Below are 65,914 nucleotides of genomic sequence, written 5' to 3'. Positions count from 1 at the left end.
CCCTTCCTTCTCTTGGCATGCCCTAGATGTAATAGGCTTGAATTCGGATCTTGGGGACGACCCTACTCTTTGGAATCTACATCCAAATTTACCCCTTTTTCATTCAGTAGAATTGAATTGAAAATGTCCTGTTTGGTTGATTTGGACGCTTAAACATCCGTAGCTTGCCCAAATGATATTGGAAGGCCTAGAATCCTATGAGTATGACCTTGTAAGGCCTAACTACCATAGTTTGGGGTACGCCGCCTCGATTTGACCGAGGTGGGCCCCACGCATTCCGAGACCTCTCTATGTCGCCCGGTTTGGAGTATTTGTGTGATTTTGAAAAGAGAACTCTTGACCATTGCTCCGACTATTATAAGATAATTATTTTAACTGTTCCATTGAGTTTGATAATACATTTTAACATAAGAACGATTTCAGAAGGTTGTAATTTTCGTACACTAATTTCGATGAATCTGGCACTTGTCTCTACACTTGCCGCTGTTAGTAAATGTATCTGGTTATCGGATTTAGGAAGATAACTTAATTATTTAATTGCTCATTGCATGTGATAATTGCCGCTGGATACTTGGCCGCGGTATGTGCGTTATTGACCGCTGGATACTTGACCGCGGTATGCGTGTTATTGACCGCTGGATACTTGACCGCGGTACATGTGATATTGACCGCTGGATACTTGGCCGCGGTATGTGTATGTGTGCATATGTGATATCGCCGCTGAGTTCTTGGCCGCGGCATCTGTGTGTGTATGTAATATGATATGCGGTTTTGGGACAGCCTGGATTTTGACCAGTCGCTTAATGTCAGCTCACATAAATTATGTTATTTTCTATATACCTGAAACAGAAGCGTCGTACAAAACGAAAGTTAAGCATGTTAGTACTCTGATTATTTTATTGGCTTGTTGTACCCTTTATGGATGATTTGTACTTTAGACGCAGGCACTCCGGTATTCTGGATTTTTACGTTCGTTTTCCGCACTCCTTATTTCGGTTGTGACTATGTTATTTGTGTTCCCTGCTTTGCATACTCGGTACATATTCCGTACTGACCCCTTTTCTTCGAGGGCTGCGTTTCATGCCCGCAGGTACAGACGCGCCACTTGGTGATCCGCCAGTTTAGGTCACCCTCTCTGCTGTTGAAGTGCTCCTTTATTTCCGGAGCCCGTATTTTGGTATATACCTTTCTGTTGTACATATTTGTCTATTCAGGGGTACGGCGGGGCCCGTCCCGTCATATGATTCTCGTCCGTCCGTGTGAGGTCGGTGGACATGTTTGTGGGTTAGGGTCATTCGTACGATACGCATGTGTATATGTTGCGTTTGGGCGTTCCCGCCCACGCGCGGCGGTCCGCGTATGTATATATATATATGTTGTGTTGTTGGCCCTGGGTGGCCTTTGTTGGTATTTTCTGCGTGCAGGCTAATTTTGGTTAGTAAGAAAAACAGAGGAAACTCTGCCCGAGTTTTTCTAAATGCTTGAGTTATTACTTTGGGGTCTTGGTACGTACGGGTGCCCAGGTCGGGCGCTAGTCACGGCCTACGGGGTTGGGTCGTGACACCGAGTCAGAGTATCTATTTTATGGCATCTTGAATTATGTTAGAGAGACAGAGTCACGTATATAACATGTCAGTCTTGTAAGCGGCTCTGTAAGCCGATGTATCATTATGCATTATGTTACAGATTTCATACGATTACCGATTTTACTTGATTTGAAAAAGTCGAAAAGCATGTTTTTTTTTAAAGGCTTACATTATGCATTCATTTCATGATTTAAGAGTCCAGTAAGATTATGAGTATCACGAGAATCAGCGGGTTCGCTCGGCCCTAAGTAAGGGTCGAGTGCCCATCATGCCCTATCAAAAGTGGGGTGTGACAAATTGGTATCGAGCTTCGTCCTAGGGGTTGTCCGCAAAGTCGTGTCGATAGAGTCCCGTTTATGGTGTGAAGCGCGCCACATTTATAAACAGGAGGCTGGGCATCTAGGGTGGTTACCCTTCTTTCACATCCGAGATCGTGCCGTAGCCAAGTCATAGGGAATGGGATTCCTTATACTAACCTTTGATTTCAGCAGAAGAATGGCATCGACAGAAGAAAGTGACTAGTGATATTGGAAGTTACAAAGCACGCAGGCAAGCAAAGGTATGAAAGATATATGTCGGGTAAGATAATGAGGTACGATTGAAATACAAGTTGAAGGTTAAAAGGGAAAGTAAACAAGAAAGTGTAACAGGTGCAGTTTGAGTTAGGCATACGAGGTATGTTCATCATTTTCGCACTGTTGTTGATATTGGGAGCCCTGTGTGGCTATGAAATGATATGATATACATACATATATATATATATATATATATATGAGGCATATATATATATATATATATATATATATGTTGCGGAGTTTTGAGATAGTAACAATTACAGAGGAAACTCTGCCAAAATCTTCCTAGAAATAAAGAGAGAATGAGATATAGGTTTGTAATATGTCTTGAAAGGTCGTGCCAACAGTAATGATAAGATTTGACTAAGCTACGAGTACGGCTGACATCGAGAAAGAAGTTAATTGCTGAATTAAGGATAATAATAATTAGAAGGTCGATATCGATATGGTAAAAAAGAATTTGGAGAGGGCTTGTAATCCTAAGAGATGATTTAGAAAAGGGCTGGTAAACCTTGATAGAGAGTTATATTAAGGTACCGACTAAATTGATAAGCAGGGATGGATCACGACGAGTTTATAGTTAAAGGAAGTAATAGTGTGATTAAGACAAGGGTACATAGGAAAATGAAGTGTGACGAATATGAGTGTGTTGATAAGACAGCTTGTGAGATATTAAGGATAAGATTGACCAGAAAGGGTAAGAAGTTAAGAAGTGTTACACTATGGGATCGAATACGAACAGGACATAATAAGGATTGTTACGAAAATAAGTAAAGCCTAGTGAGGAAGTGACTAAAAGATATGACGTGATCTATGTGACTAAGGTATAAAAGCGAGCTATAGAACGAATAAGGAAGGCTTATCAAGTTCTGTAGGGAAAGTTTGGAATAAGGGTTACATAATAACGGAAATGATAGTGAGCATAAGAAAAGAAAGGGTAATTGGAAGAAGAAAATAAGAAGAGAGCGAGATAACAGTGTAGAAATAGATCATGACATGTGTAGCCAAGGATACGAGTACTATAAGTGACGGGATTGTGAAAGACCCGACTATAGAAGGGATGAGGAACGAGGTAAAATGAGAGCAGAAATCCAAAGGCCAATAACCATGTATTTATAAGTAACGGCGATCAAGGTGTGTTCATCACCTTTGGGAATCTAGAAGTCTAGGATGGAAAGTAGTCATATCCATAGATGAAAAGTGAATATTGAGGATTGAAAAAGGGCTAAAATAGTAATTGTGGAGTCAGAAGAGTAAGAGACCCTTTCTAACTCGGAGGGAGATGTGTTATGAGAACGTTTCGAAATCTGTTAAGACTTCAACTTACTCCAGATTACGTGATGAAGGTCATGCGGTGAGGTGGACGCTATCATACTAGCATTAAAGCATCGCATTTCATCAGAGTTCCAAGGTTAAGCGTGCTGGAGTGAGAGAAATGTTAGGATGGGTGACCCCACGGGAAGTGTACTAAAAGTCCTATAAAGTCGGACACGGGAGAACCAAATGGGAAGGCGGAGTAGCCTAAGGGAAATTGGAGTATACGAGTGGACGAAAACCAAGAGGTCACGTGGGACGAGGCAGACTGAACCAGTGAAGAGAAAGAAGGTGTATCACAGCTCTAGAAGCAGGGTAAGTTGAATAGCGTTTGGAAATATTTTGTAAGCAAGATAGTAGAAATTATATGTATATAGGTATGCACATCTTTATCCCGTACATGGCTACATCAGCGGATATGTGTATTCCGGCAACCAACGTGGCGATATATGGAAGGCATTAACCGGACAGGGTAACGAAGTTCAAGTGAGAAAAAAAAAGTATAAATGGCACAAATGTTACAAGGCAAGCTGATGTTGTTTTCACTACAGGTTAAGCTTGGAAAGTTCTAATACAATGATACTTGAAAAAGAAAGAAAGTGAGTAGATGGAAGGCAAGGGGATCAAAATGTCGGAATAAAAGTGCCGCCTAATTGAGATCGGAAATACGGACATAGGGCAAAGTATAATCGGATAATAGTATAAGTACACCCTTAAGGGGGGAAGCGAGCGTGAGAGATGCAAGTGTAAGATGGAGACAATCGACACTGCAATATATTTGATACGGATGCTTGGGCTATTGTGTAAGATTCCTGTCGAGGCAAGTTAGTAAGATCTAAAAGCCGAAGAATAAAGGGGTAGAAGTCGGGATGGTAATGGAGATAGTCGAGAATTAATTGTGGAGATCTTAAATGATATGACATTGGAAAGTGGATGCTTAAAAAAAAAAAAGAATACGACAAGGGAAAGTAACGAGTAACTTACAGAGACCTTGTGAAAGACAACACTGCTATGCTAGATTAGAGGTTAAGATGTGGGCAATAGAGTTGTTCGCCAATGATACTGCGACCTATAAGTAGCAAGGGAGAAAGATAGAAAACCTCCTATAGTAGGAAGTGAGAAAAGGAAGGGAAAGGAGTATGACAAGATAGGCTACCAGCGCATGTTAGTACGGAGGGGATATGTGAAGTAGCATGAACCAGGAGAAGGAAAGATCATGACTAAGATTGAATATACCGTATATAAGTCATACAAGAGCAGTTATGTTACCTATGAATATTTATATGCTAGGGATGAGACCAAGCAAATACTTAATGAGAAAAGTTTGGATTCAGTAATAACAATATGGTTACGAGATTCTGGGTGCATTAAGGAAAGATGTGAAGATGGTTTAAGCTAAATTACCAAGATAGAATTAGTACTGAGGACAAACAGGATATGGCTATGGTTGAACCAAAGACCTATCCCGATACCGGTTGTAAGATAAGAAAGGCGAAGACAAAGTAACACATAAGAATTAGTGAAGCCACGCTAAGGTATTTCTTGGGATAATTTGAGCACCTTCGTCTATTCGCGTAAAGATTGCAACATCATGTGTGACAGGAAAGTTGAGAGCAAGATCTGAGCAAAGGGACAACAGAAGAGTTTGAATTAAAGATAAAGAGATGACACGAGATAATGTGCCTAGAATGTTACAAGTTGAGTAAAGGGGGATTATAAGACGATTTAAGTAAGATGATAAGAACTAGCTGGTTACCAAAAGAGGGTAAATTTATATGCCAAATTCTTTCAGAATTATACCAGCCGATGATAGTTAAAGCCGGGAGCGGCTAGGTAAAGTTATTATATGAGGGGACTTCATCGCTACTTGATAACCAACTCCAAAGGTAGAGACTAAAAGCAAAAGGTAGAGTGACAGTTAAAATCTTTTAGAGGTGTCGAGAAGAAATACATGAGGCGGTACGACAGAAAGTGCAGATCACCCTTGGCTGGCTTGATGTTAGGAAAACTAAGTTAATCGGCCAGATATGATTCAGCAAGCCATTGATAAGGTAAAACTTGTTCGGGAAAGGTTATTAACAGCTCAGAGTCAACAGAAGTCGTATGCAGATAATCGACGTCAACACTTAGGATTCCAGATTGACGAGTGGGTATTCTTGGAGATATCACCCATGAAAGGGGTAATGAGATTCGACAAGAAGGAGAAGCTTAGCCCAAGATATATTGGACCTTATTACATTGTTCGTAAGGTAACGGAAGAGCTATCGCACGAGGAGAACCCTGTAGCTATCTTTGGATCGTCAGATAAGAAGGCTGCGTACTAAAGACGTGGCTTCTGTTAAGGTATTGTGGCGGAACAATAACAGGGAGGAGATGATTTGAGAAGCTGAAGAGGAGATGAAGAAGAAATATGATTGGTCGATGAGACTGCATGTTATAGTAATAAAGGAAACCCCCCTGAGATCTTTATAAGACCTTATGAGACCAGTTTAACATTCGAGGACGAATGTTCTAAAGGGGGAAGGATGTTATATCCCGTATTTTGTACATTGGAATATTTTAAGCTAGTTGCGATAAGTTAAGGACAAGGCTATTTTTCGATTTTGTTTAATGCACAAGTTGCTTATGAATTTTATTGGATGGAAATATTAAGGAAAATTAGGGGCTAGAAGTTGAAAAATATATTTCATGAAAAGGCCACAAGTGGCCGTGTGGGTGTGTGGGTTCCACACATGGCTTGGCCAATTGTCTTAAGCCATAAGGGGGGGCATGTGTCCACCTTGTATTTGTAGAGGCTACATATATATATATACATAGATGGTTGATGACAAAACAAGAATTATTCATCATTTACAACTCTAGAAATTTGGAGAAGCTAGGAGAAAAAAAAAAAAAAAACAATTCGGCCAAGGTTGGCCGAACTTGGGATCCAAAATATTGATCAAAAAATAATTTTCTTCTAGCTTTTCAACCAATTGGAAGGTCCTTATTAACGTGGAGTAAATCAGCTAACAAGTTACCTGATGATAGCCCTCGTAACCATAAGTTAAGGTGGGGCCCACATGTCGGGATTTTATAAAGGACATATGAAAAGATATATGGGTAGCACATGTGAAGTTGAGCAAGTCCTAAGAAGGACCCATAAGCCAAAAATGAGTGTAAGCCCTCCAAAAGGACGATTTAAGAAAACGTTTTTGGGTGATCTGACGTCGAGGGGCCAAAACGGTATTATGAGTTTGGAATTTGGGAAAACTCCCAAAATTAAAGTTGTAGATAATTGAAATATATTTCCAACCATAGGTCGTGGGTTCATAGGATACATCAGGATAAGGAGATATGGACGTTTTAAGGCAAAAAAGGTCAGTGGGCCAGGCCCAACCCGAGCCCAACCGGGTCAGGCCCATTACCCACACCTTTTTAAGTAAAATTTCAGCCTTTTCTCCTCATTTTTCATACCAAAACACCCAGAAAATTCTGGAGAAAAAAGAGAGGAGAGCTAGAGAGAAAAACCAATTTTGACCAAAATCTGAGCCCCGAATTCCGAAGCCCATGAAGAGAAAAGTGTCGTACGTCGCGTTGTCTTCAATTTGAGCTAAAAATCAACCAAGAAGAAGAGGGTGGACGTGATAGCTGCACACTTGAGGTAAGATTAAGGTTCCTTTTCATTGTTAACAAGCTTATTCAGAGTTTTAACAGATTAGAACGGAGGGAATAGTGTGATAAATTCGTTTGTTGGTGTGGTCGGATTATGAATTTAGGCTTGAAGAGAAATTTGGATAAAAATATATGTATTTATTTTGTAGGATATTGAAGATGTTTTTATCGATGTTGTTGGTATTAATTTCGGCTTCCTTACGGAAATAAAGTTATTAATTAGTCCTATCGCAAGTTGGTTGGTTGAGAAAATGGGAAAAACAGTGTGTGGGATGTTTTATGGCATATGTTGTGTTGGAAATGATGTTATTACTATTGGTATTGTTGTTGATGTTGTTGGTTATTGAATTGGAATTTGGGGCTAGGCATATAAACGGGGAGATCTTTGCCGAAATTTCGGCAGACTATAAATGAATTTATTTGAAGGACTAAGACAAGCGTGTAATAATGAGTCTAATGATTGTGTAAATCCTCTTAAATGTAGACTTGCGAGCTTGGACGAATAAGCGTAGCTAATAAGAGGTGGAACAGGTATGTAAAGCTTACCCTTCTTTCTTTTGGCATGTCTTAGATGTAAGTAAGATACGACACGAGCCTCGGGGTAACTATTCATAAGATCCGAGCATGTCTACGATTCTTATTCATTTCTTGATGTTAGCATTCCTAATATATTCGAGCTATTGCCCTCAAGTCTTTTGTATGATTGTATATTGAATGATGCATAAAGAGCTCCTATTGCTAAAGGATTCTATAATGATATGTCCCTAACTTTCATAAACGGGTTCGGATTGCTTTGATACGTTCGTAAAAGATTCTATAGCGAATAATGCCCGTAACTTTCATGGGCAGGCTCGGATTGACTTGATACATGTCTACGATCCCTGAGATTTTCTTTAATGTAGTTCTAATGGCATTTTAAAACGGATTTATCATGACTAACGTTTGATACTCGAGCGTTGATTTGTCTACTTATCTATTGAGTCTTAAAAGTTGATTTATATGCATATGGTTTCTCACTACTCGCTCGTGCCGTACCCTCAATATGTCCTTCGAGTCCGGGCCGGGACACGTATTCGTGCACGACTCCCCGCATTGTTCACCGAGTCCCTCACTAAATGGCCGGGTATGGTATATATATATGATGACATGATGACATGATGACATGATGATATGATGATATGGGGATGGTGGCAGGATGGCATATGATGATTCTATTCACCGAGTCCCTCACTGTAGGGCCGGTATATATATATATATACGATATATATATATATATATATATATATATATATATATATATATATATATATATATATATATATGATGACATGATGATATGATGATATGATGATCTTATTTACCGAGTCCCTCACTAGAGGGCCGGGACACGTTATATATATGCATACGTACAAGATGATTACTCACTTATGCTTCTAAGTCCCATAATGAGTTGGCTATGATATTGATACGCACAATTTACGTTTCAGAAGCAAGCCTTATGATTTTCTATACTCCTTATTTCAGTAAGATCCTGTTCTTCGTATTTCATGCTTTACATGCTCGGTACATATTCCGTACGACCCCTTTCTTCGGGTGCGTTTCATGCCACGCGAGTGTATACGGATGAGTAGAGGATATTAGTAGAAGATGTTCCGTTGGATTGGCGAGCTCCATTTCCTGCAGTCTTCGCCGAGTCAGAGTATCTATGTTATGGCATCTTGAGTTATGTTAGATACTTTACAGACAGAGTCACGTATATAACATGTCAGTCTTGTAAGCGGCTCTGTAACCCGATGTATCATTATGCATTATATTACAGATTTCATACGATTACCGATTTTACTTAATTTGAAAAAGACGAAAAGCATGTTTGTTTTTAAAGGCTTACATTATGCATTCATTTCATGATTTAAGAGTCCAGTAAGATTATGAGTATCACGAGAATCAGCGGGTTCGCTCGGCCCTAAGTAAGGGTCGAGTGCCCATCATGCCCTATCAAAAGTTGGGGTGTGACATTATTCTATTCACAACACAACGACATGAAACATCCGAGGTGTAACAATTACCGTTCCAATTTGTTTGGCAAGGAGGGTTATATATGGCCAAGCCTCAAGAAGGGGAGGTCACCATCCCGAACTATATGGTACGATGAATAATGATAAGCAAAGCCATGGATGATCCTAGCCAAAGAGATAATCTTTTCCATTCCAAGTGTGTCATCAACCAAAATGTTTGTGTCATAATCATTGATAGTGGGAGTTATGCTAATGTTGCAAGCACTATGTTGGTTGACTTCTTGAAACTCCCCAACACTAATCATGGACATCCTTATAAACTCTAATGGGTCAATCAATGTGGAGAGTTGAAGGTGACTCGACAAGCTTCTATCAAGTTCAAAGTTGGAAAGCACCAAGATGAAATCATTTGTGATGTTGTTCCCATGGAAGCTTTTCACCGTTTACTTGGAAGACCTAGGCAATATGATAGGTCGACCAAGCATGGAAGAACCAATCGGTACACACTTATACATAATAGGCTCAAACATGTGTTATGTTCTATAAGGAAATAGTGAGGGAAATAATCCACAAGAGGGGAGTTGAAGGAGAAGGAGTCAAAGGAAAAGGCTAAGGTGGCCCTCTTGGAAAATCTAGAGGAGATTAGGGAGAAGTTGGAAGAGCGACAATCGATGATCCTCTTCACACATAGGAATTATGCTTTGCACACTAACGAACTAACCTCTTCTTTGCCTAGTTCTATTTCTTCTCTTGTGCAGGACTATGATGATGTGTTCCCCATGGAACTCCCAAAGGGATTTCCACGCTTAAGGGAATTGAGCACCAAATTGACTTTGTCCCAGGATCACAATTGCCAAACAAACTGGCTTATAGAGCCAAACCGGAGGATACCAAGGAACTTTAAAGACAAGTGGATGAACTCCTTGAAAAGAGAGTTGTGCGAGAAAGTATAAGTCCATGTGTCATGCCGGTGATCTTGGTACCAAAGAAAGATGGATCATGGCGCATGTGTCTTGATTGCCGAGCCATCAACAAGATAACGGTAAAGTATCATCATCCTATCCCTCGTCTTGATGACATGCTTGATGAATTGAACAGTTCATGCATATTCTCTAAGATTGATCTTAGGAGCGGATACTGTCAAATCTGGATGCAACCCGGAGATGAGTGAAAAATGACATTTAAGACCAAATTTGGTCTATATGAATGGCTGGTGATGCATTTTGGTCTCACTAACGCTCCTAGTACGTTCATGCGCTTAATGAATCCTGTGATGAAACCTTTTATTGGAAAATCTATGGTTGTTTACTTTGACGATATCTTGGTGTATAATAAAACCATAGATAATCATGTTGATCATTTGAAATATGGCTAAATGCTCTTTTTGTGTTGATGAAGTTGTTTTCTTGGGATATGTTGTGAGTTCAAGGGGCGTTGAGGTTGATGAATCCAAAATAGACGCTATTAAGAATCGGCCAACTCCTAAATCCATTGGTGATGTGAGAAGTTTTCATGGATTGGCTAGTTTCTATAGGCAGTTTGTTAAAGGGTTTAGTACCATAGCCGCTCCCTTGACCGAGGTAATATGAAAGGATAAGCCTTTTTCTTGGGGTGAGGAGCAAGCAAGGGCTTTTGCAACCTTAAAACAAATGCTTAGCTCCGCACTATTGTTGCAATTACCCTATTTTGACAAAATCTTTAAAATTGTGTGATGCTAGTAAAGTAGGTATCGGTGCCGTTTTGATGCAAGACCAAAAACCCATTGCCTTTTTTAGTGAAAAGCTTAAGGGCGCGACGTTGAATGACTCCACCTATGATCTTGAATTGTATGCTTTGATTAGAGCTTTGGGTAATTGGCAAGACTACTTGTGGCCTAAAGAGTTTGTTGTTAGGACCGACCATGAGTCCTTGAAACATCTGAAGGCCCAAGGTAAGTTGAACAAACGGCATGCCAAATGGTTTGAATTTCTTGAAACTTTTCCTTATGTAATACAATACAAAAATGGGAAGGACTATGTAATGGCGGATGCCTTCTCTAGAAAACATATTTTGATAAAAACTTTGTCTTCCAAATTGATGGGTTTTGAAAGCTTGAAGACATTGTATCCCGAGGACCCCATTTTTTGAAAAATCTTTCAAGTTCGCGAAGAATGGGAAAGGGAAAGATGGATGGCTCTTCTACTCCCTATTCGAAATTTGATGGTTTCTTGTTCAAGAACGGTGACTATGTGTGCCCATGAGCTCTTGGAGGGAACTATTTGTGAGGGAGGCACATGATGGGGGATTAATAGGACATTTTGGGATTGATAAAACCTTGGAGATTCTTCAGGAGCAATTTTATTGGCCTAATATACATCGAGATGTTGCTAAAATTTGTGGTCAATGCATTGAGTGTCGTGGTGCTAAGTATAGGCTTCTTCCCAATGGATTGTATACCCCTCTTCCTACCCCTCAAAGACCTTGTCTTGAAATTTATATGGATTGTGTTGGGCTTGCCATGGACTAAAAGGGGCAAAGATAGCATTTTTGTTGTTGTTGACCGCTTTTCAATGATCCCTCATTTTATCGCATGTCATAAGATTGATGAAGCGTCTCATATTGCATCATTGTTTATTTAACATGTGGTCAAATTGCATGGTATTCCCAAAACTATAGTGAGTGATAGGGACTCTAAGTTCCTTAGCCACTTTTGGAAGGAATTGTGGGGACGACTTGGGACTAGATTGTTGTTTTCTACTTCGTATCACCCACAAACCGATGGCCGAACCGAGGTTCCGAATAGGACTTTGGGTTCTATGCTTAGGGCCATGGTTAAGGGAAAACTGTCATCCTGGGAAGATCAATTGCCTTTATTTGAGTTTGCATATAATAGAGTCATTCATAGTACTATTGGCATGTCTCCTTTTGAGGTTGTTTAAGGTTTTAACCCACTAGCCCCTCTATATCTCATCCCTTTGTCTCAAGATGTTGTTTTGAGTTTAGATGGAAACAAAAGGGAAGAGAATATGAAGAAGTTGCATGAGAAGGTGAGGCTTCACCTTGAGAGGAAGAATCAAGAGACGGCCAATAAAGCAAACAAGGGTTGCAAGAGAGTTGTACTTGAACCGGGTGATTGGGTTTGGGTAGATTTTCGCAAAGAAAGGTTTCCCAACAAAAGGAAGACCAAGTTGATGCCTAGAGGAGATGGTCCATTTGAGGAGCTTGAGCGGCTCAATGAGAATGCATACAAGATTGATCTTCATCCAGAATATCAAGTTCATAACACCTTCAATGTGTGTAATCTCTCGCCTATGGATGTGGATGATGGTGACCCCTTAAATTTGAGGAAAAATTCTTTTCAAGAAGGGGAGCATGATACAAACCGAGTTGCATCAAGGCCTTTTACAAAGAGCCAAGCCCGTGGGCTTCAAGCATTGCAAGGGTTGTTCATGAAGAGGGACGTACTTGAGTACACTCTAGAGCCTTCCCGGGGATTCCAAGTGTTGATGATTGCATCGGAGGAAGGTATGGAGAAGAGTGGCGAAGATGGATATGCATTGCAAATAGGCTAATACTTAAATGCAAGCCTTTTTCAAATTTCATTTACAAGGAAGACTAACTAAACAAGGCCCTTACTTCATTAAAGGTATAATTGTAATAGATAGCTTTTCTTCCTTATTTCCCTAGTATAAGTAGTAGACTTAAACATTTCCCCAGTTAAACTTTTATGAATATTGATATTGTTGAACTCATTGAGAGTAGAGAGCTTGTGAAGCTTTTGATTGTGAACATTGTTGAGAGGATTGATTGCTTGGGATTAAAAGTCCGTTGAGGTCATCCTAGGAGTTTGGTGCTTTAGTTGTATGCAATTTGAAGGTCTTAGTTAATATAGAACTTTGGTTATCAAATTGTGTCTTCTCTTGTATCAATCTAGTTATCCTTCAGAGACAAAAACTAATTTTTAAAAAGAGTCATTTATCTCTCTAGTTGGCATTTCATCAAAAATATGTTGCTCATGGCTTCCAAAACCTATTTGGCTATACATAGCAAGGGACAAAGGTTGCACAGACAACTCAATCTCATTATTGTTTACTCCGTTATCCTCTAGTCCATCTGCATCAATCACCAACTCCAAATTTGTGGGACCATTATCTTCGTTGCACACAATATTGATGCTAAAATCAAGAGTTTCAGAAACGCTAACCTCTTGAAAAGAGTCCAAATTAGTTACAAGCCCTGAGGCAAGAGAAGATAAGGTTTGATGTTGTTGAGCTTCGACGAAATGGGAGAACGACGATTCAAGGTTCTTTGTTGGATGACCCAAGCCATGGTCAGTGTCACACCCTTAATCTGATAGGGTGTGATGGGCACCCGACCCTTACCTAGGGCCGAGCGAACCCGCAGACTTCCGTAATACTCATACTGGGCCCGCAAAACATAACATCAGCACGTTACGAAATTTTTTCTTTTTTTGAAAACAAACATGCCTTTCATCATTTTTTTTTTCAAATCAAATAAAGCTAGCATCGTATGAAATCTGTAAACATATGAGGTTCATAACATAATGCATAATAATACATCGGCTTACATAGCCGCTTACAAAATCGACATTTCACACACACGACACTGTTTGCAAAGTCTCTACCAACATCTCAGATACCATACAAAAGCACTCAGACTCGGCGGCCTCAGAAGACCGAGGAACGGAGCTCGCCAATCCCGCCGGAACACCTCCCGCTAACATCATCTACTCATCGTGGGTACCGCGCGGCATGAAACGCAGCCCCCGAAGAAAGGGAGTCGATACGAAATTTAAATATGTCGAGTATGTAAAGCATGGGATATCGTAAACGTAACCGTACCGAAACGAGGAGAACGAGAAAAGTTAATACAATAACCGAATTCATAACACTTGCTTTTGAACCATAAATTATACATATTAATTCCATATTCAGCTCATCGCGGACCGAGGAATCGCAGTCGAAAATCATCTCGTACACGTACATAGATATAACATGCCCCGTCCTCTAGTGAGGAACGCGGTAGGTAAAACCGTCGATGCATATACATATATCGTTCCCCGCCCTTTAACGAGGGACGCGGTAAGTAAAATCATCATATCATATACATATAACGTGCCCCGCCCTCAGCGAGGGGCGCGGTAAGTAAAATCATCATATGCATGTACATGTAACGTGCCCCGGCCCTCTAGTGAGGGACGCGGTAAAGGTAATCATCATATGCCATCCTGGCCACTTCCTCCATATCATCATATCATATAACGTGCCCCGGCCCCGCTAGCAAGGGACGCGGTAAATATAACGTGCCCAATCCCCAGGCGAGGGACGCGGTGAACAATGCAATGAAGTGCACGAATACATGCCCGTCCCGGACGCAAAGTGAAAGAGATAATAACAGCTCGCACGAGCGAGTAGTGAGAAACCATATGCACAAATCATCATATACATACCGTGACACATCATAACATCATAACTTATCGTATGAGCTGACATTAACTGATGTGGGATTGGCCTAAGCCAATGTGGAATTTGCCTAAACCAGTGTGGAATTTGCCTCACCACTGGATTTGCCCCACCATTGGGTTTGCCCCACCACCAACTCCGATTCCAACTGATCGTATTCCAGAATACATACATATAACATATAATCATACTCGGGGGTCGGAAAGGTGGTCATATTGAATTCTTTCAAAAACCATCAGAATTGTACAGAAGAAGATCGCGGGACCCACGGACGAGCGTCAGCCCCATCCGGGCCCGCCTGCGAAAATCATAGTCATCATATGTTACCGTATCATTATTACAAACTCAAAGATAAGTAAACTGATCGTACTTGAAATCGGAATAATAGTCATATCATATCCTTTCAAAAATCGTCAGAAGTACATAAGGAAAGTCGCGGGACCCACGAACGGTTGTCGACCGAGCCGGCCCGCCTATGGAAAACATAGTCGTCATACATCATGGAATCATTTTTGAGCATATCAAGGCCATCCGGTTCTGTTTGTGAAAGTTACGGACGTTCGTAGTTTTCGGAATCGTTTAGGAACAAAACTCTTTTTTTAAAAACCAACTTTTATGCAACTTTTGAAACTTAGTCATACAAAAGACGTATAAACCATAGTTTAACCATATAAGGATGCCAACATCAAAAGCAAATACGACTCATAAACGTACTCGGATTTTTAAGAATAGAATTACCCCTGAAGCTCATAGCATATCACAACCTAGCCATATCTAAGACATGCCAAAAGAAGGAAAGGTGAGCTTTGCATACCTTGATTGCTTCCTAAGCTAATCCAAACTCAAGTCTTGGCTTCTCAAAATCTACAACACGTCATTAGACACCAAACATTAGTCATAGGCAACTCGGAATCCCATTTTAAACTCGCACTTTATTTACAAAAATTTGGGCAAAGATTTCCGTAAATTCAACACCCCGAGAATTCAACTCGGCCAAATATCCAACAACAATACCAACAACCACATCAACAATATCCATAGCAATTCCAAACACATTCTAACATTAATAGCTCCTTTCTACATAATTCGACAACATCCAGGCATATTCAATTCAACTTCATATATTCAAACTAATATCAACGATCGCATATTCAAAACTAACCCAAGATCACGTAACAAAATTCAAGAACGCTTCGGACAATTCACAATACATTCAAATCAGCCCATCCACTATATAATGAAACCCGAAACCTCAAATTTCCATAAGAACAACAACAATACATTTCTTTCCGCCAAATTCACAAACTATACCAACATTCCATACATTAACAACATTAACCACAATAATACAAGAACTATATTAAAATTACATTATCTTCTCCAACAACCTACAAACGATTCCAACTTCCATTTAAATATTTAAACCATCATTCTCATTATGGAATCCATGCAACAACAACCAAATCATGCTAAATAAAATTAGTTCATCATATTCTACAAACAACACATATGCACGGCCACATACCAACTTCCATATTTCCATGAATTTCATCCATTTTCTACACATTACAACAACACACAAACATGTTGAATACAATTAATCCATCACTCCATCACCACTCTACATACACACGGCCAAACACACACACACACGGCTACACTTCAACATCCCTATTTTCATGATTTTCATTCATTTTCCACACTTCACAACATACACAAATCATCCACAAGTCATGTAAAGAAGATTAAACCTCACCTTTTTCCACTTGTTCTTCAACTTGGCTAGGGTTGAGATTTGCAAGAACCAAGGATTTGTTTGCTCCAACAACCACTCCATGTTGATTAGGACCTTCCAATTAGTAGGAAACCTAGAAGAAATAATTTTTTTGGAGAAGATTTTTGGTCTCCTCTTTTCTCCTTCATGGCCGAATGGCCTTTAATTTTTTTCCTCCATGTTTCTTGAACTTTCTTGAGTGGAAAATGATAAATTGTCTTGCTTTTTCCGTCACATGTCCATATATATATATATATATATATATATATATAGGGGTGTGGCCGTTTTCCTTCCTTTTTTCTCCAATTTTTTAGACTTTTCTTAAGTAATAAAAGATGAATAATTTGTCTTACCTTGTCATCTTTTTCATCATATATAATTTGCACAAGTGTCCCTATGGCCCACATCTCACACATGGCCACATGTGGCCATTTTCATGAAATATTCTTTTTCCAAAATTTCACTTCTAGCCCCAAATTCTCATGAAATGCTTAACTTTCCATAATTCACTTTTGACCCCAAATTTTCCTTATTCCAATTTTACCCTTAACATCCCATACCAATAAAAAGATGAATATGCAACTTATGCACTCTTAACAAAATCGAAAAAAATTACAACCTTATCCTTAACTTGTCGCAACCGACTTAGAATATTCCAATGTACAAAGTACGGGGTATAACAGTCGAACTCTTCGACCATTCCTGTCCGCTCTAGAGAAAACTCATATATGGTAGCATTGGTGAAATTATAGGAGCTATTGTCGATAACAGTTGGAATACTCTCAACAATCAGAAGTTCGATTCGAATAGAACCAGCAACAGTAGTGTTTTTGGGAAGTTGTTTAGTTGGAAACGGCGAAGACGACTATCAATTACCTGATTGGGAACCCATCGCATAGCCTCTATCTAGAAGTTCCCTAGCGGTCTAAAAATGGGTGAACTCCAATGAGTGATAGAGATGATGAGAAGGCTGAAAATTGGTGGCTTGTGAATAGTGTGGACTGAAATTAGAGGTGTATAAAAGGGTTTTGATGGAATTGTTGCTGATGCCCAACATAGCAGGCCCCATACCCGGTATTATAATAACTATAAGGATTAGTACCTTAATATGGTGTATTACCGAAACTCTGTGGAATATTTGGTGTCTGAAATCTGGTGCACTAGCTAGAACGTTTGATATAGTGTTCATCCATGGATGCCTTGCTCGTGGATCATTATAAACACCGTATGGTGATAGAAATCTACCGATATCCATTGAAATAGAGGTCCGAGGATGGATGCTCTAATACCACTGACACAAATACTGAATTTTAGAGGAAGAAGAAGCTAACTAAAACTAAGAAGAGAAGGAACTAAAGAAAATAATATAGGTTTTTCATTCATAGTCCTCAAATGAATACAAAGCAAGACATTTATACACTTCAAAATCAAGAACCCTATTCCTATAGAAATGACAATATTATCCTCTAAAATTAGGGTGCCAAAGAAATAGAACAGAAAATTAGGACTAAACTATAAGGGATAAAACTTTGAGTAAAATACATATCGTATCATAGCCGAACTAAATAGGGTGATCGTGTCATGAAGTTTGTCCTTCGAACTTTTTGTTCACGTACTTTTTTGAGTCCGTTAAAAAAAGAAAATAATTTATAATGAATGTTTGTCGCATATATACTATTTGATTTGAATTAATGATAAACGGATCTTCAATATTTGTAAGAAGATACATTTCCAAGTTAATTGAGCTTGTGTCAATTGTACATTGTCATGATTTGAACTATATAAAAAAACGAATCCCATGATTTTACTTAAGCTATCGAGACAATAAACATTAAAAAAAAAAAAAAAAAGGTAAAAGTATTTACTTAAGAAAGTTACTGAATTACCTTCAAAATTAACTGTTGGTATAAATTTTTTTGTACACTGACAGTGCATAAAACTTGCTTTTTGTTTTGTTTACCTCCCTTTGCTTGTTTGTTGATTCTTTTCTTTTTTTTTTCTTGTTGTGCCGTGTGGAGCCTCTATTGCTCAAATCACATCAGCAATTCGAGAAGGGGGGATCACTGGCCAACAATATTAATTGGAAGTACCTGTAATGGTTAAAGCGAGAGGGCCATATTTACCCCTAAATGGTTAAATCCAGTGTTTCCACCTAAATTTTCCTACGTAGCGCCTGCATGACTCATTTTTTTTCCAACTAAAGCTACTCACTCATTTAAACTCTTTTAACCCGTCCGGCCGAACCGACCTACCTAAAAATTAAAATCCAAAATAAATACTTAATTTTCCTTTAACATTAATTGATGAATATTTTACTCCATTAAATTAAGAAGTTTAATTAATTAAATTGATAATCAATTACATGTCGATCATAATGTTTAGCTAGAATCTCCGGTGCAACTTCTTGGAAAACTAAATTGAACTGTTTGATAAAGCAGTTGATAAACCATCTTCGTGAACTCGAGATCTGCAAATGGAATAATCAAACTTCTGCCATCTGATAAATTTCTTGTAGTACTAAACTAGTCCGAACAACTGTTATATGTGGAAAAGGAATTTTTTTTACAGGGGTGGTCATTACTAGTTGTATTTTACACGATGTAACAAATTCTCGAAGATTTCAATGGAAACGTCTACAACATGGATTGAGGTGACAGGGTAAAACAAAAGTTAAAGGTTCGATACAACACTCATAATATATCTGAGCTTCCATGATGATATATTAAGAAAAGACGCAAGAATAAATACAATAGCAACAGAAATTTCAAACTGATCTGCCTGCAGGCACTAAATGAAGAAAAAGGTTGTTTCAACTTTCAACCTTAATACATATTACCTACAAAATACTTCACTCGTAACAACAGATAACATTCAAAACCAAACTGAAGCGTTGAAGACATTGAGAAATTCATCCACAAGCGGAGGGGATCGCAGAGTTGTTTTAGTAGCATCTCTGCGAACGGTATACACATCATGGTTTTCTGCATTGGAGATGTCACTATGTGCAGTGGATATTGTATCACTCTTCACTCCTCCAAGCTCAACCTGCCTAAGAAGATTACTTGACATGATTTCCTGATTTCAAAAGGAACCAAGAAGCTCCTCCCTGCTGCGGAAAAAAAAGCTGTTGTAGGAACTATGCCTGTGGTTTAAGCCACAATCAGATGTAACTGAATCTGTTTTTTTTTTTTTTTTTCTTTAAGGAACAGGTTTTCGAGGAATTAAACTGCTTTACCATGTCTGCGGTTTAAGACTTAGTCAATTCTAATTGAAAATAAATTTCTGCTCTGCTCGGGTAAATGCAAAACCAGCCAATCTAACAGGAGCTAATGCAATGTATCACAGTTATCATCAGTAGAGAATGGATATGATATGTACAAAATGGACGGACCATGAAGCATAAGATCAGATGTCTCACACGTTAAAAGGGGGAGAAAGTAAAAGTCGGATGTACAAGAACATAGATGGATTCAGTTTAACAACACGAAATAAATTAAGTTAAACCCATATCCAATGTATTGGCCACATTAAGATTTGAAGCTGTACTTTTTCTATTTATTGAAGTCATGCTTCATCAAATCCATTTACGACAGTTTTTACTGGGACAGAAAACCGATGCAATAATATGTTATACATTTTATTTTATGCTAGCCAATGCAAAACTTAACCTTTCCACGCTAATTTTTTTTAATCATTCGACTAGAAAATAGGGAACTTTAAAAAGTTAAAAGGAAAAATAAGATACAGAATGATAGTTACCAGTTTCAAAAAAAAAAAAAAAAGATACAGAATGGTAGATAAAGTTCACTACATGCTCCCTCTCTCCCGAATTTCACATGTGGATAGAGGAAGGATTTCCAAACAGTGTAGGTGAGCGTTTCCGCATGTAAAATATACCAAGTGAGCTTGTTGTTTACGTTCAAGTTGTTGAAATCAGCGGATCAAGTAGATTTAACTATTTCAATACTATGATACTAGATGGATGCTTCAGTAACCTTAGCTTGTCGATACTTTTCAAGAATGCGATGATATTGCCGGCGTGCTTCTGGAGAGTCAACCATCGATAGCACTCTAGAGACAGCCTCATTTATAGCAGCATCCACTTTCTTTTTGCGGAACAACTTGAGAATGTCTTCGTCCTCGATGGGTTCTTCTTCCAGTCGGAATCCCCGAAGACCAACACCCCGTCGACGCCACCTTAGCACCACCTTCTCTAAAATACCCACAGCCCAGCATACCTTGTATTCCTTTCTAACCTGATATCCTCGTACATGAGCCTGCCATGGCAATTACAAAGGTCACAACCTCTTTCTGCTTAACAAATTATTATCTAACCTGCAATATCACCTCTCCCCTCCCCAACCCCACCCAATAAGAATGAGAGCAGCTAATCATGTAACATCTAGAGTGGTGACATATTTTCTTTAAAAGTCTCGTCTTCTTTAGTTTCTCAAAGATAGGTTGTTATATATGAGGTATTCTGCTTTCAAACAAATAAAGCACCTGTATCTTCACTACTTTCAGGCGAAATGCAAGGAAGTCTTTCCTGCATTTCCATCCCCGATATTTCTTCTGAATAGATAAAGCTGCTGAGTTATAGTCCCGAGTGTTACGGAATGCCAACTTTGAGGCAGCTGAAAGCCCAAGAGCATCGTTTGAGAGGATCCAATATTCATCTCCGCAAGTAGTAGCAGCACATGCAGCTTCTCTAAGTCGTCTCTTCCGGAATGAATGTGCTCGGAATGCAGATTGTATACGAGCAGCAGCCTGAGCTGCATTGCGGACTGCATCTAAAGTGTCCTTAAGAGAAAGCTGATCTTCGTGTGTGACAGGACTCGTGGTTGATACACTACTAATCGTTTTTTCTGCTTCGACGTCAGCAGTCCCCTTTGAGAGCTCACTTTCTTCTAATGTGAGGGACTTAAGATGACTGGTGAGAGCCACCTCTGAGAGATAACCTGCAACTCCCTTGTGACCGCAGCTAGAAGCAATTGATGCAGCAGTTTTACCAAATGGATCTTTCGAAGAGGGATCAGTAACAGCTCCAGCAAATGCACCAGATGCTATGAGTGATGCAACCATTGTTTCCCTAACACAAGTAAGCTGTTAGAATAGGGAAAAAAAAAAAACCGGCTTATGTATTAATGCATGAGACACTGTAAGGAATAATCGTAGCAACTGCACTGCACGTGCGAACAGACACACACAGAGACAAGAAGATAGAGATCTAACAGAGACTGTTCTAATAGACCAACAAATATTCTAATTTCTAAGCTACGGCAGTGAAGAACAAAAGGAATATAAGAACAAGTAATCCCATCAGGCAGGCTTCTCTTTGCCCTTCTCCGAATCATTGCAAGAAAGCTACAGGGTTCAGCAATTCATATGCACAATAACCTAATTCTGCCCCCAGACCATTCAGAAGAGTTCACCGCTGTCTCTGAAAGCAGTAAAGAGAGCAGCATAAAAACCCCAAGCAGAACATGGTAGACACTAACAACTGTTTTGCCAGACCAGTGTTTCTCCTCAGAGTCAGTGTAATAAAGTACTTCAAATCTAATCTTTTCAGGTTATCAATATATCACAACGAATTTGGAAAGTGCAAATTCTTCATGACTGCATACATTTTCTGGACATCCAGAGATAAATATAGTAATCATTCTTCACATAAAATGCTATAACTGTGAGATTGATCAACAACCTTCATGTTTATTTTTCCTATAAAATAAAATTTGCAGAATTGACCAATTTTCTTTGTTAACACTTCAAGAAGTATCATAACTCACACTTCATGTTTATTTCTTGATGTAACCCCTCGTGCATTCGGGCTAGAGTTCGACTCGTAAGACAGGGGTATAATGGAACCAATATGAGGAGTATAGGAAGTGTTTTGAAAACTAATCAAATCATACGAAGAGTCTTTGGACAAAGCAAAGTTGGAAGCCACTCTACGGAGCATGTTTTCAAGTGAGTTTGCGGAAGGTCTTACTTCAAGCGACTATAACCCCTTTATTAATTGGGAATTTGGGAAAACTTCCTTGATGAAAGTTGTAGCCCTTTGAAATACCTTTCGAACGATATATTATGGAGGTCAAACGCACATCTGTACAAAAATTTATGGCCGTTTTACTAAAGGGTCGCAGAACTGTCTAATGAAATACGGTCCGTATTTTGAGATACGGTCTGTATTTTGTGAAAAATTCAGCCTCGACATTCTGTTTTGTGCCATGATAAAATGCGGTCCATAAATACTGACCGTACCTCAAAATACGAACCGTATTTCTCCCGACGCAGTTAAGTATAAATACACCAGTTCAGTCTTCTAATTCTATTTTTCATTCCTTCAAGCCCTAGAACGAAGTTCCACTTCTCCCATCAATCCAAGACATTAAGGTAAGCCATTCCAAGCCCTTCCAAGTCAATTCTAACATGTATTCATGTAATCTAATTAGGAAATCATTGTTCCTAACCTAGGGTTTTCAAAAAAACCCATCTCAAGGCTCAAGGTTTAAGCTTTTGGAATTCTATTACGAGTTTTGGAGCGTTTACAGCTATGTAGGGTTTCTTTCTACGTGTGGAAATATCATTGTTCTTCCCCACACCGCGTTCTTCCATGATTATACGAAGTTCACCCAAAACTAGGGTTCTAGACATGTTTATGATAACCCTAAGCTCATGTACCATGATATACCACGTTTGTGATATGCCCCTGCATACCTGGGAAGATTGCGGCTGTTGTGAGGTGTACCTTTGTGCTTGCAGAGTGATACCAAGCTATTATTATAAGTTAGTTACTATGTTTATCCATTTACACTTAAGTCCTTTATGTTATTAAATAAGAGCTTACGTATATTACACATTAGTCCTCGATTATTTTGCACTTTAGTCCCTCAGCTAAGTCAGCTGAGTATATGTAAGAATGGAGGTTCTTCCATAGAAGGTTATGAAATAAGAATCAGTATTTCCTTCCCTTAGCTTAATTCTGTTAATTTCTTGTTTAATTAGTTTAATCTACATCAGTGGTATCAGAGCTTCGTCCTCGCACTGTGGGTGAACGATAATGGCATCCGATATCAAGGCGGTGATTGATCAGTTGGACAAATTAGCGGTAGAAATGGTGCAGTTCGCGGCACGACAAAATCACCTAGAATCCATCCACGAGAAATCGTATCAGGAACTCAAGGAGTCGATCGATGCTAGATGACAAGACGACAAGGACAAATTGCCGGCGATTATGGAGGAACGAGAGGTTGAATTGTACTCTCCGACTGGAGGTCCAGATCAATTTAAAGGTATCGGAATTCACACTTTAACATCTTCTCCATCTAGCAGTGGTATGGGAACTCGAATTCTAGTATCTTCTTCCTCTAGTAAACCACCCCACGATCAAAATTACTTAGTCAGCTAACCCATCGCAGTTTCGAGGTTTTGGGTCTCAGACGATGGTGTCTTCCCCACCTAACATCTCACCTCATTTCACTTCACCCCAAATTCAAAATCCCAATTATTCTAGGCCCAATATAAACTCCCAAATTCCTAATTCACCCTTGATGCATATCCCTAATCCTGCAACATCAATTCCATACCTTCCTTATCCCACTCCTACAAATCCATTTCCTCATCAACCCTACCTTACCACCCAAATTCCACCTTCCCCATGGATGAATTCTCAGAATCCTTACCAGTATCAACAAACTTACCCACCTCAGAACCATCCCCTGTCTCAATCACTTTTGAGGTATTCCAAAATCGAATTTCCTAGATTCAATGGGAAGAATTTTCAGGATTGGTGGTATAAGGTGGAGCAGTTCTCCTCCTTGGATGAAGTTCAACCCCATCAGAGAGTATCAGTGGCAGCACTCCACTTTGATGATATGGCAATTCAATGGCACCAAGCATATATGAGGAGTAGACATCATCTTCCCCTTCCTAGTTGGGAGGAATATATCCTTCCCCTATCGGATCGGTTTGGAGCTGAGTATGATGACCCAATGAGTGAGTTACTAAAGCTTAGTTAGACTAGAACTGTAACAGAATTTCAAGGATGTTTTTGATAAAGCTATGACTAGATTAAACTTGGATACTGGTTATGCAATTAGTTTATTTTTGAATGGATTGAAACCGGAATTAGGGGATGCAGTTAAGTCGCACAGACCTTATTCACTACCCCAAGCATATCAAATTGCCAGAATCCAAAAGTCTAACTTCTTAAAACAACTCAAAGCTATGAAACAATCTTCTCACCCTCAATACTCTTTCACTAAATCTGGTCTTCCTACTTCAGCTTGCACTGCCCTTAAACCAACAACAACACCAGCTACTCACCTCCCTAAACCGACCACAGCAGGATTTAATGACAAATCTAGAAGGAGAAGGCTTAGTCCTGCTGAGCTAAGTGAGAAGAGAGCTAAAGGACTTTGTTATTTGTGTGATGAGAAGTACTTGCCTGGTCATGTGTGCAAGTCTAGAGCACAGTTGTATTTACTTGAATTAGAGGAGGGAGAGGTGGAGAACATTATGGAGGATGAGGTGATGAATGTGGAAGACATAGCAGAGACTTGTGAGATATCTATCCATGCTTTGAGTGTTACTAAGGGATATAGAACACTTAGGCTCACTAGATACAGTCACAAGAAGGCTTTAAATATTCTTGTGGACACAGGGTCTACTCATAATTTCATTGATAGCACTCTAGCTGCCAAAATGGGGTGGAGGGTAGAACCTTGCAGGTTGTTAGATGCCAGTTTGGCTGATGGAAACTCAGTTTCCATTACTGGCATGTGTAAGGGGCTAGAGTGGTTGTTGAAAAGTACAGTTTTCAAGGCTGGTTTCTTGATATTGCCCTTGGGAACTTGTGATGTGGTACTGGGTTGTCAATGGCTTAGTGAGCTAGGGGATATCTTGTTTAACTTTAGCAAGTTGACTATGCAATTTGAATACCAAGGGCAGAAGGTATTTTTGCAAGGTATGCAACAGAAGTTGCAGTTACTGAACTCTGATTTCTTGCATAAGTTTCAAGGTGAACAGGCTCAAGTGTTTATGATCAAAGTGGTTCACAAGGAAGAGCAGAAGGGGCAGTTGAGGGAAGGATCAGAATTGACTCAAAACCCCTCTGAGATCCAAGCTGTATTGGAGGAAAATGTGGAATTGCTTGAAGAGCCAAAAACTCTTCCTCCTTTCAGTGGTTCTTTTGACCATCATATCCCACTTCAGGATGGACATAAACCAGTAAACAACAGACCCTATAGGTATTCCCCCAGGCAGAAGGATATTGTTACACCTCGTAGTTTCGTCCGTTGAGATTCGTTAGGCGTTAGTTGTCCTAATCGTGGAAACGGGAGTTACCTTAGGATATATGAGATTACATGTTCCTTATTATGGTTATGGGGGTTTAAGCCCATGAAATGAGCTATGGAAGGATTTAAGAACAAGCAAATAAAGGAATGGAGTTTGTGGGAACTTTGGTAAAACTTGACAAAATTTTCTCCAGATTGGGGGAGGCATATCTCCTAGAATATGAGGAGTTTTGGTGTGTTTCTTTTGTCCAAATTGAAGTTCATCGAGTCTAGTTTCCAACGCAACAAACCGTTCGTCAATGTGACGTCTGAGTAAAAAGTTATGCATGTTTTACGACAGACTGTCTGAGCAGAAAATTTCTGCGGACCATTTGACGGCCCGCAGGAATTTTGACGCCCCGCAGAAAATTCTGCGGTCCGTCAAATTGCACCAGCCCAGCGTCAAATGGTCACAGTGAACCATATTTGGCTGGGCAGTTCTACGGACCATTTTGACGGTCCGTAGGAATTTTGACGGCCCGTCAAAATTGGCGCAGAATTGCCCGACGGTATTTTAAGTTCCGCTTTATATAATTTACTCCACTTCATTTGGACATTTCATCTTACCAAATCAGATCCAAAAGCTCTCTAAAAAAAAAACCTCTCTTCCACTCCATAATCTAATCCAAGCCAAAATTCAAGAGAGATTAAATATCAAGAGGCAAGAATCAAGAGACTCATGTGTTACAAGTCTTGCTAGGGTTAGTAGACTCCAAGAATTCTTTGGATATTGAAGCTAGGGTTTTCATATAAGTTGATAGCTTGCTCCAAAGCTCATTCTTATGTGATAAAAAGGTTAGTTTTCATACTTATTACATATTATCAAGAATGTTTATTTGTTGAACAACTTGGGTAGAAGGAAAAAGTGGAAGATGAGTTCTAAATGTAGTTTTTATGAGGTTTTTGAGTAGTAAGCTAACTTGAGTTATGATTCTTAGTATAATATGGGTATAATATTGCTATGGAAAGTAACAATGGTGATGAAGAAGCATTATATGAAAATGTGCTAAAATGGGTATGAAGTTGCTAGCATAAGTTGAACATAAGGATGAATTTTGAAGGCTAAATCGAATGTGAATACTTGATTATGATATTGTGGATGTTATTGTGGTTGTTGGGAGTTGTTTTGTGATATGGTGGAAGTTGACGAAATAGGGGAAATGTTGCCCAATTTTCATTAGATCATGAATTATTCTAGTTTGAATTTAGGAGTATCATTAAGGCTTAACCATGTTACGAATCCTTCCAAATGTAGATTATTCAAGCTTCAACAGGGAACGTTAAATAGTTAAGGAGACAAAGAGGTATGTAAGGCTAACCCTTCGTTCATTAAGGCATGGTTCCCTTGCTATATGTATCCTTTCATAAGTTCCATAATGTCTTCCAAATGACTCTATCTCTAAGATTACCAAGCTTACGATTCTCAATACGTTCACTATTTTATTGCCTCTTTTATATGATAGTTGATCCTCTAAGGATAGATACAACGAAAATGATGATGTCAATGATGACGATGATACTAATGAACTCCTACGTATACAGGTTTAAGTATGTATGACTATTAAGTAACACCGAGCTTATATGGCTGGGTATGATACCTATTGCGCGCACGCACCGCTGGTTGGGTACGGATAACACTGAGCCTTGGTAGGGCCAGGTATGTATGACACCAAACCTTGTCATGGCCGGGTATGTGAAACCACCGAACCTTTATGGTCGGGTATGCTATGGTTATGAATATGTATATGAATACGGATACGAATATGGATACGGATATGTATATGAATACGGATATGGACATAGGTATATGTATATATGTATGTACACGAGCACGCATTAGAAATGGAAGATCCCCATGAAAGACAAGTAAGTAATTACGATGATGGCTACTATCTGCGATTTTCCCATCTATGCTATTTCTTATCTTTCTATTATGCTTTCATAATGATGTTGATCATGCTTTACATACTCGGTACATTCTTCGTGCGCGTCCTTTTGTTTGTGGATTTGCGTCGTGCCCGCAGATGGCCGGGGAGACGACTTGATCCGTAGATTTCTTATTCGGGGACTACGTAGCGGAGCTCCATTTCATCCGGGCTACGGCTTTTGGTATTATTCTTTTGTGTACATACCTATGGGCATAGCGGGGTCCTGTCCCGCCTATATGATGTGACATACTCTTCTTAGAGGCTCGTAGACAGTTGTGTATGATTAGATGTCCTTAGCCTTGTCGGCTTATATTTTTTTATATCATTTTGATAGCCTCGTCGGCTTATGTACATTGATATGGGCATAGTTGTTAATGATGTTATGAATGTGTTGTTGCCCAACGAGATTAGCACTATTGATGCATATAAATTATGAGTAAGCCATGTGGCTCACCTAGATGTGAATATGAGAGTACGATAAGAGGTACCCGGGTGGGTTAGCACCAGGTGCCCGTCATGGCCCTCCGGTTGGGTCGTGACAGATATAATTGAAAAGATGGTGTCTGAATTATTAACTCAGGGGTTGATTCAACATAGTTGCAGTCGTTTTGCCTCTCCAATAGTACTAGTAGGTAAAAAAGATGGGAGTTGGAGGATGTGTGTAGACTACAGAGCACTTAACCAAATTACAATCAAAGATAAATTCCCTATACCCCTAATTGAAGAGTTGTTAGGGGAGTTGGGGGGTTCACAAATTTATTCTAAGATTGACTTAAGGTCCGGTTACCACCAAATTAGAATGACACCTGCTGATATCCATAAAACAGCTTTTAGGACTCATTCTGGCCATTTTGAGTATTTGGTTATGCCTTTTGGGCTGACCAATGCTCCATCTAGTTTCCACGGTTTGATGAACCACATTTTTAAGAATCACTTGAGGAAGTTCATCATGGTCTTCTTTGATGATATTCTAGTATTCAGTCAGAGTTTGCAAGCTCATGTTGAGCATTTGAGGACAATCTTTGCATTGCTTAGACAAAACCATCTTTATGCTAGAAGATCTAAGTGTGTTTTTATTGCATCTAAGATAGAGTATTTGGGACACCTGATTTCTGCTCATGGGGTGGAAACAGACCCCAAAAAGATTGTTGCTATTAAATCTTGGCCAATGCCAAGAAATCTCAAACACTTGAGAGGTTTCTTAGGATTATCAGGATATTATAGAAGGTTTGTTAAGGGATATGGGAAGATTAGCAAGCCCTTGACTGATTTATTGAAGAAGGAAGGATTTAAATGGTCAGACCAAGCTATTGCAGCCTTCATAGCATTACAAGAAGCCTTGACTACTGCACCAGTTCTTGCCTTACCAGATTTTTCTATACCCTTCATTGTAGAAACTGATGCCTGTGACTTGGGGCTTGGTGCAGTTTTGATGCAGCAGGGAAGACCAATAGCTTATCTAAGTAAGGGTTTATCAGGACAACATTTGGCTCTGTCTGTGTATGACAAGGAACTACTTGCATTGGTGATGGCAGTTACAAAATGGGAACAATACTTGATGGGCACTCATTTTACTGTGAGGTCTGATCAGAAACCACTAAAGTTCCTATTGGAACAGAAGTTGCATACAGGGTCCCAACTCAAATGGATCACTAAATTGATGCAATTTAACTTTGACATTGAGTACAAAAAGGGTAAGGAAAATAAGGCAGTTGATGCCTTATCTAGGCTGCCAGCTGTCCTTTTGGCTGCAATCTCACTCTCTTCTGTAAGAACTGATTTGCTTCAATCCATCATGGATAGTTGGAAGTTAGATGAACACCTGTTTGCCTTGATACAACAGATGGAACACTCTAAAGAGGAAATCAAAGGATACACTTATCTTAACCAACAGTTGAGGAGGAAAGGGAAGTTGGTAGTAGGTCCAGATTTTTCCTTGAAGGACTGAAATACTTAAATTATGGCATGATTCTATGATGGGAGGGAATTCTGGTATGGATCACACATATAGGAGGGTTGCCGCTTTATTTTATTGGAGAGGCCTGAAAAAGGAAGTTGAAGATTATGTTAAAAAGTGTGCCATTTGTCAAAAGAGCAAGGCTGATTCTGCAACCTACCCGGGGTTGCTGCAACCTTTGGCTATACCTCCTCTTGCTTGGAGTAGCATCAGCATGGACTTCATTGAGGGCTTACCTAAGTCCAAGGGCAAATCTGTTATCTGGGTAATAGTTGATAGACTAACTAAATATGCACATTTCTTAGCCATTGCTCACCCTTATACAGCTTCTGAGTTGGCCTTGTTGTTCATGGAAAACATCTTTAAATTGCATGGCATGCCTGAAAACATTGTAAGTGACAGGGATCCTATCTTTACTAGCAAATTGTGGCAGAAGATTTTTGCTATTCAGGGGGTTAATTTGAATACTTCAACTGCATATCACCCTCAGTCTGATGGGCAAGACTGAGGTGGTCAACGGATGTTTGGAAACTTACCTTAGATGCTATTGTGCTGATTCACCTTCTGATTGGACTAAGTGTTTGCCATTTGCTGAATGGTGGTATAACACTACCTTTCACACTTCCACCCAAACTTCTCCTTTTGAAGCTCTTTATGGTCAGCCACCTCCACTGCATTTGCCTTATCTAGCTGGTGACTCTGATTTACCTGAGGTGGACAGGAGTATGATCACTAGGGAATTTAAACTTCAACTCTTAAAGTTTCACTTAACGAGAGCCCATCACTAGGGAATTTAAACTTCAACTCTTAAAGTTTCACTTAACGAGAGCCCAGCAGAGAATGGAGTCTCAGGCTAATAAGAAGAGGTCTGATAGACATTTTCAGATAGGGGATTGGGTATTTTTAAAGCTACAACCTCATAGGCAAGTTACCATGTCCCATTAACAATTCAGCAAACTATCCTTCAAGTACTATGGTCCTTATATGATTCTACAAAAGGTTGGGTCTGTTGCTTATAGATTGGCTTTACCACAAGAATTGCTTATTCATCCTACCTTTCATGTGTCACTGCTTAAACCTTGTCATGCTATTCCTGAGGTCATTTCTCATCCTCTTGTGGTCAGCTTGTCAAGTCCTTTTTGTCCTCAACCAGTTAAGGTGTTGGATAGGAGGCTAATTCAAAAGGGCAGTAAAGCTGTAGCACAGCTTCTTATTCAGTGGGATCAGTTGCCTGAAGATCAAGCTTCTTGGGAGGATGCGAATGCTGTTCGAGTTCGTTTTCCTACATTTCATCCTTGAGGACAAGGATGTTTTTGAGGGGGTGGTATTGATACGCCCCTGCATACCTGGGAAGATTGCGGCTGTTGCGAGGTGTACACTGTGCTTGCAGAGTGATACCAAGCTGTTAGTTATGAGTTAGTTACTATGTTTATCCATTTACACTTAAGTCCTTTATGTTATTAAATAAGAGCTTACGTATATTACACATTAGTCCTCGGTTATTTTGCACTTTAGTCCCTCAGCTAAGTATATGTAAGAATGGAGGTTCTTCCATGGAAGGTTATGAAATGAGAATCAGTATTTCCTTCTCTTAGCTTAATTCTATTAATTTCTTGTTTAATTAGTTTAATCTACATCAGTTTGTATTGATAATTCGTTATTGTATTCTTGATATTCCATTTTGGTTATTGAGAATCTGTCCGTAATCCATGAAAACCTATACTTTGCATTCCATGGGTTCTTACATGCAAGATATGAACTATTGTGCTTATTTTCATGAAAATCCTACATGTCTCCATGTTTTCATACAAGTATATTGTGTAATTATATATTCATGTTATATTATACTTACAATTCATGTCTACATATCGTGTTTACGAAAACCATGGGCTAAAATGCCACTTATTTTCATGTTCATGTTTGTGGGAGTTGCGCAGATTACCGAGAAGGCTCAGATAGCCTGAAACTACGCTTGCCACCGTAGGATAAGGATCGCTCCGCCCGGTTAGGACGATTCCTTCATGTTTTATTGATTGGATCCTTTCATGTCATGTTTATGTCTCATACCCTTGGCAAGATATGAGAATGCTCTGCTGGTCGGGCCAGGTACCAGACTCCACATACCCACGTGGTGATTCATATTGTCGGTTATATTAATGCTCTCCCAACTAAAAATGCTTTTAACTCATGTTATATATATATATATATATATATATATATACGCATGTCAGATGATACTCATGTTCATGTTAATGTTCAGCTTACAGATACAGTTTCAGTTTCAGTTCTATTATTTCCATGTGCCATGCTTATTTTATTCAGTTGCTTCACATACCAGTACAATTCGAATGTACTGATGTCTCCTTTTATTTTCCTGGGGACCTACATTTCACGATGTAGATTTGCAGGACGACGGATCAGCTGGTTAGGACACTGCTCGTAGCAGCTTTTTGGTGAGCCCTATCTCATTCGGGGTTTAGTCAGTATTTATATTTCATGTTAGTTTTGCAGTTAAGGTATGCCGGGGGCCTTGTCCCGTAAAACGGTTAACGATCGGACTCGTATCGGAGGTTTCATAGACTAGTCAGTTATGTCATGTCAGATGTTCAGAGTCGTATAGCCAGTAATGGCTCAGCATTTATTATATTTTCAGATTATTTCCGCATCATGTTTAAACAATATTTTCATTAGTATTATGATAACTATGTTATTATCAGACTATCCATGTTTTGAAGTTATATTCCGCATTCAGTTCATGCCCCATGTTGATTCAGCAAGCCATGTGGTTCGCTCGGTCACATGCAGTCAGGCACCGAGTGTCGTGTTACGCCCAAGCCATGGTTCGAAGCGTGACACCTACGTACTAAAAGTTGTCGAAAAAAGTAATTTCATCAATAAATACTGTGAGAAGTATCATACGAAAACACATAGCTTTTTCTCTGGGTCAATAAAGTCATGAAATTCTTAATTTGCAACGTTAACGGATTTACGTGAACCAATTACATGTTTTTCACCTAGCCTTTCTAGGATTAGCCCTTATATTTGGGTGTATAGGAGAGGTCTTACTTCCAAATCCAATTATACTGGCTTTTTCCGGGGGATTGGTTCTCATTTAAAGTTATAAACAATTATTCTATTTATATTTAACTCACATATTTGACTTCCTAAATATTCTTAATGTAGTTTATGTTGTTAATTGAGCACCGAGCGAGTCAAGGACAATGACAGTTCGTCAAACAACATATACTACTTAGTTACCTTCCAAAGCGTGCAGCCCAGTGCAGGGCAGTCCAGCCACTTATATCACGGAAGTTAACACTAACTCCAGCATTTAGAATTGGGTGCAATGCCCACTCAAACCCCAGGCCAGCAATCATGTGTATTATCCCTTGTTCTTTCCTGGACAAGGAATAGCCAATTTGGTTATCTTTTTCTTGCAATTTGGATGAAAGCCACTGTTGCAACTTGTCTTTTAAAAGCTCTTGAAGAAGCCAATCAACAGTTATCATTGATGCTGAAGTACCAAAGAAAAGAGATTCAATAACTTGGCTCCATGAATCTTCGCTGGCTTTGGATTTCTCCAAGATATCATTGTTTGACTCAGAACCATCTCCTTTCTGCACTGATGAGTCAGATAAAAGCATCTGCACAAATCTGACAAGTAGCAACAGTTCCTCTGAACTCTTAGAAGCTCCTCCTACTTCAGGTAGAATACTTTGACCACGATCATCAATCTTAACACGGTATTCAAACTCTCTCACTTCACTGCATGACACCCTATTGCCAGTAGTGATACAGAGTGCAACTTTACCTGGCAAGTGAGGAGGCGCCTGGCAGCGGATGGCACCTTCCTTGATGATCTGAACAGGAACTTCAATATCACCGAACATACAAGTCCATGTGTAATCTGATGGATTGCAGAGATACGATCCAACTATAACTACCTGCACCAAATAGCTTGAAGTTCAAATAACTGGATAATGAAACATCCCGACGAAATAAACTTTCACGACATCCTACATGGAACATCTGATTTCCCAGGATTTTCAGGATATCCAGAAGAATAAGGTACCCAGAAGTTGACTTTAAAGAGCTTTCATCAAAAAGCAAACTTCAAACGTGCCAGACTATTTGACAATGGAGACAATTCATTTACAAGTTTCAACTCTATATATGAAGTCAAAGACCACAGAGCTTGAGATTGCACATCTCTGAGGTTGAGAAATGATACTTGACTTAGTCATCGTGAATTAGTTACTAAATCTGGTTAAATCTTTTTCTCTTTTACCTTTTTTTTTTTTTTTTTTTTTTTGTGGTTGGGTTGGGGGGCAGGGGGTCACACCCGAGGCAAATCCCACATCAACAAAACACGGGAGAGATGTTGGGTATATAAGGAAGCAAGCCTTAGATCCTAGTGACACGTTTTAAAGCCGTGTCGGCCTAGGCCCAAAGCGGACAACATCACTAGTGGGCTAGGCTGTTACATATGGTATCAGAGCCACTCCGCGTGCAACCTTGAACGATAACGCCGAGTCCCTAAGGGAGGGAGGAGGGGGGGAGCGGATTGTATGTAACACCCTAAGCAAATCCCACATTGACAACACACGGGAGAGATACTTGGTATTAGGAAGCAAGCCTCAGATGTTTTAAAGTCGTGCGGGCCTAGGCCAAAGCAGACAATATCACTAGTGGGTGGGGTGTTACAGGGGGAGGGGGTACTACGTTTTATCAGCCATGACTGTCAAAAACCCAAGTCATAACATAACTGGTTTTGTTCGCACGAATATTTCAAGCTTTTGTAAGCAATACATAGAAAGAAGGTTGTTGGGAGTGATAATGGTACTAGCTTGCCGGAAAACAACTCATGACTTCAAGAGTTGCTTTGTTAGAGCATAAAAACTGAACTAAATTTTTAAAAATGGCTTAAAATGTACATAAGCAGGCAATTGTGATGTTGGCATTATTTGCACAAGCTGAAAAGATATCCACAAACACCACAAAAAGAAAGAATCACTAAATCATGAGATATACCTTTGTTGTCTCAGATGAATAACCCCAATCAGGAGATATATCATGAATAGTAAATTTCTGCTTCTGGACAATGGTTAAGCTCATGTCAGCTTCAAATGAAGTTCCAATCTGATCTTGGTCAAATATTGTTGTATACTGGTCAGGGTAGGATCCAAAAGTATTTATTTGCGCACGTGCAGGATACTTGAAATCATCGACTTGCTTTAGATTTGTCAAAGAAGCTACAAAGCAACAGGGTTTTTTTTTTTTTTAGATTAAGATATTATGCAAGATACTAGATGTAGAAGATAAAAATTATCATCTGGATTTTCCAAAAAAAGCTTACATTCCAGAGCTTCCTTTCCACCAAATTTAGGCCACCTATCGCTTTCGGTTGCTTCTATTGGTACACTTCCTGATGAAGTTTGTAACATTCCCTGATCAAGTGCAGACATGTTAGCTGGAAGAAAGAGAATGAAGCGAATATTGAAATAATAGATGAAATAAGTGGTTATCAGAGGCAGAAGAATTATTTGGAAAGGCCCAGAAATAACATCAAATATGGTTTATATTTTAATGAGTGCCACTTTGAGCACATGAACTTTCTACTAATTATACACAGCATTGGCCGCAGTGACAAGGAGTCATAGTCGTAATGACACGGGTGCAAATAACCATGCCAATGAAAGAACAGGCATATGAAATAAAAGTTAATTTCAAAGACACTTCCTCACATTCTCATCCCACTTTCCAAAACATTTGGCTTGTGACTCAGCAGCCGGAGAGCTCCTGCAGTGATCCAGCATCTCTTTCCACATGTTATCATCCAGGTTCAAAAGTTGATCCTGAGATTCACTGCTCTCACCTACAAATGACACTATTATCAGTATTCCTTAGTATTTTCTGCTCCTAAATTAGAAATGCATGTGTTCTTCGTACTTGATGCTAGAAACGACATCTGTTATGTCAATGACACCAAAGGGAAATTAAATGAATGGAATTGGGATATGGATGGAATATAATGAAATAGAGCCTCTTTGAGGTTCCCTCTGAAATGAGGCATGTAATTAAATTAGAATGCATGAGTGCTCAAGAAAACGCAGATAGAAAGTCTATGACATGGCAGTAATTGTCAATGTCCAGCACCAGCATCATGTCACCGCTGCGGATACTATCAGAAACCAAAAAGGTTTCACTTAAAGAATTATTTGTAGATAACTTACACAAATCAAAACTTAGAAAAATGAGGTACTCTTCCTTGATCTGCAATCTTATAAAAAGTATAACTAGTTATGTGTTCAACATAACATTTTCGCAACCAGGGGGGAACAAGCTATGGAACGCCAAAACGGCCTCAGTTTATCTAACTCATGACTGAGCTGGCAGAAGTCAAGTTATCAATCGACATTCATCAGAAGTATGATAACTAGGGAAAATAAAAAATGGGGGAATTCTTTTTGAGTACTTCTTCTCAAATAGCTATTAAAAGGACTAGCATTCAAACAAAAAGACTCTCAACCAGGTATTGAGTCATAACAGTATGAAGTCTAAGAATAACAAAAACTTATTGGACTAACCAAATTGACGAAATATCCACCTTGTTCGCAACAAAGCACAAGGAAACAAGAAATCTCTGAATCTCGAGTTTGCGTGCTTAAAAGAATTCAATGCAGTGACATATAATAAGGATGTATATCTGCATCTAATAATAATCTTCTGGTATGAAAAATGACAAAACCTGAATGAGGCTGCAACAGAAGATTATTTGAATTGTCCTGGATCTGGAAAAGTGAATTTTTGTCATGTACAAGATTTTCAGCATCATTCGAGTTCTCAATCTCACTATAGAGGGGATAAATTTCTCCCGAGCTGTCATCATTTAAACTTAACTGCTCCTCAAGTCTTCGCAATGCTTGACTTATCTCAACCCTTGGTAAGCTGCTCACCCCCTCTGTTCTCCCAGTAATGTCTGAGACGTTCATCCCATTACTATTGATGACTGCATCAGAACAAATTTCCCCATATCCAGGGCTAGATTCATTCTGGTATTGTTGACAAGATTCACTACCAACAACAGTGAAGCCTGGATGTTGAGTAGAAGATAAGCTGGGACTCAGACAGAAAGTAGAGGAAACTGGAGATGACTGTGACATGAATGCTGCAATCTGCTTCCCCTAGGGTCATAAGTGAAACTAGTACTGTAAAGACTGCTTTAAATAATTAACATACTAGATCTAAACGTATTAGCTCACCAAACAAGTATAAGTTTCCTAATATAGAATTTCAATGCCGAAAGCAATTACAAAAACTTCTCCAGTCTAGTGTCAAATTGTTAGCAGCTTTTACATGAAAATTACAGAAACAATAAAAAAGAAGCAAGGATTGAAACTAAGATACTAAAACTTAAGAAAGAAGGAAGCCTTTCATTGATGTCTTGATGAAATAGAGTTAACTTAGTAGCAAGAGTCATGCTATGACATGGGATATTTGTACAATTGGGTTCCTGAAGACTGACCTCAGTTATATCTCTGTAGTGTACCAAAACAATGTGCTCGTACGCACTGCCAAACATGCAAATTTGAGAGCAAATAAAGGAAAAACCAATCAGTTTCAGGTCCCACCTTTATCAAAGAGAGAGAAAGAGAAACAGATGAACGGAAAGGGAGCCCTTAAATTTTAATTAACTTGCTCATGTGTGCTCCTTATCCATTCAGCTGTCCCAAACTCCCAAGAAGTTTAAAACTTCTCTCTTAAACTGCTCCAGATCTAGAAGCAAAGGACTAGATTACAGATCAATAGCAAGTAAACTCACGGGTCCAACATCCAATAGCTTCGCCTCTGGAAGTTAGGGTTCTTCTCTCCATGTGCATAATAACAATTTAGCGCTTCAGCATTTCCAACCTAGCAGCAGAAGAAAGAAATAGAAAACTTCTCACCTAATGACAAGTATCATGAAAACTAACACATGAACATCATAGGCATTTTCTTTTTCTTTTCTTGTTTTTCAAGAGGTCGTTTAGAGAATCAACCAACAAAAAAGTCCATAGCTCAGGTGAATCACACCTCCCTCCACGTAAACTATACAACAAATGTTTAGACAAGATTGTCATTTGCATTGTTCAATAAACATAACATTTTCCATCAATTGTTACCTTAAGCCGCTCATGTGCCTCGCCTACAGCTCTTCCATCCTTCTTTTTACGCCAATTATGACCATCTTTACGGAAGTACCTGAGGACCCTCTTGTTAAAGAGAAACATAGATCCACCTGTTGATTCCAACCACTTTTGTAAGATAGCAGTGGGAAAAGAGGATAACATAGCCTGATTCTGATGTAAGAGGGTTACCACTAGATATGTATTATTAAAATTGATCATTGTTATGAATAGATATTATTCATCTTGCTGAAATGGGAGCAAAAAAATAAAGAGGGAGGAGACTACTAGCTGGCTTTTGAGGTGGTTGATGCGCAAGTTGACGGTCCTCATGATTCTGTAGTATGAAGAGCACTTCTGCAGGTCTTAACCACCTAAAACGGCCTTCTCGAACCAAATCATTTACGTTGTATCCTGAAACATGAAATAGCAACAGTTGCTAAAAAATCTTCTAGTGCAGCAAATACGGCTCCTCACAATCAATTTTCGAACAGCGCAGAACATAAAAGCACTCATCAATAGTTTCCCAGGAAAAACAACTATTTTCAGGAAGAAACTGTTTAAAGTGTTATGACATACTTTCACAAAATGGGTGTGGATGACAATAACGGCAACAGGATATGGGTTTTCTGTGTGTTGCGAAGTAAAACCTTATAAGCGAAAAACCAAGAACTTGTATCATGTTCTTGCGGAGGAAAAGAAGATTGTTTCTCACTGATAATTAAACATCCTTAGTTGGCAAACTTACAAAATTTTGTTAGAAGAAATCTTTTATGATGTATTATGGTAAGAAATTTAGGAAATTTTATGAACTGTAAGTAAGTTAAGAAACACATTCCACCTTTAGCTTCCTTTCCGGAAAGTATAAAAAAGGGCGATGGTACTGTATTTTATTTTTTTATCTCCCTTTTTCTTCATTCCTTATCTTCTAACAAGATCCAAAAGAAGATATGCTCAACCGAAGAGAGATGGAAGCATAGCGAAAGAAGCCATTTTCAAGTAATTCCTCACTATCCAACGATACCTAGCTCCAAATGATATGCTTCAAGAGTCAAACATAAGCTGCTAGAGGTAGAAATATTACTAAGTAATTAGTTGGTCAAATTGCAGTTAGTTCTTACCATTAGATCTAGTTATCTATCTGCTTAATTTTCACAATTACATGTTTCTCAGGTGTCAGTATCTCTCCTATTGCTCCTGATACATGATGCCAATAGTTCACAGATATTCACTGCTAAATCTTTTTATAAAGGATAACAGAAAAGGGAAAACATGGCTCTCCCTCATTTGGATCCCCAAGGCCTCAAGGAAGGTGGCATTTTTTTGTACAGACTGAGATACTGCTTGCAAAGCTATTAACTGCCAAATTATGATAACAAGGAACAAATTAGTTAGTCCTTAACACTTATTACTCCCTTCTCCAGTCACCTCCAAATTGTGGAGAGCAAATTGGACATATTTGAATTAAAATGGCTGGAGCCACAAGGTGTTAAAGACATTCTTCTCAGTTGAAAATTCAGACAAAAGAGTGGAATGATAAACAGAGCTTCGAGGATTGCTCTCCAGCACTGTTTCAGACCATTTGAAGAGAAAAAGATCTGTTTTTTATGGTGATAACCCAGGCTCCTTCCTCTCACTTCATTTATCCTCCAAACCCTATAGTTTCACACTCTTGCAAGCGGGACTAGATGCCCATTAATAGCTTAGGACAAACTGCATCTAGTTTTTGCTATTGTGCTCCCTATGTCATCAATGGGCTTCAACTAAAGCCACTCATATGCCTTAGTTTTCCAAACAAAACAAAGCTCTTTGGATGCAACTGCTCTTTGGGCAGGCGTAGTAAGAAGTTATTTACTAGATAATGCTTCCACAACAACCACGTTTTGTTTCAGTCACTGACTAGTTTGTGAAGGTGAGAACTAAAGCTCCTAGGCTAAGGCCAAATCGAACTAATTTTCTCAGTATTCATCACTTACTCCAGATACTTTAGTAGGAATGAGCGACTCTCCTCTGGTTGTACGGTGTCAACTGGATAAGGAGATTTGATCCAAGATGGTACTACCCATGGGGCTAACTACAATATGCATTGATTCTTTAGCGAGCACGTAAGCTTTTGTCTTTTTCTCGGCCAACACTGGCACCTGAAAGCAGAAAAATAACAAGCCTAATTGACTGATCTCAAAAGTGAAACCTTATTTGCACCGTAAGTAAATTGGGGGGAAACAACAACAACAACTACTACTACTAATGCTGCTACTACATAGTCCTTACAGCGCCCAATTCCCTACAAGGAGAACAACCAGCCGGTCAAGAAGCCAGCATGTAAGTTTTGAACCGATGATTTACATATTCTTACTTAGCCAAGAGGTATTTCCTCTTAAGGCAGCTTAAAAATCCATGTTCTGGCATTAGCATACCTATTGAGTAATGGCTTAATTTATGTGCAAGTGACAAATGGTCAAGTGAAATGACTTTTCATGATTTTCTTTTTTGAAACTGGTAACTGAAATGACTTTTCATGATTTCTGTCACACTTTGTCAGTTTGTTGGTCGGTTAACTGGTCAATTTTAATGCATGATGGATTGATAGAGAAGAGAAAGAAGAGAAAGTTATAGGGAAAAGGAGTGATAGCAACAGCTCACTTAGAGAAGGTAGATGGGAATGGAAGAACTATGTTGGTTCAGTCGAGAAGATGGATTCAAGCAAACATCTTTCCTAGACGCTCCAGTTCGGCATGCCTAATTTGCATTATGGGCAATCCTTTTGTTTACAAGCACCAAGGGGTATGGGTTCAAAAAGCATCTGACATATCCAACTGGATTGCAAGTACAAAATACCAACAACGATCGTCTCAACCATGACATTATCATATAGATACCCATTAGAAGAGGATGATCTCAAATTCCTATATCATAGGATTAATTATCTCTTTTTAACTACTTACAACTACGATTACTTCAACAATTTGACTGATTAGCTGAAAGATACCATCTAACTATACAAAGTGCCTCAGAGGGCCTAGCATCCCATCCAGGCAATAATTTCTCATTTATTTCTATCTTCACATGACCAAGTTAGCAAGGGGAAAGGAGTACAAAGCTCTCAACTGGGATTAAAGAAGTCTGGAAAGGCATTCTTTATTTTTCTGCCCCTGCTTCGGCGTAGGTTTATCAACTGATTCAGGTGAGGTTTTTCTTTTTGTCTATATATTATCAAAAAACTGCATCTCGATCAAATTTTGTTCAGAAAACTCAAGCACATACAAGTTATTGTTGAGGTTAACTGGTCTTTCAACCAGTACAAGATACAATGTAAGCTATACAAGTGACTAGGTGATGGTATGAATGAAAAAACAGCCACACGGTCCAGTCATTTCACACATAGTAATTGGTCTTCTTCTAATCATGGAATGCCTCTAGTACCAAAGGCAAATCTAGCCCTTTGTAACACGTTCAACCGCTATCGGCTCGACCTCGCCCCACCCCCCCTCACCCCCTGCACACTTCCACACACACAAACCATGTATGTAAAACGATCAACAAATGTTTATAAATATAATAGCACAATTTAGACTCACTGACTCTACCTCTCTATCTGTATCTTGCAACTACTACTCGCTTCGTCCCAATTTATGTGACACGTTCAAACTATGTAAACTTTGACCAAATTTTTAGAATAATTTTTTTAATCATGTTGACATGAGAAGAGTGGCAACTTATAATACTTTTCGTATAGTTTTTTAATATCTAAGTTTTAACTTTAAATTATTGAACTGATCTAATCTAATTTAGCTTCAAGATTAGTCAAATTGACCAGAAAACAGTAGCCCAAGAAATAAACACTGAAATAGGAAAACCCAACTAAACCATCAAATCAGTGATTAAAAGGCAACAAGTAGAAGCGTAAACAAGTCCACAAATGTGAAAAGTCGAAAGCATAAGCAATTAACTGTTAATCGAAAAGTAGAATCAATTCTTACCTGATTCTGCCATACTTTTACGAATTGCAGAAAAAGCTCAAGTCTTTCATTTCAATTTTGGAAGGAACTAGGAACTGAGTCCTTTGGCCTTGCCAGAGGCTCGTCTATTATTTGTTGAATTTTTTGTCTTGTACTGTGATTAGTTTGGTGAGACTACAGTCTAACCTTTTCTATTTTTGGTCAACAAAAAACGCATGATATTGATCAAGTTGCAGAAGTAGTGGACTAAGTTTTGAGTCATTACAGCATGGGTCGCGAGGGGAACACTCCGAGATATGAGCCTGTTTGGAGGGGCTTAAAAAAAAAGTAGCTTATAAGTTATTTTAGATAAGCTAAGTTAAACGGGCTTAAATAAATTTTTAGGCTTATTTTAAACATAAAATGATTTCAATTTTTTGCGCGGAGTGCCCTTCTTTTGGGGTGGTCTTTAAATTTTGCCCCTCATATTTGTGGTCTTTAAATTATGCCCCTCATATTGCTGGTCTTTAATTTTGCCCTTCGCGCGAGTTCGAGTTCGAACCCTCGCTCAAGCAAAAATTAAAAAAAAAAATCGCAAGACAAGGGTTGAATCGCGTGTATGCGGACCGATACTTTTGTTAAGGAATTACAAATTTTATGCGAACCCGCATACTCATACCTTATGGGCGGACTTGGCATAAGTATCCCGGGTCCGGCATAACTTTGATAATTTCTTCACAAAGTTATGCCGGTGGGGCATACTTTTAATGGGCAAACTTTCTTCATCACAACACTTGCACATAACACAAATTGGTTCTACACTCAAGCCCCATTGTATGATCCTATTAGCGATCAATAGATCTTCCATGTAAGCACAATCACATTGTGAAATATATTTTGGTCGAGTGGCATGTTGAAACACCATAAATTTTTCGATTGACTCTTTCGGGATTACCTAATAATTGCAAGAATTTAGTTCGAATCAAGCTTTTTCCGGGTTGAGAAGAAGTATGCACTTGCTCCGGGATTCTCCAAGAACCAATAATTTGTCTAACCATCCAATATGTCCGGCCAATCGTTAAATTGGTCAAATCCTACTCTTTGACATAGTAGGCATGGATCCACTTTATCCATAAACTTTTATCGGACCGCATAACTTTGTGAAGGAATTATCAAAGTTATCGGATCCAAGATACTTACGCTAAATCGCCCATAAGGCATAAGTATCGGGTCCGCATAACTTTGATAATTCCTTCACAAAGTTATGCGGTGGGGGCATACTTTTAATGGGCAAACTTTCTTCATCACAACACTTGCACATAACACAAATTGGTTCTACACTCAAGCCCCATTGTATGATCCTATTAGCGATCGATGATTTCCATGTAAGCACAATCACATTGTGAAATATATTTTCGTCGAGTGGCATGTTGAAACACCATAAATTTTCGTTGACTCTTTCGGGATTACCTAATAATTGCAAGAATTTAGTTCGAATCAAGCTTTTTCCGGGTGAGAAGAAGTATGCACTTGCTCGATTCTCCAAGAACCAATAATTTGTCTAACCATCCAATATGTCGGCCAAGCTAACCGTTAAATTGGTCAAATCCTACTCTTTGACATAGTAGGCATGGATCCACTTTATCCATAAACTTTATCCGGACCCGGCATAACTTTGTGAAGGAATTATCAAAGTTATGCGGATCCGCATACTTATGCCAAGTACGCACTGAGGCATAAGTATGAGGGTCCGCATAACTTTGGTAATTCCTTAACAAAAGTATGCCGGGTCCGGATAGCGAAATTTAAACTCGCCTTGCGAATTTTTTTTAAAATTTTGCACTCGCGCGTGGGTTCGAACCTGAAACCTATGGGTGTTAGCCGAAGGGCAAATTTTAAAGATTTCAAATATGAGGGGCAAAATTTAAAGACCACCCCAAAAGAAGGGCAATTCTGCGAATTGCCCAAATGATTTTAAACTGATCAGCCAAACACTCAAAAAAGCTGAAAACGACACTTATAAGCAACTTATAAGCCAATCCAATCGGGCTCATAGTTGTTGTATGGGTCATTTGCACGATTACCTTGAAAGGCATTGGTCTTTAATTTTTGCCGCTCAAATTAGTGGTATCTTTTGCCCTTCAACTAATACCATGAGATTTGGAGTTTGAATCCCAGCTCAGTTAAAAAAAATCGTAGCAAAGTTAGGCCTCAGGCAGAGCTTCAAACTCTACCTACAGAGTTTTGCCTTGTGAATCCAAACCTCTGTCTTGCGAAATTTCTTCTTGTTTTTTACTGAGTTGGGGTTCAAATCCAGAACTTCGGGGTTTAGGCGAAGGGCAAAAGTTAAAAATCAGTGCCTTTAAAGGGCAATCCGCACAAAAAAATGTTGTTGTATTGGGTAAAATTCCGAAAAGACAAATGGGACACGTGGCGGTAGCAACAGAACAAAATACACGAGGCTTTAGAAATAAATTAGAAATAGCAGAAATTACAAAAGTTGTCTCTACTAAAAACAAGTGAAAACCCGATACGAAAATTGACGGACGACCGTCAGTTATTTTCGGGTAAAAATGCGCAAAAAATATATTTTTTTTAAAAAAATCACTACAATGGAAGTATTTATTTTTATACTGGGTTTTCAATAAAAATCGAGTCTATTGCATTTTACTTAGCTGACAGACTCGCTCGATTTTAGCCGACAGAGTCCGTCTATTTTTGTGTTCCGAGACACTATTTTCTGACAGTATCAAGTCTATTGCTTTTTCTTCGATTTTTCCCTATAATCGCGTCGGTTTTGTCCCTAGGTATTTGGTCTTTTCTTTAGTAATATGTACCTCTAAATGCGAGTTCTCGCTAATTTCCCATTTCTTTTCATAGCTCTCGTCAAATCTAACAAATAGAGCTTGATGAATATTTTGCCGGAGACTAAAAGTACTAACTTTTGGTGAACTTAAAGGACCAATACTGTTATGTTACACCTCGCACTTTCAGAGCATGAGAATGCTACGAACTTCACCGTATTAATGGAGTATCGGAGACGTCCCATGAAGTTTTGGAAGGTACAAGCCATGGAAAGTACGTAACAATGAAGTAAAGGATGAATTACGATCTCATAAGTCGTAACCGGGAAGGACAATCTTGGAACCAAAAGGACATGACCATTATCAAGTAGGATTAATGATAAATATCATATATGGAGAGTTTCAGAAGATTCCGGGACCAAGCAAATCGAAGAAAATAAGTTTGTCGAAAATTTAGAACAAAGTTGATAGAATTTTGGGTCAACTTTGGAGGGCTATATCTCTGGGTATATAAGGAGCTTTAAGGTGTTTCAAAAGCCTAAAATGAAGTTCGTCGAGTCTAGTTTCCAAAGCAACAAACCGTTCGTCAATACGACATCGGAGTAAGGAGTTATGGGCGTTTTAAAATGAACAGTTAGAAGAATCCGAACCTGGGCGGAAAATCCGGGAAGCTCACTTAAAAGCCCACTTATGAGGTGACCCAGCCCAATCCGAATTTGGCACCTATAAAAGGGCCTCTACACTTTATTTTATTCATTTTTCTTCAACTCCACAACCCTCTAGAAATCTCATAACAACTCCACAACCCTCTAGAAATCTCCTAACCTCTCTACACCTCTCTAGAATCTCCCACACTTTTTTCTCCATTATAAGAGTGTTCCTGAAGGTTCTCCACCATTCCAAAATATTCTATACCATCACAAAAGAGGATCAAATACTAAAACCTCAAGCTAATTCATGGAGAAGGATTGTTCTTGTCTCTACTTAATGTTGTGATGAATTTGGTCTTGGAAGAAGTTGAGTGGGGTGAAGTTCTTCTAGTGTAAGGTATGTTCTCCATCCTATTTCTCATGATTAAGTTGATTTGAAGGTTTAGCAAGTCCTATAAAGAAGAGAATAATAGTAGAGAAGTTGCAAAGTATTAAAGTGAAGATGATGACTATGGAATGAATTTGAAAGAGATTTTGAATTAATTTGAGATTAAATTGAATATAATTCTTTGATTATGGTATTGTGGATATTGTTATGGTTGGTTGAGAAATTGGGAAAAATATCGTGTGGGATGTTTTATGGAGTATATTGGTGTTGATGATGATGTTGTTGATATTAGTATTGCTATTGTTGTTGTTTTGTTGGTATTGTGATTTCGGGCTAGAGATATAAACAGGGGAGATGTTGTCCGAATTTTGGCAGATTCTACAAGAGTTTAGTTTGAAGGCTTAAGAGAGGCATATGACGATAAGCCTAACAGTAGTATGATTTCTCTTGAATGTAGATTTATGAGCTCGGGAGAATAAGCGTTAAGTAGTAGGAGACCAAAAAGGTATGTTAAGGCTAAACCCTTTCTTTCTAAAGGCATGATTCTTTTCTTATGAATCCACATATGCTTTCCATAACGTCCTTATTCCCAAAAAGCTAGAAGTCCATGATTCTCAAAGTTCTTATGATGCTAAAGATAGATGTTTTCTATGATGATAATAAGGATAAAGATGATCCTATTTCTAGAGATTCCAAAGCTTATGGAATTGATGTTATTATGAGAATATTGAGCTTATTTCATGAGTTTCTTGATTTTATTCATTGTTGTTGATCTCACCTCATAATACTTGTTCCTTCGAGGTGAGATAGAGCGATGATGATAATCCCGTTTCCAATACTATCCAAGTTCATCGTTCTTGATACTCTCATGACACTATTGATCTCATCTTACGATAGTTGATCCTCTTAGGAAAGATGTGGTGATAATGATAACGAAGATGATGATGTGCTTTTATTTATGTACTCTTGTATATGTATATATGTAGTCATGTGTAATACCGAGTCCCGAAAGGGTCGGGTAAGGATATACCGAGTCCCGAAAAAGTCGGGTACGGATATACCGAGTCCCGAAAGGGCCAGATACGGATATACCGAGTCCCAAAAGGGCCGGGTACGGATATACCGAGTCCCGAAAGAGCCAGGTAACGATACACCGAGTCCCGAAAGGGCCGATTATGGATACTACCGAGCCTTACTATGGCCGGATACTGATATTACCGAACCTTACTATGATTGGGTACGGATAATACCGAGCATATATGGCCGGGTACGGTGTTGTATTGTATTGTATGGTATTGTATAGGTAGGCACGTGGATGTATGAAATGTTCTTCTAGAGAAAGGGTAAGTAAGTATGACGAACGTCTTGAAAGGTATTATGAGATATAAACAGTTCTTGTATCTTACGCTGCTCTTCCTGCTTTTATCATGTTACTATTCATGCCTTACATACTCAGTACACTATTCGTACTGACATCCCTTCTTGTGAACGCTGCATTCATGCCCGCAAGTAGACACGTAGACGGATCTGACCCATAGGAGCTTCATCAGCGGAATCTCAAGAGCGCTCCATTTGCTTCGGAGCTGTAGTCTATTGGTGTTGGTCTTTATGGTCACTTGTATTCTATGTAGAGGCTCGTAGACATGTGTGTATAGTTAGACGTTTCAATGCCTTATCAGTGCATGTTGTTATGTAATATTATGGTAGCCTTGTCGGCTTGTGACGATAGGCATAATTGTTGACGATTGTGTAGAGCTGTGCCGTTATTTTGTGATGTATGAACCTTTATAGATTATGATATCCGTGAGCTATCTGTATGGTCCACCCAGAAATGATTATGAGATGTATGTTTAGAGGTCCTCGGTGTGTTAGCTCCGGGTGCCCGTCATGGCCCTCTGGTTGCGTCGTGACATGTTAAGTGGATACTTAAGGACTATTTGTAACCTACCCTCATAATTAAGGGACTATTTATGTCATTTTCTCTGTTGTTGGGTAAAATCCTAAAAAGCCAAATGGTTGTATCAGACGTTGACACGTGGCGGTAGCGACAGATCAAGCATGAGTCAGCAACTAAGAGACATTCAGGCAAGCAGACGTGGCCTGTCAGGGGTCCTGTTCGGTTCGTAGCTTCAGGAGACGAAGGGGATGGTCCAAAGGGACGCATGGTCGGGTTCAAGTGTAACACCTCGTACCTCCTAACTAAGTTATGTTCATGAGTCAAGATGTAGAAACCAAGACGGGGAGCATTGGAGTTGGAAATTTACCTTGGAATGGTAATTGTACGTGTTACGTCAATTGTACGGGCCGTACATTAATATACGGGCCGTACTTTCAGGGTGTACATTGTAAGGGAGAAAACAGAACCACTAGAATTTGACATTCTAGGTACGGCTTGAATGTATGGGCCGTACTTCTTGGCCGTACAATTTGTACGGGATGTACTTCTCATCACGTACCTCACAGACAAAAAATCATACTTTCTAGAAATTGACTTATGATGTACGTCCACAATGTACGAGATGTACAATAATGTACGGGCCGTACATTGTGCCCATACTTCTTCCGCCTCAGTGAAATGTATAAATACAGGATTTCATTTTTATTTCAAACTTTTCATATCCCAAAGTCCTAGCATGAAGTTCTTTTCTCCCTACCATTAGAATACATCAAGGTAAGTCTATTCTAATCATCCCAAGTGAATTCCAATGTATATTCATGAATATTAAATGAGAATTCATTTTTCCTAGCCTAGGGTTTGCAAGAAACCCCATCTAAAGGATTTAAGACTAAAGCTTTTGGAATTATTCAAGTTCAGACCTTTACTACGAGTTTGGAGTTATACGAAAGTTTACCAAAGCTAGGGTTCTAGACATGTTCATGAAAAAAAAACCTAAGTTACAAGTACCATGTTATATCATGTTGTAGTATTATTTCGTTATTGTATTCTTAATATTCCCTTTTGGTTATTAAGAATCTGTCCGTAATCCATGAATACCCATACTTTGCATCCCATGGGTTTTTACATGCAAGATATGAACCATTATGCTTATTTTCATGAAAATCCTACATCTCCCCATGTTTTCATACAAGCTATATTATATATTATCTTCACGTTGTAATATAAGCACGAATCATGTTTACAAGCAAGTTCTATGATTCATGAGCTACTAAGTCAACTATATCCATGTTTATATTTTGGGAGTTGCACAGATTACCGAGAAGGCTTAGACAGCCTGAAACTATGTATGCCAGCGTAGGATAAGGATCGCTCCGCCCAGCTAGGACGATACCTTCATGTTTACCCATTGTGGTTATCGGATCCATTCATGTTCATGTTCATGTCTTGTACCCCGGCAAGGTATAGGATGGCTTAGCTGATCGGGTAGAGATCAGACGCCACGTGTTTACGTGGTGGTTACATGTCGGTTATACTAATACTCTCGCCCACATACATATATATGACACTTAAAATATTTTATTCATGTTATACATATTCATGTTCATGTTCAGTTTACAATTTCAGTTTCAGTTCCATTAGTTCATGTGCCATGCTTTACTTCATTCAGTTGCTTTACATACCAGTACAATTCAAGTGTACTGACGTCCCCTTTATTTGCCTGGGGCCTGCATTTCAAGATGCAGATTTACAGGACGACGGATCAACGCGTTAGGACTCGCTCGTATCAGCTTGTGGTGAGCCCCATTCTATTCGGGGTGTTATCCTTATTATATTTATTTCGATTCGCGATTAAGATATGCGGGGGCCTTGTCCCGATGTGATTTAGCGATCGGACTCATGTTAGAGGTTTCATAGACTAGTCAGTTATGTTATGTCAGACATTCAGAGTCGTATAGCCATTTTAGCTTAGTATTTTCATGTTATTTTAGACTATCTCTGCATTATGTTTTAAACAAGTATTTTACCTACCATTATGCGACTTCTTGTTTTATTTAGACTAGCCATGTCTTATACTGTATTCTGCATCAGCTCATGCCCCATGTTGATTCAGCAAGCCATGTGGTTCGCTCGGTCACATGCAGCGAGGCACCGAGTGCCGTGTTACACCTAGGCCATGGTTCGGGGCGTGACAAAGCTTGGTATCAGAGCCTAGGTTCAAGTGTCTTAGGGAGTCTATGAAACCGGGTCCAGTGGGGTCACTTTTATATGTGTGTGGGCCCCACACATATAAACAGTTGACCACCAAGACATCTAGGATTGTTTCACTTCTTTCACACTCTAGTTCGTGCAGTTAGAGCTATGCTCTCAAGAATCCTTCCAACTCATGCGTATTACATATTTCAGACAATGCCTGCGAAAAGAAAGTACTCCAAGAGGACCACAGCTACCAGCCAGAGGCCTACCGCCAACGTTGTTCCAGAAGTGGAGCCTCAGACTCAGAGGATTGCAGCAGATACTGCACCCCCAGCTATAGAGAGGCTTGCGGAGGTCCGTCCCACCGCTACTCCGCAGCCCAATTCTACTGACATGGATGTTAGGGGAGCTGTTATATCCCGCATTTTTGTACATTATGATAAGTTAGAGACAAGACCATTCCGGGATATGAAGTCGGGACTTTTGACCTTCGATTTCGTTTTAAGACCTAATGTGTTCATGAATTTGTTAGCATGAAACAATTTGAAAAATTTGGGACCAAAGTAAAATATTTGGAAGTTGGCAATTATTGAAGAAAAGTCATGTTGGCCATGTGGTGTTGAAGTTGGTCCCACACATTTTGTGGCCAATTTTAATTGGTCCAACCCAATGGTTAGTGTGTGGGCCAAGGACACATGAATTTATGCAACTCATATAATAGCATAAAAGATGATCAAGTAGTCATCTTTCTCTACATTTCCAACACTTAGAAAAATCAAGAAAATTGAAGAAACACCAACAACAACCTCTCGTAAATAAGAGGAGAAAAAGTGAAGATCAAATTGAGCCATCCCAAAATTATTTCCTTGATGTAAATCCACTAATTTGAGGTCCCTAAGTAACGTGGAAGTGTTGTTCGGGTCATCCAACTATCCGTTGTGTCGTTTGCAAACCCTAGCCTAATTGTGAAGTTGAAGAAGAAAGGTAAGAATTGATCTTGCTTTATGTGTTATGAATGGTGTATGCATGTTGTAGTATGTTAAAACGGAGGAAATTCATGAAATATGGCATGTTGGAGTTGAGGTTGTGTGTGTAGTGTATGGCCGTGTAAGTGTGTGTGTGTTGTGTTGTGATTGAAGCAATGAATTAAGGTCTAGTTAGCATGTTTTGATTATTGTAGAGTGAAGAAATGGATGAGAATCATCAATATGTAGGTGGGAGGTGTTGGCCGAATGTAGGCCATTTGTGTGACAAGAAATGAATTAATGTTAATTAGTATTTTGATTGTTGTTGTTATAGATTCTATGTTGACAATAAGATTTTGATGACTCAAAATGATATTGTAAGTGTTGCGGGGCTGATTTGGAGGCTATGGCACATTTGATGTAATTTGTATATTTATGAGAATGATGTTGTTAGAATGTGAATTGCTGGTACAAATCACGATTCGGAAGTTAGAAATGTGTTATGGATGTTGTCCTCGGGTTTGGGACTTTTTTCGGGTAAATTGGAGCATTTGTTGGATTATTGGAAATATTGTATGAATTGCTTATAATGTTCTTGAATGTTGTTGGTATGAGTTCGGGCAAGTATTTGAATATATAAGCATTGATGTTAGCCTGAAGGTAAGCCGTCGAATTGAATGTTATGAATGTTGTTGAATGATGTAAAAGAGGGTTATTAATGTTATATTGCGTTTCAGATTGATTATTGATGTTTCTAGTTTGGTTGTTGGTGTTGTTGTTGTTGGTTTGGCCGAGTTAAATTCTCGGGGTTGGCCTATTTACGGGGAAATGCTTTGCCCAAATTTCCGTAGAATTATGTGTTAATTTGGAAATGAACTTCTAAACGCATATAGTAACGTTGATATTTATTGATGTTATGTAGACTTTGGGCAGCCCGAGACATAGGTTTGATTTGGACTAGCTTGAGTTTGAGCTAGCGTTGAGAGCATTCGAGGTATGTAAAGCTTACCTTTCCTTCTTTTGGCATGTCTTAGATATGGCTAAGTTATGATACGCTACGAGCCTTGGGGGTAATTCTATTCCAAAAATCCGAATATGTTTATGATTCAGATTTGCTTCTTGATGTTGCCATCCTTAGTGTGGACAAGCTATAGATTGTATGTCTTCGATATGATTGGATTTGAAATACTATGTAAACGGTTTGTTCCGAAAAGATTTTATGTCTACAAACGTCGGTAACTTTTACAGACAGAACCGGTGGCTTTGATAAGCTCGTAAATGATTCTTATTTGTTTCTTGACATTTGTATTCATAACGTAGTCGAATTATGGTCCCTATGTCTTTTGTATAACTAAGTTTCAAAAGTTGTCTAAAAATTTTGTTTTAAAAAAAAAAAGAAAAAAAAAGAGAATTTTGCTCCTAAACGGTTCCGAAAACTACGAACGGCCGTAACTTTCATATATGGTCTCGGATTGTTGTGAAACGTTCGTGGAGGTCTCTATAACGTATAATGACTATGATTTTCATAAATGGGCCCGGATTGGGGTTAACGCTCGCCCGTGGGTCCCGCGACCTTCTACGTTTGGTTCTAATGACCTATTTTCGAAAGAACTTAATATGACTACCTTTCCGACCCCCGAATATGATTATATTTTTATCTGTCGAGTCCGAAATGACGTTTCGTAAACTTATGATTCCGATACGTACCTATGATTTCTGAAGTCCGGTTTGATATGTTCCCGAGTGATATTCGGAAGAAAATCTGATTTGACTATTGTTTCGATTTTAAACTAACAGTTCGTTTTGATTATCCTATTGGGTCTTTGTAAGTGTTTTGCATTGCATGTGATTTCCCACGATTCTGCTCGTGCATTATGTTTTTGCATCCTTCGCCGAGTCCCGGGCCGGTATGTTATCGTGCGCACTGTGTTATATTCCGAAGTATGTGATATGTGATATTGACCGCGGTATGTGATATGTGATATTGCCCACTGGACATTTGACCGCGGGTTGCGACATTGACCGCTGGACTTTTGACCGCGGTATGTCGGGTTTCGGAGACATGAAATCTTCTGGAGTATGATGTGTTATGGCGCCCGAGACAGGAGGGGCGACCATGTTCTGTCCGCCGGGTCCCATTGTGGACCGTATGTGTTATATGGTATGCGATGATTTGATGATATGATAATCTGATATGATATGATATACGATGATATGATGTGATGTATGATTATTATGTTATATATGGATCGGGCCGTACGTTCCTCGGCATTATTATATTATACGGATCGGGCCGTACGTTCCTTGGCATTATTATGTTATATATGGATCGGGCTGTACGTTCCACAGCACCACCAGTATATTGTTTATGCATATGATGACTATCTACTTATACCACTCAGTTCCATTTTGGACCGGATATGATACAGAACATTAATATGCATGATTTGTATTCCAGGAGTAGGCGTTTTGGTCATTCTGACTATTATGTTTGTCTTTTGTACCTCTGATGTTCGGTTTGTGCTTCAGATGCGAGTACTTTGGTATTCTGGCTATTATGCTTACTTTCTGTACTCCTTACTATGGTTGTGACCTCGTTTTCTGTATCCTATGCTTTGCATACTCAGTACATATTCGTCTGACCCCTTTCTTGGGCTGCGTTTCATGCCCGCGGTACGGATACACATTTTGGTGATCCGCCGAGCGTAGGATTTCCCGTGCTGTTCGGAGTGCTCCGCTTTGATGGGCCGATATTTTGTGTATATACTCCTCCGTTGTATATATTTATGTTTAATCAGGGGTACGGTGGGGCCCTGTCCGCCATATGATTACGTTGTTCTCTCTAGGTACGTAGACATAGATGTGGGTTATGTATAGTTTTGTTCGGATGCGTTGTGTGAATTGCGTTTGGGCGGCCCGTCGCCGTGGCGGCCTTGTCGGTGCGTGTATGTAAGCCTTGATACGTTATGTATATTATGACGACCTTACGCTCTGTGCGGTTATATGTTTGTATGTGACAGTTTGGAACCACGTATGATCTCTATGTCGGTATAGGTTGTTTGTATGCTGATTTCGGTTATTGAGTGCGTATGGGTGCCCAGCTCGGGCACTAGCCACGGCCTACGGGGTTGGGTCGTGACAGGAGCTATCCAGCTGCTCACCCAAATTATTGCTAATCAGGCACAACATCAACAAACGGCTCATAGCATAGGTGCTAGTGGAGGGCAGAACAGCTCTAGGACCAAGGAGTTTCTGAACATGAAGTCTCCAGTGTTCACAGGGTCTATTAACGGGGAAGATCCCCAGAATTTCATTGATGGGCTTCAGAAAGTCTCTCGTGTCATGGATCTTTATAGAAACAGAGGCAGCAGAGTTGAGAGCTTATCAGTTGCAAGATGTTGCTCATATTTGGTATGGGACGTGGGAACAGTCCCACGGGGAGGATGCATCTCCAGCAACTTGGGATGAGTTTGTTGATGCTTTCATTGATCACTTCCAGCCGGTTGAGGTTAGAGAGGCGAAGGCCTACGAATTTGATAGGCTCAGGCAGAATAGTATAAGTGTGAATAAGTATTATCTAAGGTTTGTTTCTGTTACACCTTGGGAATTTCGTGACATTTGCCTTATGAGTGAACCAACGTAAGCCTAAAGTGTACACGAAGCCTTTTTAAAGTTAAGAAAGGTATTTGATAATTTTAAGAGTATACCTTAAGGTCCCAAAGCCATATGAGGCAATGGAAGTAAGTTCGTTGGAGAAATTGGAGTTGGAGTCATGTTTGGGAAGATTATGTAGCATTTGAGTCATGCATTGTTTAGCATTACCTTGAGGGGAAGCTATAGGGCCCCTTATATGGTTAACGAAGTTTTATACAAGTGTCAAGAAGGTTCCATAAGGATTGGAGGTCAATGAATCGGAGCCCATTTTCGCGAAACGGGACAAAATAGGGCCATATGCGGACGCATACTCAGTATGCTGGACCGCATATGGGCAGAAAACTCCCTAAAATGGAAGCCCTCACTTCCTAGCCTCCTCCCTAAGGAGAGGGGAGATGCAGCCGCATCTCTACCGCAAGTCAGTGTGGGGGTGCGAAGTTGCCACCTTTTTAAATCCTAAAAAGCCTCATTTTCATTTCCAACCTTTCACACTTATTTCCCCACCTCTCTAGAGACTTCCAAAGAGTCCTTGAAAGTTCTCTAACACTCCACACCTTTCCATATCATCCAAAGAGAGAATCAACATCAAAACCTCAAGGTAATCCAAGAAAGGTGATTGTTCTTGATTCCTTTCAAGGTTGTGGTGAACTTATTCTTAGAGGGAGTTGAGTGAGGTAAAGTTCCTTGATTATAAGGTATGTTCTTCATCTTATTTATATGGTTGGATTGATGTAAAGGTTTAGTGATCCCTAGAAAGGAAAAGAGTTAAATTGGAGAAGCTATAGGTGTTGTAGTGAAGATGATGACTATGGGGTGAACTTGAACAGGGGATTTTGGTTAAATTTGAAGCTTATTTGGATATAATTCCTTGATTATGATATTATGGATGTTGTTATTGTTGTTTGGGAGCTGTTTATTTATATCGTGGAAGTTGGTGAAATAGGGGAAATGCTGCCCAAATTTCGTTAGCTTTTTAGTTGCTCTAGTTTGAACTTAAGCATGTTTCCAAGACTTAACTTTGTTGTAAACCCTTTGAATGTAGAGTTTGCGATCTTGGGAGGAAAACATTTAGTCATTAAGAGGACTTTCAAAAGGCATGATTCCTACGTTATGACTCCATATATGTTATCCATGTTACCCTTACTCCTAGAAAGGCTAGAGGTCCGTGATTCTCAAGACTCTTACGATGACTCCATGTTTAGTGGTATCAAAGCCTAAAGTTTTAGATGTTCTCATGATATTATTGAGATTACCACAAAATTCTTGATTACATTCATGATGGTTGGCCTCATCTTATGTTGTTGTTCCCTCAAAGTGAGACAAGATAGTGATGATGATTTTCATTCTAAAAAGGGCAAAGCTTAAAGTTCTCAATGCTTTCATCATATTATTGAGCTTCTCACATGATTACCAATTTTATTCATTATTGATGATCTCACCTTATGATAATTGTTCCTTCAAGGTGAGATATAGCGACGATGATTGTTCCATAACATAAATCGGAGGTTACCGACCTTACGTCACTCTGATATAGTTGTAGCTTTTAATTGGGTTCTCATGCATGCTATACATATATGTATAATTACACCGCGCCTATATGGATGGGCAGCACCACTACGGTGGGCGGCTTATGGATGGTGATAGTAACACCGTGCCTATATGGGCGGGCAGACACCACTAGTGGGCGGCGTGAGATGATTACCGGACAACTTGGAGGCCGGACGCGAGCTAATGATGATAACACCGTACATATATGGTCGAGCGGTTTATATATATATATATATATATATATATATATATATATATATATATATATTGATAATGTTGTTTTAAAAGTGAAAGTTAGTATGCATGGTATCCGCCTTAAGAGGCAGTCAGATATACAGGTTATCTCTTTATCTCATGTTTCTTTATTTCTTGATTATGTTATTATTCATGCCTTACATACTCAGTACATTGTTCGTACTGACATCTTTTCTTTTGTGGATGCTGCGTTCATGCCCGCAGGTAGACAGGGAGACGGATCTGATCCCTAGGAGCATCATCAGCGGAGATTCAGGAGCGCTCCACTTACTTCGAAGCCGTAGTCTATTGGTATTCTCATTTTGTGTATACATTTGGGGCATGGTGGGGCCCTGTCCCGTCCTTATGATTTTCAGTACTCTATATAGAGGCTCATAGACATGTGTGGATAGTAGAAGTATCATAACCTCGCCAGTGCACATCTTGTACATCATTTTTGTGGCCTTGTGGGCTTGCATATATGTATATATGGGGCGGAGTTGATAGTTACTGTGTAAATGAGTTTTATTTGAAAATTCATGATTGTACAAATTATGGTTATAACGAGTTAGATATGAGGTCCAAAAAGATCAGATTGAAAGAAGCATGCTAGGCGGTGCTCAGTAGGCTAGCTCCGGGTACCCGTCATGGCCCTTGGGTTGGGTCGTGACAGTTTCCTTGTCTAAGTTTGCTCAGTATATGCTTCCTGACATGAGGGCCATAGTTAGGAGATTTGTGTTGGGCCTTATAACCGACTTGTATGGCGATGCTAATATTGCTGCTCAGAATGACAAGATGACTATCATTAAGATGGTTGCCTTTGTTCAGGGTCTTGAGGACCGAATGAAAGAGGATTAGGCTCTTCAAAAGGAAAAAGACAGGGGATTTAACAAGAGCGCTAAGTCTGCAGGTAACTTCAGTCATGGGGGAGGTAGAGGCAGAAAATTCTTCAAGCACAGATCATCAGGACCCGCTCCATCTACAGCCAGTGCCCCAGCCCTAAAGTTCAGGAATGATCAGAAGAAACAGAATTTCAGACCAACTTACTCTTATTCTGTTATACCTCGCACTTTCAGAGCATGAGCTTGTCACGTACTTCATCGTACTAAGGGAGTATCCGAGACGTCCCATGAGGTTTTGGAAGGTACAAGCCATAGGAAGTACGTAACTGTTATATCCTGTATTTTTGTACATTGGGATATTTTAAGTTAATCGCGACAAGTCAAGGACAAAACTATTTTGGGATACGAGGTAGCGACTTTTAACCTCCAATTTTGTTTTAATGCACAAGTTGCTTATAAATTTTATTTGGTATAGAAATATTAGTGGAGATTAGGGATTAGTTAACCATGATTAAATTATTAAGTGGGGATTAGTGATTAATTATAATTAATTAGCCTAATTAGACCATTAAGTGGGCCCCACAACATATGGATGAATATGATTGGACCATGAATGATAATGGGACACATGTCAAGGGTTGGACATGTGTCACCACTATGGAGGTCATATATAAATAGAAAAGATGACTAGCCATTCATTTTTCATCCACAAAATGGAATTCAAAGGAGAGGAACTCAGCCATGGCAGCTCACGGCCATGGCTGATCTTGAGAAAAATGATGATTTCCATGGCCAATTAAGTCCTAAAGTGTTCTACCTATTTATCTTCATGTCTTAGTTGAATGAGAAACCATAAACATGCCATGGAAGTTCTTGTAAGCCCACGGCCATGGCTGATTTCTTGCAAGTTTATGATCTTGATCCAAATAATTTTCTTCAAGTATTTCAATCCGTTGGAAGGTGTACAACAACGTGGGATTGATCCTAGATAGCAAGAACAAGTATTAAATTCAAGGCACAAATTCTAGCCAAGTTGAGAAGTCAAGTGTTAAGGTAAGGTTTAATCTCCTTCTACATGTATTAAGGGTGGTTTGAGCATGTTGTAATGTGTAGATATGTATAAAAATTGTGTATGTTGATGTTGGAAAGCTGTCCAAGCCGTGTAGGGGCTGTTTTAGGAGAAAATGGTGAATTGATTTTACTTGGTACCTTAGTTATTGTTGTTATGGATTTTATGATGAAAATGAAAGTATTTGATGGTTCAAGTTGGAGTTGAAATCGTTTGTGGGCTGTTGTAGAAGTTAGTATGTTGTTAATATAGTTTCTTGCATTTATATGAATAATAGTGTAACATGTGGATTGTTGGTATAGTTTATGAATTTGGAAGAAAAGAATGTGTTGTTGTTGTTCTTGTTGAGCTTGGAAGATTGCGGGTTGTATTGTATGTTGGTTGGGTTGTTTAGAATATTGTACTGGTTGTCCGAAGTGTTCTCGAGTCTTGTTTGAATGGTCTCGAATTAGCACTTGAACGTATGATTATCGATGTTGGCTTGATTGTATGTGGTTGGTTTGAATGCAAAGGAAATGTCGTCAAATTATTTAGAAAGGAGTTACTAACGTTAGAATACGTTTTGAATTCCCTCGTAGCCTAACCGTAGTTCTTGACATCTTAATATAGGTTAAAGTACTATTGGGCAGCGTATACATGTGTGTTGCGAGTAAACGCTAAAGGTATGTAAAGCCTATCCTTTCTTTCTTTTGGCATGTCCTAGATGTAAGTATGAAACGATATGAGCTTTGGGGTAATTCTATTCATAAGTTCCAAGCATGTATTATGATTCTTATTCGCTTCTTGATATTAGAATTCTTAAAATAGTCGAGCTACTACCCTCGAGCTTTCTATATGATCGGATAGTAAATGATTCATGAAAGTTTCTATTCCTAAAAAACTCTATATTGTCTAATGACCATAACTTTTATAAGCCGCCTCGGATTGACTTGATACATGTCTATGATCCACGAGACGTTATTTGACATAGTTCGTAATGATATTCAAAGAGTGCGGTGTGACTATTATCACGATGCTCGGCGTTGATTAGTCTGCTTATCATTGAGTCTCGAGAGATGATTTATATGCATATGGTTACTGCTACTGCTCGTGCATCTTTGTTACATCTTTCACGGAGTCCGGGCCGGGACATGTTTTCGTGCGCGGCTGCATCATTCATCGAGTCCCTCACTAGAGGGCCGGGACACGTTATATGTATATGTATATGATGATATGATGACATGATGATATGATGACATGATGATATGGGGATGGCGGCCAGGATGGCATATGATGACTTTATTCACCGAGTCCCTCACTAGAGGGCCGGGACACGTTATATGTACATGTATATGATGATTTTATTTACCGAGTCCCTCACTAGAGGGTCGGGACACGTTATATATGCATATGTACAGATGATTATCTAATTATGTCACTAAGTCCCATAACGAGTTGGGTATGACATGGACACACATGATTTATGTTTCAAATGCAAGCCTTGTGGTTTTCTGGTTATTGAGTTAGTTTTCTATACTCCTAATTTCAGTATGATCCTGCTGTATTTCATGCTTTACATGCTCAGTACATATTCCGTACTGACCCCCTTTCTTCGGGGGCTGCGTTTCATGCCGCGGTACGGACGCTCGTTTTGGGATCGCGACAGGAGTTCCGTTCGGCTATCTTGGAGTGCTCCCTTGTTCGGGAGCCTATTTTTACGGATCCTTTTGTTGTATATATGTGTCTATCCGGGGGTACGGCGGGGCCTGTCTCGTCATATAATCTTGTTGTTACTCTTAAGGTGTAGACATATGTGTGGGTTGTATATAGTTACTGTTCAGTTCCATCTGTATGACTTATGTTTTGAGACGTTCCTATTTGTAGTGGCAGCCTTTTCGGCTTGCGTATATATATATATATGTTCTGGGATGCTATATGTAGTGGAAGCCTTGTCGGCTTGCGTGTATATAGTTGGGGCGTTCCCACATGTTATGATAGCCTTGTCGGCTTATGTACGATGTTATCTGTTGGAAGTCGTAACTCCTCAGGAGACAGGTTAATGTGATATGTTTATATATATGCGACAGTTTTGGGACGACGTCTTGCCTTTTATATATAAGTCCTTTATTATGCTAGTTGTGAGCTGATTATAGTTAACAGGCGTATACGAGTGTCCAACTCGGGCACTAGTCACGGCCTACGGGGTTGGGTCGTGACAGTAACAATGAAGTAAAGGATGAATTACGATCTCGTAAGTCGTTCGGGAAGGAAAACCTTGGAACCAAAAGGACATGATCATTATCAAGTATGATTAATGACAAATATCATGTATGGAGAGTTTCAGAAGATTCCGGGACCAAGCAAATAAAAAAAAATAAGTTTGTCGAAAATTTCAAAAAAGTTGGCAGAACTTTGGACAGAATTTTGGGTCAAATTTGGTGCGGTATATCTCCAGGTATATCAGGAGTTTTAAGGTGTTTCAAGAGCCTAAAATGAAGTTCGTCGAGTCTAGTTTCCAACACAGCAAACCATTCATCAATACGACATCAGAGTAGGAAGTTATGGGCATTTTAAAACGAACAGTCAGAGGAACCCGAACCTGGACGGAAAATCCGGAAAGGTCACTTAAAAGCCCACTTATGTTTTGACCCAGCCCAATCCGAGTTTGGCACCTATAAAAGGGTCTTTACACTTTATTTTATTCATTTTTCTTCAACTCCACAACCCTCTAGAACTCTCCTAACATCTCCACACCTCTCTAGAATCTCCCACACTTCTTTCTCCATTACAAGAGTGTTCTTGAAGGTTCTCCACCATTCCAAAATATTCTATACCGTCACAAAAGAGGATCAAACTCCAAAACCCCAAGCTAATTCATGGAGAAGGATTGTTCTTGTTTCTACTTGATGTTCTATTTCTCATGATTAAGTTGATTTGAAGGTTTAGCAAGTCCTATAAAAGAAGAGAATCATAGTAGAGAAGTTGCAAAGTATTAAAATGAAGATGATGACTATGGAATGAATTTGAAAGGAAATTTTTGATTAATTTAAGATTAAATTGAATATAATTCTTTGATTATGGTATTGTGGATATTGTTATGGTTGGTTGAGAAATTGGGAAAAACATCGTGTGGGATGTTTTATGGAGTATATTGGTGTTGATGATGATGTTGTTGATATTAGTATTGCTATTGTTTTTGTTTTATTGGTATTGTGATTTCGGGCTAGGGATATAAACAGGGGAGATGCTGCCTGAATTTCGGTAGATTTTAAAAGGAATTAATTTGAAGACTTAAGATAAGCATATGACGATAAGCCTAACAATAGTATGACTGGTTTTATATGTAGATTACGAGACCACGAATGATCTTATGTAGTTTGCAAGATGGGAAGTAAGTTGGAAAGTCGAGAAATAAGCTTCCAGGTATGTTAAGGCTGTTTGTTCTTTTCTTTGGCATGATTTCTACTATTAAGCCACCTTTGATTATTCGCACCAAGATGTGCTATTCATGCAGATTATGCTCAGGTTACCATAACCCCAATGTAATAATTCTCTCCAGTTAAGGACGGGTATAAGAATATTTGGGTTATATAATATGATAGAATGACAAATGGAATAACTACTGTACATGTTGTTTGCTGGCTATTATGTTGCCTTTAAGTGTTACACCTCGAAATTTTTTTCGTTAATGCACACTGAATAGACTTACGAAGAGCACGAAGTGTACGGTATTTCAATAACTAAGGAATGACATTTGATGACACTAATTAAGATTTCAAAGACATTCGAGGTAAGAGGAGAAAGTTTGCCAAGAGAAGGCAAGACATACGATATGTATCGGAAAGGATTTACGAGTAACAAGTTAATGATGATTTAATGATGCTTTGGAGAAGAGTTATAACGTCCCTTATATTGTTAATGAGGTGATAAACAAGTGTCAAGAAGGTTCCATAAGGATTGGAGATCAAACGAGTCGACGAGAATGAGTTCGGCAGAACTAGGCATTATACGGCCCAATATACTGGCCGTATAAATTATACTGGCCGTATGTTTGGCCGTATAATCAGCCCAGATTAGCACCCCTCACTGGACCAAATCTACGGCCAGACATACGGTCAGTATAATTTATACGGACCGTATGTTGGTCCGTAGAATATGGTCGGGACTGAATTGTGTATTATTAATAAGGGACCAAGTTCATTTCATTTCATTTCCCTTTCACACCCCTTCTCTCTAGAACTCTCTAGAACACTTCTCCCACAAGAATTCAAGAGATATTAGTGATCAACTTCATCAAACCAAGTGAATCAAGTGTAAGAAACCCATTAAAGTTCATCTAAGGCAAGAATTGAACGAAGGAAACTAGGTTTTGCTCAAGTGAAGTGTTTCCACCCAAGGTTCATTCCTACACCATCTAAGGTAAGTTTTATGGTATTTCCATATTGTTTAAGGTATTGAAAAGTTGAAACACTTGGATTGTAGAAGGATATAGAAAATGGGTCATGAATGTGGGAATAGTGTCATTTTTGAGTAATAGCTTGGATTGAGTCATGATTCTTGATGTATTGTGGTTATGGTTATGTTATAAATGATGTTAAGAACATGGGATAGAAATTGTATATGAACGAATGTAATCGTGTGCTATGACCATGGGTATGGATGATTGGAAGTGAATTGAGAGGTAAGGATAATGTAGGTGAATAAAGACTATTGTTATGATGTTGTGAATGTTATTATTGATGTTTGGGAGTTGATATATGATATGGAGGAAGTCGTATAAATAAAGGAGATGCTATCCAATTTTCTCTAGCTTTAGTCATGTATGCTAAGCTATCGATTTTCTAATGATAGTATAACTCTAATGAAGGTAGAAACGTGAGCATTGAAGGAGAACGTGCAAGTGATAGAATAGTTGAACGGAAAGGTATGTAAGGCTAACCCTTCTTTCATAAGGCATGGTTCTTTGGCCAAATATCTATTCTTCTATGAGCCTATGATGTCCTCCAAATGATTCTATCTTTAAAAGCTACTAAGCTCATGATTCTCGATATGTTACGATTGTACTAAATTCCTTATATGATGAGTAATCCTCTTGGGATAAATGTAATGAACGACGATAGTAATGATGCTAAAGATGCTTATGAGCTTTTATGTATATGTGCCTATGTATGGCTATTATGAAACCCCGAGCTTATATGGCCGGGTAGAATATATATATATATATATATATATATATATATATATATATATATATATATATTATATATATAATCCCGAGCCTTGGTAGGGCCGGTATGTATAACCCTAAGCCTTGTATGTCGGTATGTGAAACACCGAACCTTCGTGGTCAGGTATGCTATGTAAATGCTATGTACATGATATGGATATGTATATGATATGAATATGAATATGAATATGCTATGAATACGGAAGTGCTATGAATATGAATATGTAAATGAATACGAGTATGAATGGAAATATGACTACGAATACGAATATGGATATGGAATGTAAACGAGATCGGATACGGATATGGATGTATGTACACAATCACGCATTAGAAATGGAAAGTCCCTATGAAAAGCAAGTAAGTGTTTATGATGATGATACTACTATCTCCCATCCTATGCTATTTCTTATGTTGTCTATTATGCTTTCATAATGATGTTGATCATGCTTTACATACTCAGTACATTCTTCGTACTGACGTCCTTTTGTTTGTGGACGCTGCGTCATGCCCGCGGGCGGCTAGGGAGACAGGCTTGATCCATAGCTTTATTACTCAGGGACTACATAGCGGAGCTCCATTTCATTCGGAGCTACAACTTTTGGTATTTATTCTTTTGTTACATACTTATGGGCATGGCGGGGTCTGTCCGCCTATATGATATGACATACTCTCCTTAGAGGCTCGTAGACATGTGTATATGGTTAGATGTGTTTGGCCTTGTCGGCCTATATTTTGGATATCATTTTGTTAGCCTCGTCGGCTTATGTACATTGATATGGGCATTGTTATTGATGATGATATATATATGTATTGCCCAATGGAATTAGTATGAATAATGGATGGAAAGTATGATTTAGCTATGTGGCTCACCCAGATGTTAATGTGAAAGTATGTTAAGAGGTGCTCGAGGAGGGGGGGTTAGCACCGGGTGCCCGTCATGGCCCTCCGGTTGGGTCGTGACAAAGGTAATATCAAAGATATTCGTCCTAGGGTGTGTTTACGAGCCGTGTTCGGTAGAGTCTTGTTTATGGGTGTGAAGCGCGCCACACTTATAAACAAAAGGCTGCAGGGCATTTAGGAATGATTGACCTTCTTTCTTCATAAGATCGTGCGATAGAGCTATGATATAAGAACTTCCTTCTCCTTAACCGTGTGTTATGTATTTCGAGATGCCCGTAAAGAGAAAGGTCTACGGCAGCCCAAAAGGGCAAAAAAGGCGGAAAAGCGGCCGAAAGAGCACCGCCAACGGTTGTAGAGGAAAGTGAGTCCCGTAACGCGGCTCAATCTCAATCCTCCATTCGGTGCCTATTCTCGAGGAGCGTGAGGGAGCCTCGGCCCCGGCTCCAAAGCACCTCCCGCTCCTCCACCGGATGCTTCGTGCCAAGATGTAAAAGAGGCCATTCATTTGCTTACTCAATTGGTTGCGCCCGACTCGGCCGACAAAGTACGGGGCAAGGTGATAGGGCTGTTAGTGCAAGGGCCCATGATTTTATTAGCTTGAACCTCCGAAATTCTTTGGGTCAAAGCCGGATGAGGACCCTTAGAATTTTATTGATGGAATGTTGAGGACACTTCGGTTGATACATGCTTCGGACACCGAATCGGTGGAGTTAGCATCCTATAGATTGAGGGATGTTGCGGTTCATTGGTACACGGTTTAGATGGCTTCACGGGGAGCCAATGCGCCTCCCCCGATATGGCAAGAATTTGTAGATGCTTTCCTCCGACATTATTTGCCTCCAGAGGTTCGGCGAGCTAGAGCCGATAAGTTCTTGAATTTGAGGCAAGGAAGCATGAGTGCTTTAGAGTATAGTCTCCGCTTCAATTCTTTGGCTAGGTATGCTTCGGCCATGGTAGCGGATATGGGTGACCGAGTGCACCGATTTGTGAAAGGCCTAGGGCCACATTTGATGGATAGGTGCTTGACTGCGTCCCTTCAGGACAACATGGATATTTCACGCATTCAAGCCCATGCTCAAAATTTAGAAGAAAGCCTACAACAACAAAGAAGTGAGCGTGAGCATGATAGAGGGTATAACAAAAGGGCTAGATCTTCGGGTCCGATGAGTGAGTATAGAGGCGGGCACAGACAGCAGTTTTCGAGGCATTCGTGCCATTCTATGACTAGTGCGCCTCCACGGTTTTCATGCCAAAGAGATTTGATAGATCTACTCATTCCGGCCGAGTCGAGTTTTTCGGGATCTCGGTTCGGGGTGATTCGGGTCGGCGAGGCCACCCGTACCACGATGTTCCCGGTGTGGGAAGTTACATTGGGGTAGTGTCGATTGGGTTCGAGAGGTTTGCTATTCATGTGGTCGGCCGAGGCCATATTATGCGTGATTGCCCCTCGTTGGTGGTAGAGGTAGGACCCCCTTCGGGGGTCGGTGGTCGGATCTTCGGATCATCTATACGCCCTATGGGGCCAGTGTTCACATGCGCCAGTCGGCCATGGTAGAGGCAGAGGGAGAGTCCCCAGTTCTAGCGGTCCTCAGCACCGTATTTATGCTTTGGCTGGACGCCAAGATCTTGAGTCTTCCCCTGATGTTGTCACAGGTATATTATCGGTATTTTCTCATGATGTATATGCTTTGATAGATCCGGGCTCCACATTGTCATATGTTACTCCGTATATTGCGGGTCGGTTTAGAGTCAAACCGGAGTCGATCAAACCTTTTGAGGTGTCTACACCCGTTGGTGAATCGGTAATAGCTAGCCGAGTATATAGAAATTGTATAGTTGTGATTTGTGACCATCG

General features: G+C 39.4%; 2 protein-coding genes across 9 annotated transcripts; one reads left to right on the top strand and one right to left on the bottom strand.

The window, feature by feature from the left end:
- The first annotated feature begins 10,887 nt into the window (after nt 1–10,887).
- Nucleotides 10,888–12,695, top strand: LOC132037124 (uncharacterized). The gene is made up of 2 exons (XM_059427584.1): nt 10,888–11,074; nt 12,064–12,695. The coding sequence occupies exons 1-2, from the start codon at nt 10,888–10,890 to the stop codon at nt 12,693–12,695; spliced, it is 819 nt and encodes a 272-aa protein (XP_059283567.1).
- Nucleotides 12,696–19,076: 6,381 nt separating this feature from the next.
- LOC132038617 (calmodulin-binding transcription activator 4-like) lies at nt 19,077–42,010 on the bottom strand. 8 transcript variants are annotated; one of them, XM_059429295.1, is made up of 14 exons: nt 41,746–42,009; nt 39,742–39,906; nt 38,054–38,179; nt 37,763–37,878; nt 37,423–37,511; nt 37,126–37,171; nt 36,349–36,784; nt 35,345–35,475; nt 34,957–35,047; nt 34,632–34,852; nt 32,859–33,544; nt 20,884–21,469; nt 20,376–20,657; nt 19,077–19,455 (listed from the first exon to the last, which is right to left on the bottom strand). In XM_059429295.1, exons 4-14 carry the CDS (start codon nt 37,868–37,870, stop codon nt 19,252–19,254), a joined length of 2,880 nt encoding a protein of 959 aa, XP_059285278.1. In that variant the 5' UTR covers nt 37,871–37,878; nt 38,054–38,179; nt 39,742–39,906; nt 41,746–42,009; the 3' UTR covers nt 19,077–19,251. The 8 variants fall into 8 exon arrangements, with proteins under 8 accessions (XP_059285278.1, XP_059285273.1, XP_059285276.1 ...); XM_059429290.1 differs by lacking the exon at nt 39,742–39,906 and having other exon boundaries at nt 41,746–42,010; XM_059429293.1 differs by lacking the exon at nt 39,742–39,906 and having other exon boundaries at nt 19,077–19,425; nt 41,746–42,010.
- Nucleotides 42,011–65,914: the final 23,904 nt, after the last annotated feature.

Source organism: Lycium ferocissimum, chromosome 11, assembly GCF_029784015.1.
Source record: "Lycium ferocissimum isolate CSIRO_LF1 chromosome 11, AGI_CSIRO_Lferr_CH_V1, whole genome shotgun sequence".
In the NCBI taxonomy this organism is placed as follows: Eukaryota; Viridiplantae; Streptophyta; class Magnoliopsida; order Solanales; family Solanaceae; genus Lycium; species Lycium ferocissimum.
The sequence above is the reverse complement of the archived record's forward strand: the minus strand, read 5'-3'. Positions and strand labels throughout refer to the sequence as shown.

Coding starts and splice junctions, on each gene's coding strand:
- LOC132037124 (XM_059427584.1), top strand. CDS start 10,888: ATGCAAGACCAAAAACCCATTGCCTTTTTTAGTGAAAAGCTTAAGGGC. Junction 11,075..12,063: donor GAAACATCTGAAGGCCCAAG/GTAAGTTGAACA, acceptor AGGTTGTTTAAG/GTTTTAACCCACTAGCCCCT.
- LOC132038617 (XM_059429290.1), bottom strand. Junction 20,658..20,883: donor TGAAAGTAGTGAAGATACAG/GTGCTTTATTTG, acceptor TTGCCATGGCAG/GCTCATGTACGAGGATATCA. Junction 19,456..20,375: donor AAAAGTATCGACAAGCTAAG/GTTACTGAAGCA, acceptor TTTTGAAATCAG/GAAATCATGTCAAGTAATCT.